Below are 61,288 nucleotides of genomic sequence, written 5' to 3' on the forward strand. Positions count from 1 at the left end.
TGTGAATGGTAGATTATGGGTTTCTTTATTGTTTCTTAGCGTATGTGAAGAGTATAGTTTGGGTTTTGTAAGCGCTCACGTAAGATTGTGTGGATAGTAGATTATGGATTTTGTTAATTGTTTCTTAGCTTATGTGGAGAGTATAGTTAGGGTTTTGTAACCGCTCACGTACGATTGTGTGGATAGTAGATTATGGATTTGTTTATTGTTTCTTAGCGTATGTGTTTGTGTGTTTGTGTTTGTGTGTTTGTGTTTGTACCCGCTCACGTACGATTGTGTGAATAGTAGATTATGGAATTTTTATTGTTTCTTAGCGTATGTGGAGAGTATAGTTTGGGTTTTGTAAGCGCTCACGTAAGATTGTGTGGATAGTAGATTATGGATTTTGTTAATTGTTTCTTAGCGTATGTGGAGAGTATAGTTAGGGTTTTGTAACCGCTCACGTACGATTGTGTGGATAGTAGATTATGGATTTTGTTTATTGTTTCTTAGCATATGTGGAGAGTATAGTTTGGGTTTTGTAAGCGCTCACGTAAGACTGTGTGGATAGTAGATTATGGATTTTGTTTATTGTTTCTTAGCGTATGTGGAGAGTATAGTTTGGGATTTTATTATATGAAATGAGAAAGTATAGTTTGGGTTTTATTATATGAAATGAAAAAGTAGGGGGATGTTTTCCTTCACGTCCGCGCTTTTCGTATAAGAACCCACAGTATTCGTCGTTCAATCCATTCTGCAAAGAATAATAAAAGAAGATGGCTTCTAACCAAATGGACAAAATGGAAAAATTGCAAAACGTCCTCGACAATTTAGGAATGATAGAGCAAATGTTGGTTAACCTAAACGAGGATCACTATTATTATAGTCCCCATCGAGTGAAGATGGAGATAAACAATTTACGAAAAATGAAGGTAATCATCAGTGATCTGTTGAAAGAAATAAAGGAGGAGAAGGAGGATGAAGAGGAAAGGATAAGGATGAGAGCATGGAATGAAAAAATTGAAAAAGAAGAAGAAAATGAAAAGAGGAAGAAAGAAGAGGAGGAAGAGAAGAAGAAAGAAGAGCAGGAGAAAAAAAAGAAAGAAAAGAAGAGAAAGAGTGTTGGAGATAAAATAAGAACTTGGTGGAGAAAAAGAAGAAACTAGAAGCAGAAGAAGAAGAAGAAAACCCAAAGGCCCTTTTCAGGGCCAGCCATATTTCTCGAAAAGAGATAGCTTTTCCATTGCCTACCCCTTTTTTTAAATTTAAATTTAAATTTAAATTTAAATTTAAAAAAATTTTTTAAAAAAATCCCAAAAGCCCAAACTCTATTCCCCATGTTAATTTCCCTTGTCCCTAGACAGACCCAAACTCTATGTTAAATTCCCATTGTCCCTAAAGTGACCCACGATTTCTCTCCATGTTAAATTTCCATTGTCCCTAATCTGACCCAGGGGTCTTTTTAATGCTAAGTCCCATTGTCCCTAATGTGCCCCACTTTACTACTTGTAATCGATGAATTATCACGTTTTGTCCTTTACAAATTTTCAACAGCTTGGAAATAAGTTAAATGGCGAAAGCAAAATAATGATGAATGATACCCTGGACAAAAAGATTATAAACGATATACTTACAAACAGCAAATGATGTCACAGCAACAGATTCGGTAAATACCCGCATATTAATAACTGTGCAAACGTTTTCAAGATCATTGTAAAAATTACCTATTATATTTATGAATGGCTTATATACCTGCAGAAATGTTAATCAAACTGTGAAATTTAAGATGTTTTGCAGTCTTTGGGAAAACGGTATTTTTACGTACTTTAGTATCCTTTAATAAATGCCGTGCATTTGATATACAGTATTTGTACAGCTCCGTCGACAGTGAGATGTTGTCAGTATTTTTATTTATCATCAATAAACAAGAGAATTTCCTTCAAGAGTATAAACAAAACGTCTTTTCGTCTCTCCCGAACTGATTAAAAGCTAAACAAAAGTATTACGTCCTCGGCAGTAACCTGTTTTGTTGAAAGTTAGGATCTAATTCCGACCAAATCATCATATTTCATCGGCATGATTCGTTTTCGCGAAAGGATGCTCAGGGGAAATTTATGATAATAAAAGCTTGCTTCAAATTGGCTTCCGCATTTCGAAAATGACTTGGAAATTATGCTTTTTGGACAAAGAAGACATAGATGTACGTACATTTGTATGGACTTCGCTGTGTATTTGTGTTATATTTGCATATGACAATTTACATGTTTACGTAAAAGTATACACACCACACCTGAACTATTCGTCTCTATCCATCGATTCCTCCTCGAACCATCCATCTACATATGTATATGCTTACATACGTAGAAAGATATGACCTATGTAGGTCAAAGTTTCTCAGCTGCCTGAACATCTCCCCTTTTGCTGTAACTTTATATTTCTTCCAGTATGTGTGTGTGTGTGTGTTATTCTTTCCAGATTTGTATTCTCTTTATTTTCATCGAATTTTGTAGCAATCATTTCTTTTCAAAGTAGTATGTCAGTCAGTCATTTTACACTGTGATCTAGGAATGGCAAAGAACGGAAATGCCTGGCTAAGATAAACAGAGAATCGCTTCAGAAATATTAATAAATCGGACGCTGTGATATTTTTCTGTTTGATTCAAAATGTGTGAAAATCATTTAATAAAATTTGGGTTCAATGGAGCAAGGAGGAAAACTGTTAGTATTTATATGAACGTAGTGAGGGTCATATTGGAATTAACATTAGTCCATAGAATAGTATGCTGGAGCCGTATGGGATCATACGAAAATCCTGCGTTAAAATGGTCCATTAGTTTAACATGGGGATGGTATTATAATTTCAAAAGTAGCTAAAGGGGATAAAGAGTTAATAGGGTCAAAAGTGTTTAAAGGGTCGACATTATTTAGTGCCGAAAGTGTTCATGGGGTTTAAATGGAATGGCAATGCTAAAAATAGTTTATACTATCAATACACACAACATATGCTACCGAACACGCCGTGAGTAGTGACCAATACCCAGACATTTACTATCAAACACACCAAAACTATAACATCAACACTCCGTGTGTCGTGACCAATACCGCCTCATTTACTATGCAACACCCCACTCTTTACTACCAACAAGCCGTTTGTAGTGACCAATGCCCAGTCATATAACTATCTAATACACCCACGATTCCCTCTACATTCATCATGTTAGGGTAAACTGTATTTTGTAGCATTTGGTCAAAAGTCGCATAGGACCGTATGTAACCCGATGTTACCGCATGTGACCTTGATGTGACCGCATGTGACCTGATATGAAATTATTTTAATTTTCCATTTTTGAAAAGATGCCTATTTAAAAAAAATATCAATAGTTTCACACACATACACTTTTGGTGTTCATAAATTTCATATATTGCTGTGTACAAATGTTATTTGAACACTAGGTTTGTGGAAGAAATATTGTTTCATAACATAAATAATTAATATTCAACAAATAATTATCATTGTACTCTAAATTGATACATAATATATATAATTATTTCTCATAGCTTCAGTCCGAGCATTCAATTTCAGTAAAACCCTAAAGCGATCGGACACTGGACTTGAAGGAGATTAAATTTCAATTTCAAAAAAAAACAAAAAAAAACTATCACTCCAAACAATGCAAATCTTTGCCACATCATAACTTGCAAATGTGAACCAGGCCGTGGCTTCACATACGTGAAAGGGCATACGTTTACTCTGTTATCAACCATAGTGTTACAAATCCCATTTCAATAATATCGGAATATTTGGGTACACTAGGCAAATAACCAGAATTTGAATTAAATGATGTTCTGCTTTTGGACAATACAGTCTTTTTTGGATAAAATAAATCTAAATTTAGGTATTCATCACTGAAATGATGCGGATACAAAGATGGTAGTCTCTCGGACCGAGGAAGACATATAATGCGATCTCATCGACGGAGTCCAAATTCCCATGCACACAGGCAGATGCAGGTGGAGCATTGTCACAAAAGAAACAAATGGGTAAAACACATTTCGCAATACGCAAGAAAACCCTTCCTTGATTCCTTGCCGAATAACACAAGCCATAACGCTGAAAATAACAGCACTGATACAAGACTGATTTGTTACTTTATTTATTTGAGACTCCATTGACCAACAAATATTCTGGCTGGCCCCAATGAAATAATGAAGATTTTTCATTCGGTATATAACTGCAGTTTCATTTGGGCCACATATGTACATCCGAAAATCATTTACTCCATGTGTAATTACAATAAACTAAATAAAATCAAAGCAAGGTTACGCTGTTGTTTATCATTTTATATGCACTTGTTCAAGAAAACGTAATCATGAATAAAATGGAACATTAACAAGATCGTGAATTCATAAACTACACCCACCTCAGTAAATAAGTTAAACAGTCAACTTCCATATTCATCAAAAGCCTACAGATATGCGTACAGGATGTTACTATTAATCTATTTTAGAAAGTAAGTAGACATCTAAAGACAGTAAAATTTAGAAGGATTTTTGTCCATATCAGAAGAAGGTTTTTAAGGTACGATTGAAATTAAGCCTGAACATTTATCCCAGAATGGTTTTACATAAATGCGGTACGATGGTATTATTTGTTTTATTAAAAGGTAAAAGTATGAACATGTCAAGATAATTTTACTTCCGATTCGTCATCAGACGTGCTCAGTTTCATCTTTACCATGAGACTTCAAGTGCATGGTCAAAAAGAAGGTACTTTACTTTCAGTTTCATTTTGACTTGACGTGTCAAGCCCCAATGTCACGAAAGTACGGAAGAAAAAATATTAAACTTTGTTATCAATAACCAGTAAAGTACGTAAGAAAAAATATTAAACTTTGGTATCAATAACCAGTAAAGTACTTAAGAAAAAATAGCAAACTTTGGTATCAATAACCAGTTTCACATAATTTGCCGTGGGAATACTTGATCAAAGTAATGTCAAGAACGCAAGATTCAGATTTGTACGCAAAAGGGGAAAATTACTGTAGAATAACACATGTACTATCACGGTTCGAGATAAATGTTTAGCCTACAACGTGTACGAGAGACCGTCCTACTTTTAAATAAAGTTTTATTCTTTGTTTAGAAATATTGAAAATGAATGAATGTGTAGTAAATCGAGAATTTAATTTGTCACTTTCAAATCCTTACAGTAATTTCATTTTCTGTCGAATATCTTTAGTTATGTTCAGAACATGTTCTATGGTCCTTTAACTGGTAATGTTTCTCCATATTTGAAGGAGTTTGAAAGAAGTATATTTATTGATAAATTTGGATTTTTCATAAAGAATGGCTTAAATAGCACCAGGTTTCACTATTGACGACTACATGTCCTCAACACTGTATCTCAGAGGAGGAGATTCTCTGGACCATCCTTATACGCTTAATAGGCAATCGACATGCGAATAACATCTAACCTTATCTGACCTTGCATGTTGTTGATCTGAACTAATAGAAACAATCAGCATAACAGGAACTAATTTGCCTGCTCGTTATGAGGGCAATGTGTCCAAACTGTTCACAATCTGTGATCGTTGTACACTGTGTCTACTAATTGCATTTCTATTACAGGTGTACAAACTTGAATGTTTACATTGACTGTTTTATATACCCATAATTTAGCAATTTATCAGTACCCTATTTTTAAATTCGTTTACACTATATTTTGTTTCTTTGTTAGAAACCAAAGAACTTGAAATATTATGTAGAAATAGCAACGGAAACACATGTAGCAAATATATACAAGCATAAATGTTAAATGACCGATTACAGTTTTTGTTTCTTCAAAGTGGTTATCCGTATGTTGTAACATGAATACATAGTGAATCTTGCATCATTTTTACTGTATAGGATAAGAGACTTGAAACCTTGACATAATGATTGAAATAATCTGTAGATATGAGAGCCAATTTTAGAATTGTATTCGATCCTCAGGGTATGAGTACATTTCCGGTGTTGAGAGATCAGGCCCAAGCGCATGGATTTAACCGTTATTACCTCGAAACCACCACTTTCTCTCAATAACACTGTCTCAAGATATATTTAATTTACGTGTGATATCTCACAATAATGCACAGTCCTATACAAGAGTCTTATAAATAACACTGGTCAACAGTGAAATCATTACTGACTTGAAAAGGCCCTAATCTGTAGTATTTTGGTGTGCCGAACACGAATATAACCGTGAAAAATTTGTATTGGCTCTCGTTTTGAAGATATTCATATACCTCATTTTCTATGTTTCACTGTGTAAATTTCTCCAGTAGGACTGCAGCAACATCCGGAATAATGATGTAACATTGCATAATACCATCATGCTCACATCATCCACAGTTGATTGCATCATTTTCTGATGCAATGCAATACTAATGCCATGCGGCTGCTGAAGTAAGTTGACGTCAGCAGTGTACTATACATGTGTAGGCCTATTATACTAATGCCAGGCGGCTGCTGAAGCTGACGTAAGCAGTGTACTATATAAAGCCCAATCAGATAGGTTCAGCATTTAAAATATTTTAGACGTTGTGCGAGACAGTTCAAGCTACTGTTACATAAAACTTATTATTTTATCCATTTACGTACAATAAAGAACAGTAATGCCTCGAAAGTGTGTTAATACCGCGGACAATTTTTGCTATATTTGTGGGGAAGTGACATTTGCCAACCAGAAGAAAAGTATCAATTCTCAAGTGAAGAAGGCATATCATCTTTACTTCGGATGCAAGGTTGGTGACCAAGACAAGCCTTGGGCTCCGCATATATGCTGTGCTACATGTACAACACAGCTTTCACAGTGCTTGAATTGCAAAAGGTCATCAATGCCGTTTGCAGTCCCAATGGTGTGGAGAGAGCCAAGCAACCACCTAAATGACTGTTACTTCTGCTTGGTTCCTCCTCTTTCCGGCGGAATAACGAAGCGAAAGAAGTCGAGAATAGTCTACCCAAACATTCCGTCTGCATTGAGACCAGTTCCACATGGTGAGGGACTTCCTATTCCAGAACCTCCAGCAGAATATTCTCTTGATTCATCTGACGAAGACAAAGGTGAGTCGACCTGTTCTTCTCCTGGTCCATCAGCATGCAGTGATCCAGATTTTCACTGTGGTGCATCATCAACCCCACACAGAATAACACAGGAAGAACTAAATGACCTGATTCGTGATTTGGACTTATCAAAGAACAAGGCAGAATTGCTAGGATCAAGACTCCAACAATGGAATCTTCTAGAAGAAGATGTCACAATTACTGCATATCGAAAGCGCCACCAGCAATTGGAGCCTTTCTTCAGAAAGGAAAGTAATCTGATATTCTGTTCCGATATTGAGGGCCTCATGAATGCTTTAAAAATCACTCATGACCCACAAGAATGGAGACTATTTGTGGACTCTTCGAAACTGAGTCTCAAGGCTGTGCTTTTGCACAATGGAAACATTCTTCCATCTATTCCAGTAGCGTATGCTGTCCACATGAAAGAGACATACGATAACTTAAGGCAGCTACTGAATTCCATTGAGTATAACAAGTACAGCTGGCACCTCTGTGGTGATTTGAAGGTAGTTGCCCTTTTAATGGGACTGCAGCAAGGATATACAAAATACATGTGTTTCTTATGCGAGTGGGATAGCCGAGCAAGGGAAATGCACTACATGAGGAAGGAATGGACTCACAGGCAGAATGTAGCCATTGGAGAGAAGAATATCCAACACCCAGCTCTGGTTGAGGCTCAGAAAATCTTGCTACCACCCCTTCACATCAAACTAGGTTTGATGAAGAACTTCGTGAAAGCCATTGACCGGACTTTGCCAGCATTTCGATACCTGCATGAAAAATTCCCTCGACTCAGCGAAGCAAAGATTAAAGAGGGAGTTTTTGTGGGTCCTCAGATTCGAGAGCTTTTCAAAGATGACCGGTTCAACAACTTGCTGGAAGGTGACGCGAAACAAGCATGGAATGCTTTTCGCCTAGTTTCTACAAACTTCCTCGGAAATGTTAGGGCAGAAAACTATAAGGAACTAGTAGAAGACATGTTGATGAAGTATAAGAAACTTGGCTGCAATATGTCTCTAAAGATTCACTTCCTTCATTCCAATTTGGATTTCTTTCCTAGCAACTGTGGTATTGTTAGTGATGAACACGGCGAACGTTTTCATCAAGATATCGCAACAATGGAACAAAGATACCAGGGAAAATGGTCCACTACAATGCTGGCTGACTACTGCTGGACACTCCTCAGAGATGCTCCCGAACAGCTGTACAAGAGACAGGCGAAGAAATCTAAGATGTAGTCAATGACTTGATTTTTTATAGGTAGGCTATTACAGTTGACCTTTTACTATTGGAATGCATTTCGTTATGTAAACATTAATTTCTTGCAGATTACAAAAAAACTAGAGCCAATTTTGCAATTTGACTGTCATATTCGTGTTCAGCACATAAAAATTGATAAGAATTGACTAATTTTATTTCAGTAACATGACTTTTGTAAAAATTTGTTGTCCAGTGTAATCAATATGAAATATTGATTTCAGAAAGCGAATGACAAATCGCAAATGCCACATTCACAACAAAATCAATACCACTAACTTTTGTCTCAATGTTGATGTAGCTTACGAATAAATAATTTAATTTTAGCAGTAGACAGTTTTAAGTGGCAACTGATTGTGTTTGTCCCTGTACAGATTTATTTTCAGATAATAGCAATAATTCCCTTTGAGTTCACTCATATATCTACTCTTTAATTTGATAATGGTCGGTATTAAATCTAGATACAATTTTTTTCTCAGCCAGAATGAAAATCAAATAAACTGTAAAAAAGAAAAGGAAAAACGAAATTGAAAAAGAAGTAAAAAATAAAACATTCTTCATATTTGTCTGATTATTTTATAAGTTTACATAAGTTATTCATAAGCATTTATTTGTCACTAAGAGAGAATGTCATAACAGGAATAAATAAATGCAAAAGCCTAAAAAACATGAAAGCATGAGTTTTTAAAGTGAACAGATTCTATTGCATTGATGATTGTTGTTTTCTATGAAATGCCAACAATAAACTAACTCATAGGTAAAAATTTGGCAGTTTGATCCTCGTTTCCAACTATTTAGTATGTCAATGGTTTGAAAGGTAACAATGTAGCCAAATTGTAATACCTATTTCAAACGTATTAAAAGGTTATTGATAATATGATACAAAAAGTTGTCAAAACTAGTAACACACTAGTCAGGCATCATTATAGAATATGACACAATTCTCAGCACCACAAATGCTCCACCATCTTGAAATTTAAATGGTCATACGTTAATGGAATAGTGAAATATTTGATTTATGTAATATATGACATGAATGCATATACGTTGATGACATGAATGCATATACGTTGCATGCAGCTTGATGAAAACTGTGTATCATATGCTCACATATGTAATGCATCACCATCTGACAAGTTTTATTCGGGAGTAGATTGGCACTGTGACAAACCTGATTGATCTCTAACATTTGGTAAAAGCTTCATAAGGAAAAAGAATTGTAACATTAGTATCTGTATTTAGTAGACATATTTTTGAAACAAAATGAAAGCAAATTTACAATGTAAGATAAAGAATACAACATTTGCAAAGCTTTTCATATTTCAACATTTACATTGCAATCTTTGGGACCAAACTAGCAGAAAAGATATCATCTGGAATACATCGGAAGGGAAGCATTTAATAACATTCCAACAATTTTCTTGTAAATGATAATGATGAGTAGGAAAAGTGTTTCAATCGTTATTTCCCAAATTAGAAATAATGTATGTATGTATGTATGTATGCATGTATGTATGTATGTATGTATGTATGTATGTGCGATGTACGGTAGCTCAGAACAATAATGGATATATCGTGCAAATAGAGATGTAAAACCCAGTATAACACAATTATCCAATGATGGTTAAATCTGCTAAAAATAGAAATGCGAAGAGCAAAATAGTGTTTCTAATGTGCTTCCAAAATGAAGAATGAGATGATATATGTGTATTAGTGTTTAATGGCAACTTAACACAATAATACCTACCTCGTGTCATTTGAATGTATATTTCCAGACTTTAATTCTACAAAACACCGAGAGAATTAAATTAAGGTACACATGACTAGGGTAGTACTGCATCAAACGTGCTTACACAATTAAAAATGAGATGATTTGTATTAATTAATGTTTTATGGCACAGCAGTACTAAAAGCTGCTACATCCCTAGAATTATAAAAGTTCCAATATTTGCGCCAAAACCTAGATAAGCAAAGCAAGGATAAACACGAGAAATTTGTTTGTAATGTGCTTCAAATTCTAATAAGTATACATACATGATTTGGCGTTTAAGTACACCTCAGAATAGTGATGGCCTTACCATATCAATTAAACATAAAGTCATGAAACTGTTTGCACCAAGAAATACAGAAAGACCATAAGAAAGGTAAATCATTCCCAACAAATATTACAATGTAGTTGGAAATGCGTTTCTTACGTACTGACAAATTTAACAATGAAATAAGATGCATATATATATTTGCTTTTTACGGAACCTCATCAATACAACAATGAATATGTGGCGCTAATTAAAAGTTACGTTCAGTATATAGTTGCTATTGTGCTGAGATTTAATTTTACCCTAATACACACCTATCATTCCATTCTTCATTTACTTAGCATGTCAACACATTGTTTCGTCATGTTTACATTTGCTTGGAAAGGTTTACCTTTCTGGGGTTCTTGTGCAATTATAGGTATTTTACATTTTAGGAGCCTTACTTTTAAAACGTACCATTGTTCTGCGGTGATCTTATATATTAACTACATGATAGATAATGTTATTCCTGCTTTTGAAGAAATATAAAACATTATCTGTATTCTTTATTTTATACTCTACAGTAAATGCTATATGTGATTAATCATTGGGCAATGGTATATTGGCATTATTGCCGTATCACGTTCAGTTTTTCTGGTTTCATTTAATGCATTTAGTCACAAGTGAAACGCAAAAATGTATTCTTGCCAAATTAAAATCACTTATTTGTTAAATATAATTAGTTCAACGTTTTACTCTTTTTAAGGACATATTAGTATAATATTGTCAGTAACACAAGAGTATTCAAATGGATATTTTGTTCTACTGTGGATTTGGGGTTGTAGAATATACCGATGCAATTTCACTGTAAGCCTTTAACTTGTTTACTGTGGATTGTCTAGTCTCGTTGGAGGACAGTATCGTTGTACATGTGTAAATATGAGGCCACCGGATGTCGTTTCAATACAGCATAGTCATTTGGTCCGACTTAAGCTAGACGGATAGTCTGAAGGACACAGTTTGATTACTGGACCTGAAACTTGACCATGTAAACATATTTTCAAGAAATACATACAGGCTGCTAGAGCAATGTAAATCATCATAATTAATAAACCGCCTCACAAACAAATTGCTCTTAGTACTACTTTCAGACAGTAGCATTTATTGTGTCGTTATTGAAACCTGTTTCACTCCTCAGAGATCCGCCGCCCAAGTATTCCAATCAATCAGTCTGAATTTGGCTATATTAATGAAAAAATCTATTCCGCTTGTCGATTTAAAAGGTCATCTTCCCTTTTGGGATGTCGATAAATTTACAAATATAGAGATGCAGATGGAAGACGTTGGATCAGTACATAATCGTCACATTTCTGATAAGTCGAGTACCTACCTGCAGACCGTAACAAGATTCCACTCGTCTTTGGAACTGACTACATGCAATCTGTCCCCACAGAAGTAGCTAATGACGATTTATATAATAGGAACTACCTCCCAGGATACATTTAGGAAGTAATATTCCCAAACATCATGTGCTTGGGAAGAGTTGGTAATCGAGTAAGGCAAATCGGAAAATTGCCCAGTCCCTTTACGAACTATATTGTCAGCTGAGTGTCCGGACAGCATTATGAATAAAAAAAATTTCATATTTACAAAGATAATCCGGAAAGTTGACAAAATAAGAAAACCTGTAGATATTCATTAACGTGTCAACAAACCATGGTTTCGTGATGCAATACCACTATGAGAGAGAGGAAGCAGGTTCTACAACAACTCAAAGCCAATCCAACAATTGAAAATATGAATAAATGACCTACACCCCTTGTTGAGTCTTCTTGTATCACTAAAGTGAGAAAGACGAAGAACTGAGTTACAAATTTCTTATAGAACATGGAACGAAAATTCAAAAGAGATGATGATAGCATCCGTACAATAAATTAAAGAAAACTGATGAAATGGTCACAACCGTACCAGAAATCTTAAATGCATGGACAGAAACATTCACGAAGAACTCATCAGGAGAGAATTATTCTGAAACCTTGCGCCGTCAAATACGTAAATCAAAAGGGTGCTAAAGAATGAAAGGCTTCCAAAGATTCAAAAAGAATTCGTTTGCTTAAAATTGAACTTTAGAGTTATATTGTAAATGAATGCGCATTTCATCACTTCTTCTATTTGCTTTGTAATGGGTGGATTTGGTGAGAGGTTCTGTTGATTCTACTCATCTCATTTATGTTGGTTATTGAGCGGGTTTATTAGTTGTGTCAATTGTACACGATGTACTTGTAATTTCAGCAGGGAAGGACATGTCTTGACTCAGTTGAATGTTTGTTGTTGTTCTGTCTTTCAATGTTTGGAATCATGTGGGGAAAATATGAACTCTTTCAACTGAAATTATCCAAACGCGGTTTTGATATATCAACTTCATTTCACTTGGAATGCAGTAAGGAGAAATGTATAGCAGTTGGAAATGTAATCGAAATAACAGTACAACTTTATGGTGTGTACTCAAATTTTAGAAACCATGACGTAGCGCATATAATGCAGATATGCAGAACTAAATAAGAAAGAACATTTTGAGGACGTTCAAGATACAAAATGTAAATATATTTTTGGCATTCTTATTACCAGCTAAAGAACACGTGTTTATGCCTTGTCTCTTGCATTTTATTTGTTGGAACCCCAGCTATTTTATGATCTGTATGGCGTCTATAGATAGCCTAAATCCGACACATTGTATCAAAAACGTTAACGCGGAAAAATGCAAAGCAGCTGGTCCGTGACAGTACAATCAGCCAGCGGAAATAAACAGTCTTCATCATCTTGTCTTATTGGCTCTGAGACCCTTACTTTTCCACCGAAATCTTCAGTTGTACTCTTTCTCGAAGTAAGTACTTTGGCTTTAGTAAAGTGATATGTATGTGACAGCCCTTGTCCTCAATATCTTTTGTATGCTACGTTTAGATACCAAAGAGAGTACTGGTCATAGTCTGAACCATTCCATTTACGAAATCGTACGATAATTTCTCTAATTTTTTTACAAATGTTTAACGATCTGAATGGTATTTTCACTGATGCGTCCCTAAACGTTGTCGTTGACATTGCGAATATCACGTTATTTTGTTTGCTTGTGTTAAGGTTTCATTTGTGACTCACTAACTGGCTCACATTGTTCACTTTGTCATCTATACTTCCAAATAGACGAAACATCTTCTTTAGTTCATCCACAAACAAATTTAGTAGACTAAACCCTAAATCGTCTACTACATGAGTGTACATGTTTTGTTTACAAAGTAATTCATAATACAATATGCTATTTTTAGAAGAAGGTGTCGTGCAGTATTTATGTGCTAGTATCGCAAACTTCTGAACGATTTTGACAATGTAGGGTTAATGCAGAAAAACAATAAGTATATAATATAACTATATGTATTTTTTTAAACATGCAAGAGTTTCAGTTTCGGGGGCGGGGAGGAGCGAGGAAAAGTTCAGATCAGTTGAACTGAGCACAATGTTATGCTTCTGGTGTTAAACATCAAATTTTATAAATTTTCTGATTTAATCAACAGTGTATATCCCTTTTAAATAACCGTTCTAGACTCTGTGTATCATTCAGTTGAGTACAGATGAGATCCTATTTGGTATGTAAAATGTTCATTAAGACATACAAGTGAAATAGATCTCCATTTTGAAGTATATTTCGTAGCATGTTAGAACCATCTTCGGTTGACAGACACAAATGCATTTAAGACAATTGTATTGCTTTCAGCGGGCTTTTCACTTTGCATATTTGGAAACTGTTACTGGCGCAAAGATGGGGGCGATTCATCCATATGAATTTTATTTAATTTAGGAAAATCGTTGTAATTGAGAAGGTCGTATGAGCAAAGAGGTTCAAAAACGCGTTGCTTGCATAATTTACTATATTAAAGTTTCGATAAGTCTAATTGTTTTCTTTAAGCTTCTATTACTGATCAAATGGTTTGGAAAATGCAGGTATCATTGTATCAATGTAACATTTGGTTTCTATATTAAAACGATTGTTGTTACTCCCCTCCTCTTTTCAATCCATATCACTCTCGTTATAACCTCTAGTCATTCCATGGTTTACTTCCTAATCTTCTCTTCTTTATTTATAACACAAATTGCATCATTTCTTTCGTCTAATGACTTTTGCCTTTAAAATCTGTTGATTTTCTTCTCAAACTCTATATTTTTTAATTAAAAAAAGTGAATGAGCATCTGCTTCTTTTCATTTCTAAGAAACGTATTCCAAAGACAAATATGCTTACTCACTTGTATCAAGGTGACCCAGGTGGCCGAGTGGTCTAAAGCTCATACCGTTACAGATCACTGTCATCTCATTTCATTTGCATAGGTTCGAGTCTGGGGCTCTGCCAGTGTGAGTACGTGAGAAATCTTGCCAGTAGCCTCCCGTGGGTCAGTGTATCAAACGTAATTTGTCCGGGTTCTACTTACACCAGCTATACTGCTGCCCATGTATAGCCTATCTTATGATGTAAAATGACTTTCATCCCCAAAACAAGAACAGGAACAACACGTGCAAGTACGGCTATATATCTTAGGCACACTAAACGTACAACCTCACAAAACACGTACGCATCTAGAATCATCCATGAGGCAAATCTTGTAGAAGATCATTCTACCATCCACCACCAACTCTTCTTTTGTTCTCCAGCAAACGATCACAACAAAACAAACATACACACCAACTGCCGCTCCCATACAAAGCTGTAGGTTAAAAGATGCAATGTGCAATTAATAAACTGGGCATCAAATCCATTCAGAAAAGTATTAAGTTTTGGAGGTACAATCCATTAAAGAGTTCACCCCCTTATATTATATCGAGTAAATGAAAACAGGTTTATTAGATCGTTAGTTTCTACTATAACAAGACAAACAAAGTGGTTGCATTAAACCCCCAGGCTTCATCAACATCATCTACATCTTTGAGGGAATTCGCAACTTCAATAGTTTCTTTGGTCAAATCGTATGCATGCCTGTTCCAGAGTCTTTCAGTTTTGTCATATTTATTAGAACTTCCAGTTTTTAATCATGAAATTAAAATGCTGGTAACAAGCCTATTATACTTTGTCAGTCTGTAGTTCATATACTTTTTTCCCAATCTACCACCTATTATTGCAAAACAAGATCGACACATTTTCAACAATATGTTCCACTGATTGTGTTTCCTTTTTGTCTTTTAAACAGCAGATTGATAACGAATTTTCCTGTGTATTAGTCTAATTCATGTTTCTCTCTGTCACTTTACTGTTCACTAACTGAAGTTATTAGTTCCAACTGGATGTTTTCTTTTTTCACGAATTTACATATTCTTTCTCATTTGCAATGTTCTCAGTGTGTAGGTCAAACGTCCTTACAATAATTTACATCCGATTTTGTTCAGAACATGATAGCTTTATTTGTCAAAGCATATCAGTGTTTAACACAAATGATGTTTAAGGATTATATTTCATAATCGATAATTGATGAGCATGGGAATTAATGATATAAAGCGGATTTTTTCTCCTACCGAAAACCATGCTCTGAAATAGCAGACACTCATTGTTAACAACTAAGTTATTTTTATTCAGTTGAAAAGGTAACTCCGACCATGAATCAGTCTGGGTCTTGACTGAAACTAAAGAGTTGAGATGTTAATAATAATAATAATAATAATAATACACAAATATTGATAGAGTATTACTGTAGTGTAAGATAGAGCTTGACCGATATAATTAATTTCCTCTACAAACCAATACCAATAACATGTGAAAGCAGTTTTCTATGTAAACATCCTTATTTAAAATAAATCAGCATGCGTTGTCTAATAGTTATGATTGTGCAGTTCAATTAGAACTAATAAATGTTGCTGTTATTATTTACTACGACGTAGACAATGATGATGATTATCTTGGAAATCATTTTTTGAATTAGGCATGGGAACCATATGGATTATGCAGGCTTTAACTCACTAGCATCAATCAGTATCAGATATGTGTATGTTAGGCATATCCCCTGATCCAGTCAGCTAGAGACAACCGCGGTATACCTTGCAAATATTATGTACGGATCCAGTTAGTCAGACACAACCGCGGTATACCGGGCAACTATAATGTACGGATCGAGTTAGCTAGAGACAACCGCGGTATACCTTGCAAATAGTATGTACTGATCCAGTGAGCACAACTGCTGTTTACCGGGCAAATATTACGTACGATTATACCATATATTTTCATGATATAGCTAATAAAAGAGATCTTTATTTGACGAAAAGCATGTTCAAAAACTGTTGTTATGGGAACAGTTAGTATGGGAACAGCTTTAGAAGAAGTACGAAATAATATAGGAATATTTTCATTAAAGTTTATTCAGCAAGTGAATTATTGCACAGTTGATTTGGCACTTAAACGTCCATTCTTCGTGACTTTTAAATGATTGTGCCGGTATTTCGTTGTGTGCCGTTTGCATTTTATAATGTCAGATCTGTTTAAAGAATGGAATATCACGTGCATATCGTACGCCATTTCGTGTGCAATGAAACCCTTCATCGCGCATTATACTCATATAATGAATGCATGCATTGATTGCTCACGTAAAAATAACGAAGAAACACGGTTTGATATATGTAAAGGTTTGTCTAAATCTTACAGATCCCTCAGCCATCCATCTTGTACTCTTTTTTGCTATCCAGTCAACGATCACAACAAACCAAACATACATGTGAACCACGGAACCATAGATTACGAATCCGACGCCGTACTAAACAGAGCTAACGTGCCTCCCCATCAATTGTGAAAGGAAGACCATTTACCACCATTGGTTCAATCAACATAAATCACACTGCGAAAGTAAAATGTCATGATATAAAAATACATTTTCCTGCCTGCCTAATGACTGATTCGTTTCATACACTATTTTGGTAAGGAACAGAAAACCCCTTGATTGTATACTTAGAATATAAATTGATGTGTTCACAATGGATTTGTAACAAAACACCACTTAAGTAGTATCATAATCAATATACACATATAGCAAACGGCACCTTTGTTATAAAAGCTGGCTATAGCATTACCAGAATAGAGGAATCCAGTGTTATATGACTCTAAAGACTGCCCGCTAGTCGGATGTTTATATAAGGTACCCATTCAGGTTATGTATGTAGGTTATACGTGATTCACGGTCACTGGTAAATTACTGAGAACGGATGACTAGTCAGCAAGGAAAGCCTTCTAAATATATTGTCTTAAGGACGGTAGTAAGTTTGGTCTGTAAAACACAATCAGCCTGAATTAAGCGAACATTCGATTAGGAGATGCTCATATAAGCAAACCAATTCCAGGAAAATGCTTTATTTCTAAATAATTACGAAGAAGGTCATGTTGGATAGTTTAGTTGAAATGATCAACTAATCGATACGTACGTGACTGATGGCCTGAATAGCAAGATTAATATAATCAGCAAGTAAGCGTCATTTCGTGAATAAAGGACTTCATTTCAGACATATGTATACATAAATTCCAAACTGTGTGGGATCGAGCATATTTATATACCTATGAAATATATACTGAGAGAAGAAACAATATTGCTAATTCAGATCCATTAACCAAATGAAACTGTTTTTAAAAAAGTCTTTCTTCCAGAAAAAGGTTAAGTGAACACTTGATAGACTTCTACAGCTGACAATGTGTTTTCTATTTGGAGCTTTATCTCGTATTCTTGATTACTATCTACATTTTTATAAATATTTCCACTAACATTTTAGTTTCTCTACTTCGTAGTCAATATTGCAAATATGTATCCATAGCCTGCAATGGATTTAGATTTGAGTTAGTGACCTTTCTTCAACTGCACATACTAGCCGCCATATTGTGTCACATGAGAATGGGTGTAATTCGACAGCATTCATAACGCCGATGTGACTACAAAACAAATCATTTTCTGGAACACCTTGTACGTTGTACACTAGTCGGCCGTTTTTGCGATGCTGGCTGTGGTCGCGTAACGTTGTTGTTCCAGCAGGAGTAAAACATTCAGATTAACATAAAGTGCGGACAAATGTACTTTAACTTAATCCAGATAGCAGGCAGATAAATAACATATCTGTTTCTACTCTACCGCTCCCCTTTTGGACACGTTTTGTTCGGGACTATTTTGGGCCTGTGACAAAACAGGCATGTCTCGCTATTTTCCTCTATTGAGCCGAATGATCCCTGAGTTGCATTTTCTTGGAAAACTGACTTAAACGTCAACAGCTGGTTGATCCAATTCGCACAACCAACAACCAGTGAAACATGTTCCTTGACTTCACGCATCCCATGTCAATATTTTGGAAATAAAATGCAAACAATATAAAACCAATAATAGTGGATTCTTCTCGTTATGGGACGTATGTTCTCGCATCGACTCTCGTGCTTTCTTGGCAATTTAAATTAAGCTTTTGACCCAAAGGTGAACCTCTGTTTGATACTTGAGAAAGAAGACTAAATTTAAATTTTGTAAGGGAATAAGTGAGTTTTCAAGGCAGTTGTACACTGTTGTACTTTCTTCATCAATGAAACCAAGTATCATAGAATATTTCTAATCACAGCATACAAGTTTACATAAACTTAAACATAAAGTAAGATATCAAAATAGATATTTTCAATACACTACCTGTATGTAAATAAGCTCAAGCATTTTAGTTGTTTCCATAGATGTAATTTCTAATAAATTAAACTAAGATTACGTAAACAATGCACATTAGAAACTTGCCATTCCAGATCAGTAAAAATGCGCGAGATCCATAATAAGTTTTAAATGAACTCTGTTCCATTGTTAGTTAATTATCAAAAGAATGACTAGATACAAGCTAAATATAAAATATATTTATTTAATAATCTGTGTAAGCATCTAACAAAGTTTAAACTCTTTCAAATTATACAATGCTGACACGATCTGATGAAATATTAGATCTTGAGATTTTGTTATTTTTAATGTGTGTATGTATGTATGTATGTATGTTTGTATGTGTGCATTGTATGTATGTATGTATGTATGTATGTATGTATGTTTGTATGTATGTATGTATGTACGTATGTATTCATTTATGTGTGAATGTATGTTTGTATGTGTGTATGTATGTAAAGATGTATGTATGTATGTATGTATGTATGTATGTATGTATGTATGTATGTATGTAATATTTATCAGACATGTGGAAGGGGTGCTTTTATTCAAAAAATCTTGCTGATATAAGCTTTAGATGGTCTATCCAACGAACGTAGGATCGGGTCTAGCAGATATCAAGGGATCTTCCATTCTTGTTACATGTGATAGTCTTTCCATATTCATAGCGTGCACACACTCTACTAACAAGATACCAATGGTGTATATTTATATATACATAACACACACGTAGATATATATATATATATATATATATATATATATATATATATATATATATATATATATATATATATAGATAGAGAGAGAGAGACAGACAGACAGACAGACAGACAGACAGAGAGAGAGTGAGATAGATAGATGAATGGATAGATAGATAGACAGACAGACAGACAGAGAGATAGATAGATAGATAGATAGATAGATAGATAGATAGATAGATAGATAGATAGATAGATAGATGGATAGATAGATAGGTAGATAGATGGATGGATGGATGGATGGATGGATAGATAGATAGATAGATAGATAGATAGATAGATAGATAGATGGAAAAAATGAAGCTGTACATGTGCGGGATAATGCATAGACAAATTAGTTTATGTAACAAAAGATGAGAAAAATATCCATGATTTATTCATTCGAGCAGTGTCGCATCATCTCTACGGATGGTTTTTGGGTGAATGCATCGTTTCACCGAAGACATCCATCATATATGTCAAAGCAATGAAAATGGGAAAGAAGCACTAGACAGCTTTCTATTGGCGAATGAGTGTTTTTATTTTGTATTCCTTGTCGTTACTTAAATCAGCCACCAATATTGGCACTGGCAGGCTGGGGTCATGACCTCATATGTACTGCTGCAAAATTTGCCGCCACAATCTGTAATTAAAATGAATATAATATATATATATTAGGATTTGCATGCCTGGACTGCATACATAACACTGCTGAGGTTATAAAGTGGACCCCGTTTGGAAGTAACTTTCACTTAAATTTGTCCATCGAAGGACCACTTGAACTACCAATGATGCGATATCATTGTACTGATAGAAGTGAAACAATAGATTCGATAAAATCACAGACGTCATATTTACTCGTGGTACATGCCGAAACAGGGAATATATAATGATGTCATCATCTTTGTTGCTACTCATTCTTTGTCACTCCTAAATAGGATCGTGTTTCTGACTGACTAACTTGTGGTCGGAAACGAAACTGTCGATTAGGGGATGATTTGGCATTCCGTTACACCTTCTTACTAAGTTAAAGAAATGTAACCCTCAGGTACGCTTTTGGTCGGAACAATTCCGTTAGAGGACCACATCGATGATATGCAAAGGGGCAGGCTAATTACAAAAGTGACGCGCTTTCCTGGTCTCAGAACATAGATATTACATATTTCATAGCCTCCCAAAACATATCATTTTAATAAGTTGACAATTAAAAAAGTAAAGTATCTACCATCTGCATTAGCATAATTAGAACTAAGAAAAGGTACGTACCACAGAAACCATCCGGCGTACAATTGTTTGGACAATCGGCACATTGTTTTCCAGCCTTCCATGGAACTTTCAAATCGCCTACGTATTGCCTGAAACGCATTTATATGGGCTTTTACAAATTCATCAGAGGTCCCTGGAAGGGAATGGTGCTCTACTGAACGTAACGAATTTGAATCGAAAGGACTCAAGCGGAAGTTTATTTCTCTCCTACTTATGGTCTTTGTAGCTGTTGAATATTGAAACAATCCCTTATACTCTCAAGACTCAAGCATTCCATCTTTATTAAAACAATATGCAATTATTTGTTTCAGTTATGATTTTTACAAGATATGTGCAGTACCAAACAAATATGTGTTCAGAACCCTTGAGCAAGGACTTAATGTATTCCGTAAAAGATCGCTTTTTTCTTATCAGCGTTTACTCAAAGGAATTAATGTCAAATCATATTGCAGAATATGTTGGAGGGGTGCGCATAGGTCAATGGATATAGTACTGAAAGAACCCTGGTCGATCCGACCAGTGCTTTACACTTGTTCCGCAAGGCCTCGTTATTGTTAAAACGAAAACGTAAAAAAATGAAAACTATTTTGAAAGTAAAAGTCTAACCTAAAACAAATTGTTACAATATGATCGTTCCCTAGTTACTGTGACACAATCTCCAAATCAGTACAGCAAGGCTCTGTATTGGAACCACTTATATTCAGCATAAAAATAAATTACCTTTTCTATTTCAAAAAATCACTGTATTATTATACTGACAATTGCACCATCTCTCACAAGAAAAATATAAACCAATCTCAGACTTGTTTCATTGTTTTCAAAATGAGAGCGATCTCCCAACCAACTGTTTTAAAGCCAGTGTTATGAAAACCAATGCTATATAGTTAACGAAAATATCCAATTTTCTCTTTTAAAGACCTTGAAATACAATGTGTAATCCGTGGTAACTTCGCAGAGCCATAAATACTTTATTGCATCAAGATTTGATTAATACCCAATTATCTGAAATATCTTTAGCCAAAATAACAATACTGTCAGCCTCAAACATTACAGTATATGACACAAATGCTGCCCTCTGACAATGCAATATGACATATTATTCTTTCTCAAAAAATACCATATGTCCAGCTCCAGATATTGGTCGAATATGATGTAGAATAACCGCTGAAGGCAAGATATTTCTAAAACCAACAAATGGTCTACTTACGAAGAATATAGCTTGCGTGTCGAACCGACATTCAAACCACTGCTGTGAAACGCGTGACCGTGATTAATAGGTCATATATGTGTAAGCGAACAAATCGCAGAATGAACTGAATTAGCATGACAATGGTATATCACACCTATGCAAAGCTATCTAGGAGATTAGGAAATATTGGTAAATTACTAACCTTTAACCAAAGTCATGGGGCACATTATATATGAATGTAACCTTAACCGTATAGTGATAGTGTGCTGCTAATGTGCCAAAGGATTGAACTGGCTTAGTTTCATGATGACTGACCCCAATTATAAAAGAAAACCGGTCAAAAGCTTTGGGAAATAGTCCCAAACGAAAACCCTGTAAACAAAACCTTTCTAAGTGTTGACTACTCTGACGCTGCCAGAAAAGTGATATATTGGTGTATTATCCCGGCATTCGTTTGTGATAACTTGTTGGTATTCTTAATCTTGCATCCGTAAAATAGCTCGTCTGAGCTAATTGTTTTATGTTATCATGCCTATCGATGTTAACTATTTGTTTGGCGTACTTGTAATGAACTCAGCTTTCCCCAGTCAGACTGGTTAAACCAATAATAACTAGATGTTCAAACTAATATATGTACATGTCATTCAAAATCCCAAGTTGTGATTACTATACTCAATGTATTCTTCTGATGCATCATTGAACCAAATTTTCCTAAAATCCATTCATATTGTTTGCATTATCATATTCACAACCCATTATGAGGAACAACTGGATTAACTACCATTGGACGTGAAATAGATGTTGGGAGTGCTTAATGCCAATTTGTTTTATCAACTGTATATTGTTTAAAGAATCTTCAAAATCCATGTTATGTGTGCAAGTCATTTGCACATAATGTTCAATGAAGTATGAAAGCTAAGAACAGACCATGAATATGACTTCAAAGTCATGTACTGCTGATTATGAATCTCACTCACGTTTGCTGGCATTATGTTTACACCATTTTAAATCTAGACATACTGTTATGCAAGAAGTGTTTTATTGAATATTATGGGTGAAACCACCCGATGAGGAGGTATAGAAATAAAAGGCCTTTCCACATAATTGTTATAATGGTCATATTGAATGTTTGCATTGCACCATTTTCATGTATCCTGTAAGATCTCATAATCACAACGTGCGCCTTATTTCATCACTCTCCAACAAGAAGGAACAAGCAATTGCTAACAGACGACGGATCACGGACGCAGGATCATCGCATAAGCTATTCTGGTCTTCGGCTAATCGGCCAGTAAAATAATACCGATCATGTAGTTTCATTTCTTTTCTATATTGTTTCGTTACACACTTGACAATGCAATATACTAGTAATATCTTCATGACTCTTATTAGCGGATGTGAAGAATCTCACTGGCTGTGTCCTTTGATAAGGTAAGGCTAATAACATTGGGCGGTACTCGAAGCACCCTATGTGCAAAACAGTCTTCTTCGACAAACCAAGATGTCATCGAGGATATTTTTCTAACTTTCTTTTTAGCATCCATACATTAGTCGAGCTTATAAATATGCTCTTCCATGTTATATATGACCTCCCAAGATTATGACTGTATTCAGATAGATGGATCGAGATATTTCACAGTGTTGATATTGCCCTAAGGGATTTCTGCCATTAAAATTCTACTGTATATTCCCACTCAGACTGGGAATTTTGAAAGGCCATCTTAGGTTGATAGAGACAAAGATAGTAATACGGACGATTTACGGTATAACAATTATAACGCATATATATATATATATATATATATATATATATATATATATATATATATATATATATATATATATATATATATATATATATATATATATATATCGGTTGTTTACGAGGAAAAATTATCCAGGGAGTATCCCTCAGGACATCAGTTCGCAAAGACGTCCTCAAGTGACCAGGGCACCTGATCCAGAAATAATTCTAGTGGACAAACCGAATATATTATCAAAGATAAATACAGGAAACCAATTTGGAAGTGAATACTCCACATTATAAATTTTGGTTTTTTAAAACAAACTAATGGGACAAAAGATAAGTACAAAAATTGTATATCGTTCCTTGACAAAACTATGTGATGTATAAGCGAATATAAAATGATTCATTTGTAGAACGCGAGACGCTAAGGACAGACAAACACTTGAACGTCCAAAATGATAAAATACATTTACAGTTGTGAACTATCACATTTTCGATCGAGGCAACATTGTAAACAGTTTAACTTCATCTATGAACACTGCGGTACACCAACTTATATACGTATATATCCGATAATGTTATAAATGTTTCTCAGTCGTGTCTGCAGTTTAGAAGAGTGTACAATAGCTATTCAGAATGAATACGACGAAACTTTGATGAAAAGTGCATGAAATAGTCTTCTTTCGCTCCACTAGTACAGTCAGATATAATTCCCGTCCGTGAAACGCCTTATTCTTGACGACTAACTATTCGATAACTTTCCGTTTTACACCTACAATTACAGTGGTAGTCCCAAATAGGTGTGATCACTATCTCAACTGTCCGTTACACGTAGGTTATGATTTATTTCTGTGCCATTTTTAGTCATACCAGTGATTCATCCGGGACACATAAACATACTTCTTGTTTTGTTCGTTTTTCCATATCCTGGATGATTGTCAGGGCTTTCTCAACATGTTATTTATTACTCCTTGCCTTGTAATATTTTTGGCCATCTTCCGCTGATGTCCGCCATTAATTGATACGTAATAAATATCAGGAATTCTCACACACGATATTTGTTTAAAATAGATACCGAAGAGTTGAAACAGTGAATTTTGAATATCAGAAACAACATTAAATTAAAGGAATAATTTTAAAACTATACAAGTATAACACGTATTTTTTTTGCATGCAAGTAATTCAAGTACATGATATGTAATTGTATACATACCCATAGGCATAGTTACAGACATAAAGAGGACTTCCGTTGCAAGAATTGAAGCCACACCCTATAGCCATTGTTTTCCACAACATCAGCTACAGAAAAGTGAGAAAACAATATTACTACGTGTACAAGTTGTAATGAACTGAATATAATAATCGCGGTTACTCTTTTTTTAACTGCATTCGAGCAGTTTAATAGTTCGCTATTATGACAAAGATACGTTTGGTTAACTATAAAATATGAAATCCACAATATTACACTGTTTCCAAAAGAATTCAAATATTGAGCATCCTCGACAATGTCAAGGACTTTAAAACGTTGCAATCACATCAGGGCAATAGTATGTTCAACATGTTATCAAGCAGTTAATATTTATATGAGGATAGTGGGTAATGGGGGTCTTCATTCAACATGAAATAAAATGCTATAAATAATGTGTAGAATAAACCATAGAGTGAACTTTACCTCTGATCTTATGTACGATATGAGGTGCAAATATTCGGCTCAAACAATAATATAACTGATCTGAAATTTAATAGAAACCATTCCTCAGAAAATACTGACTGCTCCCATATCTACTATTCGAACCACTATGTCAGAAAAATCACCTCGCTTTATTTCGAGTGTACTGATTATATACCAAAGTTAGATAACTTTTATCAGTCAAATATTTAGACAGAACAATGTAAAAAGACTAGCTTTACATATAAACATTGACAGTCATTGACAGACACTCCCGATTATAGCTCTCGAAGAAGGAACAATAAACAGCTGTATTAAACGCTTCACCGTAAATAAGAATTGAGAGAACTTGAAAAAACAATGTCTTCAAAGTTTTCTTTATGAAAAAAGATAATTTATAAGCCAAGATAAAAAGCCCCAGATATTATCGTTTAAAAACAGATAATGATGAATTAACATGGGAGCTAGAAAGCAAAAGGAAGTGGTATTTAATGATCACGTCGAACGTGTGAATGAACGCCCATACATTTTAAATAATGTTGCCGAATTATTTTACTTATATTAAACTATCTTGGACTTTCGGTCTTTATTTGAATCATTATGGAGATCTTATTCAACCTGAATATTCAGATAGGAGATATATCAGGAAATAAAAGACTGGCATTTATGGTCGGTGATTATTTCTACGTTTTTTAACAGAATGATATGGCTATCGTCATCGCCTCTCATTGCTCATCGGTCCATCACATTATCTCACAATTAGACAAACATTCACAATACTTTGTACAATACCTCCACCGTCACGTCAAGTGACGGTTATTCTATTTATAGCCCCAACAACTAACTCACTAATCCCACCTGGGTTTTGATGAATAGTAAATAGGCCAACATGGTGCATTTACAGCCGCAGTTGACTCAATAACTAGGGAAAGAAGCTTTAGGTACGTAGCCAACAATGAATCATATGAATCTTCTTACCCACACAACCGGGACTTAGTCTCTGGGCCATAACTTAGAAACATTAAATGTCCTACTCTGTAGGAGTAAGGATACTAATATGTCAAAACGGTCTTTTAATTTTAATCCTTAGCCCCATAGACTTAGTCTTGGTTCATAACTTAGAACGATTGAATGACCCTATTTAAGCTATATATATACGATTTTGGGCAAGAACAAACAAATTCATGTGCAAGTGACATCGGTCACTGGGTCTTTTCTTACTTCATGTGATCTTAGCCCATCGATCATGTCTTGGGAAATATTATTATCGTATTATAATTTCTGGGCACATCTGTATCTGTAGCAGAAACCATTTAAATACGGTAGGTGAAGTTCACATCTTAGTAGCTATGGATGAGTGCTTACTTGAATGTTCCCACTGACTTGGCGCCCACAACACTCTAATCGAGGCGGTTCCAAAGCACAACTGTTTTTTGTTTTTATGAAGAAATTCTAAACTGATAAACTGATCCGTACTCGAACTTTTAAGAACAAAATAAGTAGATGTGTTAGCAACCTGATTGTCTACAAAGCATATGTCTCAGTTGGATTTAGATTGTATGCGTCGTTAAGTTTGACTATGTGTTGTCTATCACCGGTACCATACTCATCACTATTGTGAATAGGTAGGTGTGCCTACTGAACTCAAGTCATAGTTGAAGCCTAGGGAGTTCCAGAACTTGTAACATCCTGGATACACAGCCTAGATCACGAGGTATATGATCCTTTTCAATAAATCGTGCATATTGTCGATGAATCCTTTCGATTAATTGTATATATTTAGCGCCGTAAATGTCCCATACAGATGAACCATACTCATGTGTTGATCGGACCAATGACATATATGATGTCTTCCTGCTCTCGCGAGGGAAGTTCTTTAAATTTTGTTTTAGGAACCCCAATGTAAGGCAGATGTTGTTGATAGGTGTGCTCAATTGCAGCTGTCAATAACCCTTGGTTCTGTCTTTAATGCTCTTAGCTACTTGGTTTTAGCTTGGTTATGACTTGAAATGCATTAATATGTATATATTTTTTTATCTATGTATATATCTACTTCATGGGCATGACAAAATAAACTCAGATATGAAAACGATATTGGATCATTGGATCCTTGGTCTATCCCGATCCACGACTAATTCGCTGAATGAGCCATTACATAAGGTCAAGTTCGTCTACAACTTTCCAGCAACACACTGATCATAACGAGACACCAGTAGTTACATTAGACTCGGAATCCAATCTTGCCGACAGGTACTTGTACTTAGCTATCAGGCTCAAAAATGGATAGGAAATCAAAAGGTGTAAGTTTAGGGCTATGTGTATCTCAGTATTCAAGCATTCAGATTATAGCATTATTTTTCTTTTTCCGACATGACAATAGATTGATTGCCTGATTAACAGCTACGTACTCATTCATCTGCCACTGATTATGTAATGTCTTACTCAAGATTTAACTTAAATGAAGTTTTCGCGAGTTACTTTTAAACTTTTATGATTCTATCTATCTTACCTCCAAGCTTAAAGCAGCTTCAAAAAGCCAATAAGCTCGTTCTACTCGTTCTTAAAATTAAACATGTACTATACAGGTACAAAACTGCTGTATGATCAACTCTGCATAGTGACCTATATTTTTGTCATTTTGATGTGATACGATAAAACAGGGGTCGACAACCTATTTTCCATTACGTGCCACTTTTTTTCTAGAGTAATAAAAAATGAACGAGCACGTGCCACCAGTATGAGATTAACACTCTTAAAATCGAGACTTTTCGCTGCCTGTATCGTGCCCCACAAAACCTCTTGACGTGCCACCTTGTGGCACGCGTGCCTTGCGTTGCTTACCCCTAATACAAAACTTACTATTATTATTGGTAATAATACGAGCTTCATATACAGTGTTAAGGTCTTAGTAAGTACCTGGGTATAATGGCCGATCATGCCACCATTCTTGGAACCGATACCGTACTCGAAATCAGTCTTCTCATTGGCCCAACCAGCCATACAGTCGGACCAGGAAGCGTGGCCCATGCAAAGGTTCTGACCAACGTATACGCCCGGTAATTCTATCAGAAATAAACAAAAGGAAACAAAATAGCCTACATCCGTTCAAATCAGATATTGCTTTTAAAATACAAAAATGATATGTTTTCGCCTTAATATGGCAAAAAAATTTCAAACCCTGTATTGACCAAGAACTGTGAGTCGCTCGAATAAGACTTTCATGCGACTTTTTATTTCCCTTCAGCGAAATAGGTGGCGTCCTCTTTATGAAGGATTGAATATGTAATGATGAAGGCACACAGGTACGGATTTGTCTGCATTATGCCGATTTGTTGTTTAATGTTTTGTACACACGGATTATAGTCTAAACATTTTCATTTCTACATCTACAAACTCACATTTTCAGACTGTATATTTCTTTCAAAAATATTGCGCTAACGGCCTAACTATCTTAATAAAATTTCGTTCGAATCCATGAATGAATTACGGAAATATATATACATTTAAAGACTCTTGATTTTTCTGTGATATTTTCATTATTTCCATTGGCGATTTAATGGAAGTGCTACCGTCCTTAACTGGGACCAAAATGTTGGAATATTCTTGGTCCTTCTGCTGTTAATAAATACAACTCTGAAACAACCAATATGCTACTGAAAAAATCTAAACTTAGAAATCAAAACTCGAACATATAAAGATAACAGACATGTCAGAGCTGAAGTTTTTGTTTTCCATTTCTTTTTCAACTCCTGTACCGGTTAAGCTCTTTTCCTGCTGATATTCCATATCCTGTATGAAATTCATGTAGGTTTTTTTCCAACAAAGAAACGTTCCTCAAATTAACATACCATGTACCTTCACACACAAATGCATAAACATGCACACCTGTGATCGTAGGGAAAAAATTCTTGTACTGCTGTATGTGTTTAAAAATATTCTCAACAATCTAGGACTTGAAATCTTTTTGATCGATTGGTAAGAGAAATTGCATCCCATTTAAACTGATAGTGAAAATAAACTCTATCCGTTTTAGAGAGGAACATATTCAGGATGCGAATATATTTTCAAAGTCAGGAATAATTGTAAGTCACTACAAATTTCCAGACATTAAATACAACATAGGAATGACCTGAATGCATTTCAAATACTCAGCTGTAACTAATGTCTGCCAGTCACGAAGACCACACCAATTTGCATGAAGTATGAATAAATGTAAAGTAAATACAATAGGAGCAATTCAAGTGTGTCTACATGAATGCTTACCAGCGACAGCCCTGTCATCTCTGGTGTCATGTTCAAATACACAGGTGTCCGCTAGGAACTGGGCTTTCTCGGCAATGCCGGCGTGATATCTCTACAATCACGAGACGATAATGTCAGCTGAAAAGGACTTCTTACGCAAGTGTAAAATAGTTAATACCGAACCGTTTGTTCGTATGACAGTTCAGAGGAACATTTCCTGACAGATAACATGTTATTCACTAAATCTTCAAAACTGTGTGGCTCTTATTTCGAAATCAAGAAATTTGCAGAGAGATGTCCATCATACAGTTACGTTTATCAATATTTCGATATTAGTGATCTGCCCGAAAAGTCGCTATATTAAACAATTTGATGACGATATTCACTGGCTTATTTGTGTCGTTGTGGATAGTTAAATAGACTTCCATGCCTGTATTACAATGTACGATCAATGGTTAGCCTTGAAAGTAAGATGTTAATGTTTCTGGCTATTCTTCACGAAGGAGTCGCATATGTAGACAACAAAATATTCCACAATGACCTTCATCCTTAATTATAATCACATTAGTTTATCTTATTTCCAAAACCTAATAACACGGCCAGTAGTCTTGGCACGGAGTGGTCCGTATATAGTGTGATAGAAAACCATTGTTAACTGCTGGAACCATACAAATATACGGTCGCAAAGAAATAGACTACTTTACAGAGATTAGAAGGATATTCTGGCATGCATTAGATTCAGGGAAAGCTGGCCTTAACTTATTAAATGAAATTAGTCAGTGACACACTTACAATTCTGTCAACATACGATTGTCTTACGCATATAATGATGGATGGGTGGAATTTAAAGAAAAATATTGGAACCATCAATTATATGGGAACATCAATATCTCTTAACAGATCAGGAGTTCGAGCCCGAGGATTAAATTTCATTTACAAATACTAAGTAGTACAAACCAAACCGTATATGTTAAGTTATTCCACATGATACGTAAATGGGTGTATTAAGCATACACCAAAGAATTTATACATGGAATGCAAACTTGCTAACAACTCCGTTGGCCTAATGGTTAGAGCGTCCGCCTCGGATACTGGAGGTCATGGGTTCGATCCCCGGCCGAGTCATACCAAAGACTTACAAAAATGGTACTAACAGCTGCTTCGCTTGGCATTCAGCATTAAGAGGTTAGTGTTAGGTCTGGTCGGTCTGGTTTCAGGATAATGTGACTGGGTGGGAAATCATGCTACATGTCTGCGGCATGATGCCCCAGTGCTAGACATCACTATAAGCTGCCACACTGCAGATGTCGTAGCATAATGTAAAAAATTGTTAAAGCGACGTTAAAAATCTAAATCACTTATAATTCTTAGTATTTTTTAATGGAGATTACCAATATCAGCAACGTCAAGGCAATGTTTTATTGCTCTGTGTTAGTAATTATTCATACTGGACAATTTATGTACATTTTTAAAGCAAGACTTTCAGTCATACCATGTAGAAATCTGACATGTTTTCTTTCTAATATTGAATTCTGCAGCTAATGTGGAGTTTTATTCCTCATTATTCTTAATTTACTTTATGTTAAATGTCGTTATTGTTAATGTTTACTAATGCTAATTTAAGATATGTTTGGGATATTCTTATTGCTTCAAAGCCGACGTTTTTGAGTAAATCCCAAAAGCTACAAATTCCTGCACTTTCAAGTATTGAATGTAAATTGACAAGAGAGCTTCATTTCTCGAAAATAACTAAATTTCCCCACATGTATAATTAAAAAATATAGACCAGAAGCTTGCCTACCTGCAGTCATATCGTTTTTCCCAATGGCAAGAAATAGTCGTTAGCATTAAATGCTAGTATACCTTTAAAATATTCAATCTTGTCCAGTATAAGATAAATCGGTTTTATATCTCTTTGCCACTAAACATGAAAGAGATATAAGGAAACTATCGAGTGAAGAACCTTTACCAATGTGCATTAAAACTATTTCGATTCCTGATTGATTAACAAAAGCAATGACACACATTATAACATCATTGATATATAAAAAATCAATTAGTTGTTGTAAACGGCATTTGCATGATATTTTATACAAAGCAGGAAGAACATTAAGTAGCTTAACGAATACATTTTAAATATAATAGTATTATTTTGGAGTTTTCAGCGTGAGTTCAACTTTTGTGCTCCGACATCTTTTTTACGACAGATGCATGTTTCTGTTTAAATTTCCACACATTACCATGACACAGACGCACTTACCAGTTTCATCATATTGGTAGATTGAACCTGAGCTCGGAAGCTTTCGTGCACAAGCAAAATTAGACTTTGTTCTTCCACGCTTACGGAGCCCTGCAGAAAAATGAAAGACATTTCAAAATGATATCCCTAAGGAGGAGATTTATGTCTCTACACGTCCATAATGTGCACCCAACTGCAAACAGCATATAACTGATTCACTCTCTTTTAATGCAATGGCAGGTAGAGCTACACCTTGAAATCATTTGAAAACAAAATAAATAGAGTCTGATCTGCCGGTGTATATTCATCTACCAGCACAATTGGACACTGTCTCATGCACAAAATGTTATACGTTTTCGTCATCTGTTATAAGTATTTAGAATGTATAAAGTATAAAAGTCACGACTACTTGTAGAATGTTTTCATTTGTTACATTATTTACTTATACTTTAGATAAATACAAAGAGAAGGACAAAATTAGCCAGACACCTGGGATGAGCATGCTATATTAGTTAGGATCGCTTTGACTGCCTCACTATATAGTTTGAAATATCTCAATATAAACGTAATACTATGTGATTGTCAGAATCAATTCCTCGTTTAATTCATGTCAGTAACATGTAGGTTACTTGTTTGGAAATGTAACTTTACCTTTTGTCCTTGTCAGACGTTACCTTGATCATATAAAGTTTTCCGTTGTAAAAAACACACTATAATGCAGTCGAAACTTATCTTACGTTTAGTAGATAAACAAATAATGTGTGTCTGCAAAATCCAGACTCTAGTAAGCACTCGTTCTCATATTTCTCTTGCCTTATACAAAAGATCACAACAACTTCAAGAACTCTGCTACTGTTGCTACAGAAGAAGCAATATTTCTACAAAACAAGAACACAGTTATTTAACATTTGTTTCGTTTACATTATATGCAAACCCACATAACATGAACTGGTTTATCTTCTATAAGATCAAAATGAAGAATGACGAAACACAGTTGTAACAAACTAATAACTTGAATGGTGAAGTATAGGAGATAATAAATCAGATACCTAGGTATTAACAGTGTTTCAAAATATTCCCTTACAAATAACTTCCTAAACTTAGCCATCGGGACACTCAAACTGTATTGTTGGAATCATCCTTCTGCATACAATCGTTAAGATTACTGATTACCTTCCCAATGGTTTTCTTTTTCATGTCCACATCTCCGACCTCAACGTCTCCAACACTTGTCCCATTATGTATGTGCCTAGCAAAGATATATTTTAAACTGTATGAGCAGCCAATGTTACCATGCAACTGTTATTAGTGTTCCTCTGTTACAAATCTGTAGGTAATATTTCAGTTTTCGGTCATTTCATGTGTATGCCATTTGGTTATCAGGAGAAGTAGCCCAGAGTAAACATTATACGGGTTCATTTCAAGGCGGAAGTGAAATAAAAGAAAAACTGATGACGAAAACAAAACACGAAAACTGGAAGCAAAGTAAGGAAGAAAGGATTTATCGGATTGCTAGGAGTATGCAATTAATTAACAGGGTCTTTGTTCAAAGAGAGTCGTTTCTCTAAATAATTATTACTGCAACAGTGGTGAATCTGGCTGAAACGTTGCCTTAATCAGAGCATGCGAGTTCATAAAGGGGTTTGGATCTATTCCAACTGCTGCCTTTCGCTATAAAATGCCAACAAGAAACTAATTTGTGGATATTTAGGTGCAGTTCTATCCTCCATTGGCTGAAATAATGTTATATAATGATATATTGACTGCTTATAATGATATAGTAGTCCTTAGAAAGGATTTTATTTGTTTACAATGTATAAATGCTATTGAAATTGAGTTGGTATTATTCCATTATCGATCTTTTAGCATAATAATTTAATTTTTTACATCATGAAAAGAAATTATATTGAACTGCATGACAAAGTAAACAAGAAAAGAAAATACTTAAAAACTTGCCCATGGTGTAGTGGTCGCGTTTACTAAGTAAATCATATACCTAATGCCAGAATCAGTGAGGACAAGGATGTGTGGGATGGGGTGGATTTCGCACGGAAAATACCAATATTCTTATGCAGGACAAAATGTTATCCTTCCTATAATGGTTTGTTTTTGAAATACTTAATTTTAGAAAGGTTTGATTTTTTAACACATCGTAAATACTGCTGAAATTGGGTGTATATCATTCAGAATTTAGCTTGACATTTGACCCTTGTCTGTGACCTAGAACATAGTGAGAAAGCAATCCAACATTGGTTTTAACTCCTTAATGTCTTAGCTTTGAAATGATACGTCTTTACAATTTTCTTCATTAGATTCACGTAAAATGCAAGTATTTTAAACCAAAGCGGGACTAAACTATATTGTATCTCAGAGAAATATAAACAAAAGCAATAACTTTTGTAAATAGAACACGTTTTCCTTGAAGAGGTATCATATGGTAAATTTCAACCATGCGTTACATTTGTAATTAGTAACGAGACATACTGCCCACTGCTGGTAATCCCGATGATTTTATTTACCTATCACACACCAACCCATAAAATGGATTGATTTTCTATTGTTTTTGTATCACGCAATATTAAATCAGTTGCAAATGCACTGAATTGGTAAAGGAAATCTTTGGAAGCAAAACATGATCATGTCAATTGCACGTTTTCGGGTGCATCAATGCAGAATATGTCAATCCTCACGTGGGTTTTTCGAAACATGTTACAAACATACATGAATAAATTACTAAAATGTCTTACCTATATGGGGAGGCAGCACCCAATGCCAGAATTGTCGAGGCTAAGATAAGAGCCTGGAAATATGCAGAGATCTTCATTCTTAAGTCCTCCAGTCTCAAGAATTTTTTTAACGTCTCTTCTGGCCTTTGACATTAAAACAGAGTTAAAGTTAACATAAAATCCGTAACTGTGAAAACGAGCAATCCATTTAAAATAGATACAACTTTGAATTATGTTTATCTTAATGTTGAGCTAAAATTAGCACAAATATTTTAGAAAAAGTGGACACCATTGGTACAGCAAAGTTTAAAGATTTCTGTCAATATTTGACATAAACCTAAATCTTTACATCATATCAAACAGAATATAATAAGTACATGGTACAGTCAAAACTAATGGCGTGTGTATATGAAAGCGAGGATAAGCCTGATATAAAATGCCTAATTGCATTCAAATTTCAGTAAAGTAAACAAAACCGCGCAGAAACGTGCGTCATAACGAGCCTTCAATAGTATGTCAACATACAATAAAGAGTTCAACTTAACATCAAACCAGCCCGCTACCCTAAATCAGTGCTATCCATATATATCATATTCCTTGTACAATATCTGTGTTAGTTCATTTGAGGACGTTATTTACTGTTTTGAATTACTTCAGTGCTTAGTCCATTCTGGACTTTCCTTTTGTCTTGAGAGAAATAAGTGTCACGAAAGGAATGATAAGAGTCGTTTATTCCATTATATCAGCTTTTGTTTTCAAATAAATCAGAAATTAAGAATATTGATCGAGTACATATTATAAAAGTGAAGATCAACCAGAGAAAAAGTAATGTTTCCATCTACTGGTAAAAGGGTCATGAAATAAATGTTTAAGCTAAGGATAAGCACAAACAGTTAGGAAATGACTAATTGTATTCAAAATTAAGTTGGATAAGCAAACCCACACAGAAATGAGGGTTATAACGAGTATTCAAGATAATAACACTCTTTAATAAGGAGTCAAATATAACATCAAATTTTATAAGTTATGGAAAGCCAGGTTACAGTAAGTAAATGTCCATAAACATTTTCACACGTGAACAATTGCGTAATTTAAACAAATTCCTGATTGTCATTGGTCCATATAAACCACCACCCCCACCCACCCCCCAAATCATTATTTTAAACAAGACTTAATTTTAGAAGACGTTCATACAGTACAGAGCTCTCCATTGCTTTCCTACTGCTGCTGCCGCTGCTGGTATTAACACTGATAGTTCTGACACTAACCCCTAAATGCTGAGCGAGTGCATTTTTATTCAAGTCTTTGGTTTCACTCAGCTGGCGTTCGAACCCTCGACATCTCGGATCCAATGAGGACGCTGTAACCACTAGGCCACCGGATCGGTAAATAGTGGTAGTTATCCTTATTTATTTTTGTCTTAAGTGAAATTATTTTCCTGAAAGTTTGGTAATGTTGATTTGTTCGATTACATCGGCTTTTGTTTTTAAATAATTCAGAAATGAATTGCAATTATTAAGAAGCAAATATAAATGCATTAGCTATAGCATATGACGTTCTTATACTGAATGCACGGATTGAAGACTAGCTGACGTAAGTGCATAGTTGTTTAATAATCTGCTTTCTTACTTACTTTAATATCTTCTTGGATAGCTGTTAAAATTAGTTGAACCAGCTTCTTCACGTACAGTTCTCTTACCTATTTCTCGTGACAGCTTGCACCACTCAGCTTCTCGACTATATTGCCAGTCAACGAGAATCTCAATTTATCCGCATGCTAAAACAATTCCCTTTTCATTTCCATTTTTTTTCTTCTGACTATTGCATGAAACCTTCCTTCAATATAGATACGTTTTTGTATTAATTTCACCTCAAAACACGCATTTACCTGCCACATATTATATTTCTTCATTTTGTGAAACTAAATAAGTTCATAGGTGTACGCAAATATGTTTTTGCATGCATCAGTGACGTAAAATGTGCATTTACCGTGACAAATCACCTTCATGACAAGCGACTTGAACATTTTCTTCATAGATTAAGTGGAATGTGTATGCTTATTTAATAGTTTGCATTTTAAAGGTGCAAGTCTTGGCTGTTACATGCACATTTATTTATTTTCCAAATGATAATAAATGCACTGGTCGAAACAGATTTCTGAACATTTATAAATTCATCACACGTGTATCTCGGGCACTTTTTATCTTCGTGTTCTCCTAATTTGCTTCGAAATGAGCCTGTTTTTGTTTCTCAATTTTAATTTCCTGCAAGAAGTAGATTCCAATCATTTGCATATTACTATTGATAGATTTCAATGTTATATTTCATTCTTTTGAAACAGATTTTTCATGCTGATTTCATCAGCAAATTGTTTAATATATATATATATATATATATATATATATATATATATATATATATATATGTGTGTGTGTGTGTGTGTGTGTGTGTGTGTGTGTTTAAAAATTAAATTAAAATAAAAAAAATCACATTAAACTTAGACAGAGTAGTATTTCTAACGCTTGTTCAAAACAATTCAACAATTAAAAGTCCTAAATCTCTTTCTTTGCCCTTTGTTTCAGAATAGTTGCCTCTCTCGAAAACATTGATTTATATATATTTTCAAAACATCAAAGCCAAGACAGATTAAATTAGGTGTAAGTCAATGCACAAGACTCTGTCTGTCTGTCTGTCTCTCTCCACCCTTTGTGTGACTTTATTTCCTTTTAATACAAATTAGACATGACTTCACTAGTTCACAGTTAATTGTTTTCGCACACAACGATGCCTATCGTGTACGTTTGTATCCAGAACTTCTGATATGTCTAAAACAATTCTCAGACTGGTATAATAACAACATCCACCTAATATCCTAATGCGTATGTCTTCAGCAAAATTATATATATATATATATATATATATATATATATATATATATATATATATATATATATATATATATATATATATAGAGAGAGAGAGAGAGAGAGAGAGAGAGAGAGAGAGAGAGAGAGAGAGAGAGATGACAGAGAGACAGAGACAGAGACAGAGAAAGACAGAGAAAGAGAAAGAGAGAGACTGTGTGTGTGGGTGTGTTGGAAATGTGCATTCATAATAATGATAATAATAATGAGGACTTTGTATAGCGCCTAATCTTTAGAAGCTCTAAGCGCTTTACAACATTAGAAAACACCTATAAGTTAAAAAAAAACATATAATAATATTATTACAAAAACAAACACCATGAAATGAGAAAAACATTTTTAAAAAATTAAAAAATACTGAGAATATTTCAGATAGGAAACATTATTAGGTCTTTAAGTTTGTTCTTGCAGTCGAAATAAGTGAGTTTTGAGAGCACTCTTGAATGTGATCACTGTGTCTTTGTGTCTAAGTTCAGTGGGCAATTCATTATACGTTGCTGGGCCCTGGTATGCAAAAGAACGCTGTCCATATGACTTTGTTTTCATAGTGGGAATGATGAGTATACGATTGTCAGAAGAGGAGCGTAAGTATCTTGCTGGTGTGTACACATGTGTGAGGTCGGATAGGTATGTTGGACTAGAGTCCGACAGTGAAAACTAGCACAGAGAACAAATTTTGTCTTTGATTCTGGATCGAATGGATAGCTATTGTAGGGTACAGAGCAGCAGGGAGGTGTGCTCTGATCGTGGTACTCTAAGTATGATCCGAGCAGCTGTGTTTTGAAGTTTCTGGAGTAGATATTGAGATGAACCAGACAGAATTGAGTTACAATATTCCAGACTTGAAAGTACTAATGATCACACAAGTGTTTTAGTGGCATCAACTGAAAGATATTTGCGAATTGAGCTGATGCGTATTAGCTCAAGATATGCAGCCTTGCATATGTTCATGACATGTTGGTGCAATGTGAGAATACTGTCCAGAGTAACACTTAGGTTTCGTACTGATTGTGTGAATTTAATGTTGGCATTGCTGATATTTATTGTTTGAGGTAAAGGATGTGAATGAGAAAGTCGTTTTGCTGTGATCAGAATGGCCTCAGTTTTATCATCATTCATCTGCAGCTTGTTACATGTCATCCATGATTTCACATCAGAAATGCACCTCTCTACACCTTGGATGGGTAGCATCAACTTCAGTTGGTTGGCTAGATTTGTATATTTAGGTGTCATCAGCGTACAATTGGTGAGACACTGGATGATGATCTATGACACTTGAGAACGACTGAGTGTACAGAATGAAGAGAACAGGTCCAATAACAGACCCCTGTGGAACACCACAACATAGATCAACTGTGCTGGAGTGTATTCCATTTGCAGATACAATTTGTGTCCTGTTGATCAAGTAGGACTTGAACCAAAGTAAGGCTGTATCATGAATGCCAAATACATGCTGGAGACGGTGAAGTGATATATCATATGAAGGAAGACATAGTACTGTTCATAAGCAAATTTAATTAAATTACATAAAACTCCAAGATGACTAGCTTTATCCATTTTGCAGAATAAATGTATGCGTCTAAAATAACGGCTTAGTGCGTCTTCTTTCGAAACCTAACCTATAAATTTACATAATACAACAACTCAAAACTGCATGATCATACAGTGCTCGATACTATCGAACATACTCCATATTTTGACAATATTGTTGGGAAACCTGGCTCCTCCATCCACATAAGTGATAAGGCAAATGAGAAGAAGGAAAAGACAACGAAATGATGTAAACCAGACTAGCGAGGGAAACATAAAAATACAATTAGCATCAAGACATTAGATATTCACCATATTTACAACAGCGCCACATTTTCGGAGAAAAAGATGCGATTACTGATTTGGTTAACGATAAATATCTCAAGAAATTGCCTAACACCGACCTCTAGTATAACGCAATACAAGTCAGTTTTTGGAGGCAATTTGCTGATCTGCTTTTAATCAGATAGATATGGCGTCAATTGTATCAGTTTTTATGTCTGTAGGAAATATTTATAACACATGCGCATATGGACACAATTTATATCAAACATAATTAGTGAGAAATTGCAAATGTATACTGTATAAATGTACAAATGTGACCTATCTGTAAAACGAAAATCAAACAGGCCATAACTACCGCGAAGTACTTGTCATGACCACTGACATCAAGTGTCGAAACCGCTACAGAAACTTTGATTCGCTTGGTATGATACCCTTGTTTGATCTGCATACAACAATTGTCCAAAATACAGTAAATAATGACACGCTGCACAATTCTTGTCAGATTTATTTATGATAAGTGGTGCAGGGAGAGCAACGAACATTTCTGAATTCCTGATGAAATACTTTGCAATGTAACCAATTACAAATGTATTACCAAGCCATTGAATATTACATTGGAACTGTATATCTACATACAAGATCTCTGTAAGAATACTATTATTTGAAGACTTGTACAGTTCTGTTTTAAATTGTGCTATAAGCGTATCGCTTCATACACAAAGCAGTGTCTTAGTATGCAGGGCCGGCGCCAGACCCGGCCAGACGATCTGGCGCCCTAGGCAAGGTTAGATTCTGGAGCCCCCCCCCCCCCGGAAAATATCAATTTCAAAATTTATAAACAACAATTTTTTTTTTTTTTAAATCCCCCCCCCCCCCCGAAATCAGCGCCCTAGGCGGCTGCCTAGTTTTCCTATATGGTTGCGCCGGCCCTGTTAGTATGTTTCAAACTGAATCCATCTCGTGTTCTAAAGATTTAGTGACAAAATAGACGGAGCAGCGTTGCCTGATGAATATGAAACAATTTTGACAAACTTTCCTTTGCATGTTGGGTCGCCTCATTGTATATCGTAGCAACTAATTGGATACGTACATCGCTGAATTTAACTCAAGAAATAGAAAAGTCTGGTTTATTTTCAGCCAACGACGGTATCCCTGAGATATATTTAAACACTATAATCACGCAAATCCGTTTATCAGAACCACTGGCAATCCCTGTTCCAAGGAAATATAAGATGCCTGAGATATTGGTGAGACTACGGATGTGTCAGACTCAGCAGACCCGCCCATATGGTTCGTCTCCATCAGAATGTGTTATGCCGGTCCCAAAAACATAATGCGATATGTCTGACCTTTAGATGACAACTGCCCAAACTGAAATCATTGGGAGCATTTGGTTGTAGCGGTTGAATAAACCTGCCAGAGAAACTGGCAACATATGTTCCAGTTTGTACGAGTGGCAAATATCAACTACAAAGATAGATTTGATCGAACTGCAAATACTGACAACCTACAAAATACTTGCCAAAATTATTCCTGCCACACTTCCAAGGCAACGTAAGGAATATTTCCGAATTTCTGACAACAGATTTTGCAAAGTAGCCAATCGTAAACGGCTTAACCATCAATTATGATTCAACGCCATACTATCTAGTTTACAGACCAGAGCCCCATAACAATAATATTATTTAAAGATGTGTGCAGTTCTTTTTTACAAGGTGCTAGATTGTTTAAAACATCAAGCAATGTCTACCTAAGATGCACACTTTGAATCTATCTAGGACTCGAATGCGAAATGAAATCAAGACTGAACAGTGACACCTGATTACATACGTCACTTTCAACTTTGCTTCATAATTATGGATATTATTGAGGTATACGTATACCTTTGTTTCAAGTGATCATATTAATAACGCGGGTTATACATATATATATATATATATATATATATATATATATATATATATATATATATATATATATATATATATATATATATATATATATATATATATATGCGTGTGTGTGTATGTCTTTCTTGTAAAGGGAGGCTGATGTGCTGAAAGAACGGACAGTCAGAGCGACAGTTGATAGATTTCAGCACAGGTTTGTTTGGAATACTTTCTCTTGGCATTTTTCGACACTCGCAATTTTTTTTTACCTTTGGTACGTGTAGGAGAGAAGTGAGGATTAGGCATTGAATAAAAATAATCGTCGATATTGTAGGTAAGAAAATGGTGTATTTGCAATGATTGATTTTCTACTGCAATCAGAACTATTAAAGCTATTGAAATCAATATTTGCATTTTCAAGATGCATTTTACCTAATGTCTCATGATGATTAATTTATCATTCTTTAGGATTTCTCAATAGGATATAATAATAATAATAATAATAATAATAATAATAACGTAATTCGTTGATAAAAGAGGTGATGAATGAACTAGCTGGTGATGGATTTCAAAGTTGAAACACTAATCACATCTATAGCACTTTAATTCCCTCCAGAAAAATTAAGCTTGTACAGAAAAATTGGTTTAAACAACACTAATCCTGTATTTCAATACTTACAATGAAACGATACCATGGTCTGATTAAAATTAGATAACCACTGTCCTACTAAAGATCTAACAGCGATCGCTTAGGGGTCATGCTATGGTGACCTTTTAATTAGCCAAAAGAAATCCTGCTTTCAAATCTCTGTCAGTGTAACAAATCATTCAGCACATATTAATGCTCTTCAGCCACACTGATCAGCCTCCAAATGCCAAGATATAAGACTTCATATAATTGACCGACAAAATAAGTGACTATAGTAATAGCATAGGCATTGATGGCAGGGATCGGTAAAGACGAGTGATTTAGACCACTTTGCACTGGAAACGTAAACCCACGCAAGTATGGTGAGATAGCGGTGATCCGTAACGGACAACGCTTTAGATGACACGGCAATTCGGAGATTCCTGTCTGCTGAAAAAAACTTGTAGACTGAATGGTGAAGGCCAATATTTGCGAAAGATTTTTGTTAGTATTTAGAAAAATGACATGTCTAGCAATAGATTCGTTAAATATACGAACATTTATGCGCAAACATTTCCCATCTCACCGTAAAATTTACTTGACGGAAGATTTTGTGAATGACTGACAAATGTGTGCCGATTTGAAGGCATAAAACTAAAGGCCAGTTTATTTCTAGTTAGTCTAGAGACAGTAAAAGATGTTTTGCAAATTTATTTTTCTGTAGGACATCCCAGTGCAACTGATCCATAGGAATTGGTATATTCAAGCTGAACGGATTTAAAAATAAACCAGTGAAAGAAACGTTATACTTTCGGCAGTAATTTTTTGTGTGCTTATAATACAAAGTGAAAATTGAACAAGAACTTACTGTGTTGCGAATTAAATTCCAAATAGTCCTAAACGTTCTATCATCAGTCTTAATGGAATAAGTTGTGACTCAATTTCAATGGTGTTAGAAATACTATCGAGCGCTGAAGGTGTTGAATTGCATATCTTGGTTGCACTAATGTACCAGTGACCTGAAGTGTGATGATGTGCTAACTGTCATCCAATTCATCACAATCCAATATATAGCTTTTTATTAATTATTTGCTATGGACAACGTTATTTTGAATCTGACCTTGTCTAACATCATTTTCATTTTCTATCTGACCTCAATCATTGATTTTGTTTTGTAAACATGTTAATCTCAGTGGTAGTCTACAACTGTGGAAATTCACAATGATATATGCCGGATCTACCTGTTATTTTCCACATTGATAATTATAATGTTCGAAACAAACCTTCTAAATATGGTTAAGATTTTCTCTTGTAAACATTTAGAATCTACCAGAATGAAATTTCCATGTACAGGATATATCCAGCATAAGAACCCGTACGGAGGGCGAAATAAGTTCCGTAACGAAATTTGGAACAATTTTCAATAAAGCATCTTTCCCTGATGTTAATTGCACCAATATATACGTTTACTTGTAAATGGTTGTCCTTTTGTATGGATTTCTACTCGCAAAACCAGTTACGGTTTTCCAACAATTTTCCATGCTCTTCAATATCCAGCAGTTTTCCAAAGGTCTTCTAACTTACAACGGCTAACTATGCGTATTTTAAGGCCCGGGAAAGTTCGAATCGAAATCCACCAAGCTGGTGCACAAGCTACGGGACCACAGAGCATATTTGACCCAAATTTGATGAGTATATACAACAGCATGTAACATTCCATTTTACAATCAACATAGCAAGCCATAGGTGTCTATATTCATTTTAGATTTCTTCTTCATTTATTTGGTGTTAATTTAGAAATTATTTTTATCGCATTAACAATTTCACGTGTTAATGAATTTTAAGATACATAGACCTGATACTGTATTTTCAGTACATAGATTTAGAACATCAATTCTAACAATATAGTTATTTGATTATATACTTTATGATCTATTTTTGATGAGTTTCAAATATTTATATATTCAACGTTTATTTCCCTTTTCTCCGAGCAGTTATATATATATATATATATATATATATATATATATATATATATATATGACATAGGGATAAATTGCTTTTATAAAACTTCGTTTTGTTCATAATTGGTGGTCTATTCTCGTCACATAAAGCCTCTTTCTTATTAACTCTTGTGTGGTCATTGAAGGGGCCTATATTTACTTCACTTACCAAGCATATGCAAATATTAGCTGTGTTTGATCATTGAATGAGTCTATTTGCGCTTCACATACAACGCGACAAGGAAAACAAACGTGTGATTATTAAATGAGAATAATTCACTTCGCGTTTCAAACTTATTCGATTCTATAGATGTATGTGTGAATGAGTCTATTTGCGCTTCACATACAACGCTACAAGGAAAACAAACGTGTAATTATTAAATGAGAATAATTCACTTCACATTTCAAACGTATTCGATTCTATAGATATAGGTATGGACATTGAATGCTTTATTTATCTTCAATTATCACACTTTATTAGACGTTAGTTAGACTTATCTTCAATTATCACACTCTATGAGTCAGATGAACTTATGTGCGTTCTTCGGGCGAGCTTAGTTATCTTCCAGACAGTACACCAAGCTTCAGTGGTATTCGTCGGACTCCGCTCAAGGGACACATCTCTTTCCAGTTGGAACCAAATAAGGGACAAGTTGTCTCCCCTGATCAGCTGCAGTCCGCTACCTTCAATTAACATTATCTGCAAGAATTTAAGTGATAACGCTTTCTGCCCCAGACTGCTAGATATTGTATGTTAGCCGAATTAAACGAATCCTCTGAACAGTAACCCCACACAACCCATCCACACCTTAATTAAGGAACGATATATTGGGTAGGACTCAAATATCACATGTACAGAAAGATGGTGATATTTTCCCTGCACATTACTGACTGTTAGCAACTATAAAAATGAAATGCACAAGAACATTTCCAACATTTTCAATGTTCACATCTCCACCACCATGAAATATTCCCATGAATCTGCATGATTGCTGATTACACTGATCAACAATTGTTTAGAAATTGTCTGCTTTAGAGATAAAATGTGCTATTTATTATGAATTGTGATGTGCTGAATTTCAAATAAGACGACTAAGACAAATTATTGGCTACTGTTTCCAAGATATTTAAGGTTTAACATTTTACGTCTACGTATATGGTGTAGATAGTAGAGTTTTAATCATGTAAACATAGATCTTTTCAAGTGTTTATGGCTGCTTTACGTGATAATATCTGACCTGTCCTATTTACGTAACACTTAAAAAACAGCAAAAGTGGTATAGATATAAATGTATTACGAAACAAAAGCAAAGAACTGTAATGTGTATATAAGTACAAAGTTTAATCAATATTCAGTGTCTACTCGGCGCTTCTTAACTTGTTTCTTTGTATTCAGTAAATGGAGCATCTCTTGTTACTGTCCAGCAATAGTCCGCAAGCAGTGATGGGTTATATTGGCCCTGATAGTGTTTCTCCATTGTTGCAATGCCCTGGTGAAATCGCTCGCTCTGCTTGTCGCTCACTGCTCCGCAGGCAGTTCGGTGGAACAAAATCTAGATGAAAGTACAAAAAATGTATCTGTAGTGACATGTTGAATCCAATCTTTTGCTTGCCTTGGGGAGGTTTTCCACCTTCCGTTATCTTAGCTTCACTTAACCTTGGAAATGTTTCACGGATGTACTTGAAAGCTGCTTGTGTTTTATCCATGCCTAGACAAAGTTCTTCATCAGACCCAGCGTGATGTGCAAGAGTGGTAAAAAAAATTCTTCCTTGATGCAACAAGTGGCGGATGCTGAACACTTTTCTTCCAAGGCTCCAATGACTGTCGGAGTGACCAATCTCTCTTGATGTACTGGAAATCTCTCCCACGACTATCCCATTCGCAGAGAAAGCAGCAGTACTTTGTGTATCCAGTCTGCAGACCAAACAGGAGAACAAGAACCTTCCAATCGCAACAAAGCTGCCATTGATGTTGGTCATAGTTTATGCACCTCATAAGTTGTTTCATGCTTTCATAGGTTTCCTTCATATGGATTGCATGACCAATTGGAATTGATGGCAAAACATTGCCATGACGCAGCAAAACAGATTTAGGACTCTTTGATAAATCCATTAACAGTCTCCACCCATTTGGATCATAAACGATTAGAGCGCTGCCATCACACCATCGATGGTGTTGCAGGCTACAAGATACGCTTCCATGAAGAAGAATGGGACAGGCTCCTTTTGCCTGTCACGGAACATTGAAATCCTAACATCACCTGCCAGTAGATTCCACTGATGTAGTCTGGAAGCAATAGCTCTGCCTTACTCTTGGATAGTTCTAAATCCCTGACAAGGTCATTCAGTTCACCTTGTGTTATGCGATGTGGTTTAGAGGAGGAGGAGGATGGGATAAAATATTCTCATTTTATCACAGAATAATTTAAATGATTTCATGTTCTCCGCATATACCACTTGATTTGTATTATGACGATACAGTTTCATTATATTGCGTTAACAATCCGTTTCATCAGAGGCAAGGGGTGATCGGTAACACAAATCCATTGTAATATAAACCTTCGTGCTTCATCAGATTTGAAATATCGAGTTACTTTATGGGGAAGGTAGGCACTTGTATATTAAGTGCGATATTCAGCAAAACGGTATATTTTCAAATGGAACTGGGATGTTTCGCACATAAGAAACATTAAGAGGATCCTTTGCTGTCGACAGAGTAAAAGTACTTGAAGAGGTACAATCAGGTAAGAACAATGGACATATGCATGCAGCTAATACAGGGATTACATCGTCTTGTATTAATTAAAAATAAACAGTTTTTAGACATTTGAATCTCTTGCGATTAATTTCGGAGAAGTCTTGTAACTCACACAATTTTCATTTGTGTAAAGTCTGTTGAAGACTAAGCGACTCCAATTTTCAAACATAAATTTTATTTTGAATTTTAGATTGTGTTCAAATGTGTCTTGTTGAAACGTTTATAACGCCTATATGTTGTGTATTCTATTTTTTTTAAAATGTTTTTTTCTCCATAATTTATTTATATTAAGAAGAATAAAATGCTTAGGCATAAAATCGAGTAAATTGAATATCGATACGCGCTGCGAGCATTTGCTATCAAGATTAATGCAGAGTTTGTTCCTATAATAGGTTATGATTTTCGTTCACCTTGAATTTTATTGCATTCAGCTTTGATTGAAATAAGAATGTACGTCAACCGAAGTCTGAAATTTTATTGCGCAAATGGTATCATCTCCTAACAAACTAAGTTATGATCTAACTGATTGTCAACATCTGATAAAAACGGAACTGTATTTTGTAATTATTGTAAGTAGTGATGCCATGTTTATAATTACTCTTTGCGTAAATGTGTTACTCTACATTGTAATTATTGTAAGCAGTGATGCCATGCTCAGAATTATTCATTATTAAGCATTACTCTACATTGTAATGTCAGAGATCAGAAGAGACGGTGCTAAAAGTCCAGTTGACCTGCAGGATTTAACGATGAAGATCTTTCAATTTATTCTGACTATATTCTTAGCATCAGCTATTCAAGTATTTGATGTCATGGCGACTTTCAGGTAAGATGTTTTATACTATTTCCTTTTCTAGTAGTCCATCAGTAATGGTGTTGGTGTATTACGATTGCTGGCATAATATCTACTTTGTACTCCAAACAGTCTGAAATACGATTATAAAATTTCCGTGGGAGAAGAGTATATATACATACGGGGGCCCCAAGTGGCCGAGTGGTCTAAAGCGCTCTCGGTTATGGACCAATGACATCTCATCTCTGTCTGGTCGAGTCTAGGATTCGGCAAATGTGGGCATCTAAGAAAGCTTACCAGTAAGTTCTCGTGGGTCGGTGGTTCTTTCCAAGGTTTTCCTGGGTTCTTCCTCCACCATTAATACTGGCCGCCATGCATAACCTATCGCGTGCTGAAAAATGGCGTTAAACACAACAACAACAATAATACATATAGGGTTTTTATTGTTATCATTTACATCAATATTTGTATGGTCTTTAACTTTGTTGATTGAGAAGGGTTTCAGTTGGTACCATTGACGAATCGATGTTCGTATGATCTTTAAATTCGTACCACACAGCACCATGTAATCCAAGAAACTGTACCAGGTCAAGAACAAAAAACCTTTACGACATGGAAATTACTGATTCTTTCTTAATTTACGTTTATTTTTACTTTAACATTTGAAATATATTCTAATGCAATTTTGTCAACAATATACATAAGAACATTCACACCATTAAAAATGGCATGAAATAATTAAATTACTCACAACGACATTTTATATCGATAAACTGTTAACATTTTGGGAAATAAAACAAGCTTCAAGATAAAATGATATGGTCGTATAATAGTTTTAAATAGTTTCGTCGTAAATTTCAGCTTGGTACAGACACAAGTCGGAAATCTTCTGAAGAAAGCAATTGGACTGGTAACCAATCTTTTTGTGTCTGTTTATATGTCTAAGTTCGATATATTTCAGTCCTTCTCCGTGTTATGTTATCCATATCCAGACAGCGCTTATATTTTTTTCCTGTTAAAGAAGGAAGAAACGAAAAAGATACAAATATTCTGTATCCAGCAACTGCTTTTTGCATAACCGATGAGGTACGAATAATTGCAACATGTAATCTGAACATATGAAGCCTGCTGAAGTAATTGTGTAAACTTCTACTTGACGGTACCATTCTGAAAGCAAATTGCCTATGACCATATTCGCTCGCATATAGTTCATTATTTATATCAGAATATTTACTCTTTGTTCATTTTAGGATTTCGTTAACAAAACTGAACAGGATCAAATTGTGCGTTTGCACGAAAGCTACCGGGCTCAGGTCCAATCCACGAACATGATGAAACTGGTAAGTGTATATGTGCCTGACAAAGATATCAGCATTTGAACAAGCGGTTTCCAAGCTATATTTCCAATATACTAAACTCTCAATCAAAACACCAATTGAAATATCAGAAAATGTTAATGCAACAGATCTGTTGCGTGTATGTGGAGACACAAAGAGTTAGACAATGAGGAAATATTCGGTTTTAACGCTACATGAAGGTATTTAGAGAAGCTCGAATGTTTAAAATTTACACCTGATTTCAATTTATTTTTCAGTCTTGAGGCGATGGAGTTTATCATTCATTTGCAAAATGAAACTCACACCAAAATATTTATAAGAAAGTATAGCTAGAGTGTGTATCGCGTTATTTACGAAATTATGAATGTAAGCTCAGTTGTCAGAAGCCAAATAATTCCAAAATGCCAATAATTCATAGATTATTTGCTGGGTCGCAGAGGTAGCTCAGACAGTAGAGCGATGGACTTGTAATCAAAGGATCTCAGGTTTGGTACCGTAGCAGAGCAATCCGGTTCGACTGCTGCAGGTTTGCCTCGCGCAAGGCATTTAGATCTCATTTCCGTGACATAATAACATGATCAAATTGCCATTTAACAACAACTAAAAATCAACCCTCTCATGCTGAAAAAGAAAACAGTTATCATAAATATTGACAATGATTTTGAGAACTGCAACGTTCAGTTTGATTCATGTCCTCGAATATTTCTTTGAATATAAACCTTATCCACCCTCCTTTGATCAAAACTCCTAATCCTGCTAAATGGGACAAGTGGTTTCGATTTTTTGGAATGTCTTGAAGATTATACTTTAAATGTAATGTAATTATATACCTTTGATCTGTCTCGTACTTCAGTAATATATTTTATGAGGTGTGAGCTGAGGTGATGTACTTTGTGTAGTGCGTTTCATTTTATTTTATTTTTTGCCTTAGTGCGAGAGGAATTAGCTTTGTGACTTAATTAAGTAACTGATCATTATATAATTATCATTTGATTCTTTTTAGTCTAATCCACTTTGAACACAAAATCAGTTGCAATTTCTAACCGCTTATAAACAAATATTTCATCTCTAGCTCACTGTTTTGAAAAGCTTTGAATTCTACAGAAATTAAATGTTATTTCTTAAACTACATATTATTATCAGTCACATGTCCTGTAACTGAAAGCACGAATTGTTATTTGTGCATTCACGATTATATTCAATTACATCATTGCCTAGTTTTCTTTGTACAGACGTTTGCCTGAATCATCAGAAAGATCGTTGAAGTCTTAGGTTCGAACTCGAACTGTGATATGACGAACGTTTGCATACACCACAATGTGGCTGACAATCACATATAACTTATAGTTCCCCCATTCGTTCTAAGCCGAACTCATCCGTATATGCTATGAAAGCTAAGAAGAGTTTTCTAACTGCATACAATCGTACAATTCTGCCGCCTTGCTTATATAAATAAAAATTAATGAATTGAACATTTTAGTCAAACAAATGAGTATTTTACGAATTTCTGAAGGACTCTCTGATTTGATAATATTTACTTGTGATGTCATGTCCTGGCCAGGCAAGTTAACAGTGTATTCGCTCACAACATGCAAAAGCTGAACGATTTTGCTATGGGTCACATAAATGAGATATAGTAAAGCATAGTAAGGTTGAATGACATATTGTCAGTCTGAGGTCCCAAACATTAAACCTAATTATACAAAAATATAATCACTTACACCATGCGAACGGTGGTACAATGTGCTACTGGTTACAGTGAATTAGATAAGGCGGTGCTTAGCAAAGTTGATGGGACGAATTCTTAGCTATCTGCAAATTCAGCTCCTTCATAAAGAGTAGGCAAGGGGCAATAGGGATTCGTACTAACTACATGCACGGGATTTTTGCCGCGATATCATCGAGAAGGTGATAATGATGACAATAACCATCAATTGATTTGCGTTTTATGTCTTCAAGCAGATACATGATGACAATTTTGAAGATTTTGTCAGTAACATACTACCCCATTGGAATTCATCGCCAAAAAAAAAGATAATCGATGTCTTATTGTTTGTTTCCTTCTGTATCCAATGTCCTTTGAAACTGGCATAAATTTATTTTGTAGAGATACCATGCTGGTATTGCTATGAAAGCCCAAGCCCTGGCAAATACATGTGTTTTTGAACACGACACTGAAGATGACAGGGCCGTTACCGGTAAACTTAAACTAAATGCATTAACTCTCTCTCTCTCTCTCTCTCTCTCTCTCTCTCTATATATATATATATATATATATATATATATATATATATATATATATCGCTCGATCGATAAAATAACTGTTAAAGAAAAAGGGTACTGCTTTGTTATATTTAATGCTCTTTATATTTATGTCACGATTTTAGTAGGCATGAACATATATTTTGTTATCTCAAATTTCCCTTAATTTCTAATCTACCTCTTGTAGTAGTGAGCTTCATGCCTGGCGAACGTTAGTTATGTTTTACAGGTTGAAACGCAATACGGTCTTTCCCATGCTTCAGGGAGTCTAAAGAGTGACCATAAAATATTGCATATCATTCTGCTCGAAACGCAATAGTACACTTTTGACATGTTCGTGTAAATAAAAATTTGATCTGATTACAATCGACACAAAACCTCGCAGGGAAAGAAAAGAAATATATGAGGCTGTGTGAAGCTAAAACCATGGTTGCGTGCATAATTCAAGTATGGGTCAACGTTTAATACAGATCCATTCCTTCTTATTATATGTGTAAAGCAGATTTTTCAATACACTCAGCATCATAAGGACTATTAGCATTTCTAACTTACTGGGGTGTGATTGTGTGGGGTGGGGGTATGGGTTGTGAAGAAATCGACCTATCTGTCTGGTTTAAGGTTCCTTTTGTTTTAAAAAAAAAAAAGACAACTATTGGCATACATCATACGTAAACCGATCAAACCCTATGTCTCACGTTAATGTTTGGTGTAAAGTATTACCACAAAGAGAAACAGTACACAAATGGATTATAATTAGATGGAGCATATAGGGAGACCATCATTTGATAAAGAATTTTGACATTTCTTAGGAAATATATATTAAGTTCATTATTTTGTAATATATAAACGGAAATATACCCAGAAAACTGTTTGAGGCGCTAAGGTTTAAAAAGAAAATTAGAGACACAGAATACCAAACAAAATGGTATCCGCTTTGTCGCCAGAGTATTTGTTTTAAAGCGGTAACGAAAAAAGAAATCCGCAGCTCTTTCCGGCATAATTCCCATACAAAATATTACAGATTTAGACGTATTCAGTCGCAACTTGTGTTAGGATTTTTTCAAATTTGATAAATTGTGTTTCCTATGACTATTACTGTCCTATTGAGTTACTAATAAAGTCCTTGTCAGAGCATTTAATGACTATACGACTTGATGCAATTTTGCCATATCATGGCAAAAGTATGAGATTTATAAATATACTGTTTACATTATCATACATCTTTTATGTTTTCTAACTTAAATCTCCTGATAGAATTACCGGGCGTGTACATTGGCCAGAATCTGTGTGAGGGCCACAGCTCCTGGAGAGAATGTATCAATGACTGGGCCAGTGAGAAGATTAATTTCCAGTATGGCGCCGGGTCAAAGAACGGAGATGAGATCGGTCATTATACCCAGGTATTTCAACTTTAATATGGAGTACATTTCTCGCATTGATACTGATATTAACTAGAAATGGAATAGAGGCCATCGACAATATCGAGAAAAAATTATTTATTTGAATCTCTCTCTCTCTCTCTCTCTCTCTCTCTCTCTCTCTCTCGTATAGGAAGAAGAACAGATTATTTAAATCACTGACAATGAGTTCAAAACACATATATAAAAGCCTTTTAGTCACTTTTAATTTCTAAAAGAACAAATTCGTCTTGCAGGTCCAAACAACAAACCATACCTGGCATTCCTGTTTATTTCATATCGTATATTTCAATATTCGATGTTAATACAAGGGCATAATAACTTAATTTTCCAGTGAGTACTGAAATAAGTAAACAAATAAGTAAATAACACATGTGAAAAGATTTCATGCAATAACATTAGCGTAGAAGCAACTATTTTCCCCACTATCTCACATCTTTTAGCCACTTTATTCTTGAAATTTTATGTTGGATTTAAATTATCAGTTCTGCTGATACTTATTGTGCACTTTTTAATTGTTTCTGTTTATAAAGAGCCAAACTTGGAAGTGCCTATCAGGGTGTGGGTGTGGGTGTGTGTGTGTGTGTAAAAGGCGCGAAACGGGGACATCACTGTGAATACACACCAACAGACCCGGGACACACCTCGAAACGGGAACGTCCTCTTCTTGTAATGTTGGCTTAAATGGAATGCCAAGGCCTTATATAATGATACATACCTTAAAATAAGCGTATCTGAGCATGACTCCGTTTTGTTGGTATTCTTTTCACATCATGCTATACACAACAATACACACGTCCCACTCCACTCAAAACCTAGTGTGTATCAGTCTTAAAAATGCGTCCCCGTTTACGTGGTAAAAATTCACACTGTTGTGCCGTCGGATTGCGCACTTTGCTTCCGAATTACTGACAGAAGATGGCATCAAGAGGAGCTAACAGGATTTAAATCATTGATATAAACATAGACAAATATATATGATGTGTTTTCTATTTTGAGACAGAGAGCAATATTGATATACCTGTTTATTAATGGGTAGTCCAACGTTCATAACACATTTCGCCAAATTAGATCGGGAACCAAGAAAACTAAATAAAAGATTTCATGCAGATATTATTCACGGTTATTACAATGGACAAGAGATTCTAGCAAGTTATCTGTGCTTGTATATTTTATCTCCTATTTAACTCTGAGCCATGCACAGTTGGATAAGAAATATACTGGAAAATATCAACATTGATTTTAGTTCATTCAAATGTAATTAGAAGTATAATAACGAACAGTCTATATGGGAACCAAAACATAATACCATTTCTTTCCTCCAATTAACCGCATTAGAGGTAAATCCGACAAGTTAAGATTGAGCCGATAGGGAGAAGAAAAAAATTAAGTGCTTGCATATGGCACCAGTGACGACGCTGAAAATGCATGCTTGTATACTCAAATTTAGTGTTCTCGATGTATCATAAATGTACATGCTGGCTGAAGTATAAATAATGTGGAAAAAAAACAGATAATTTATATTTTACTCAGAGGTAAATTATCAAATATGTCACATTCTGTTCTCGTTTAGTCAATACCTTTTTATATTCTCTCTCTCTCTCTCTCTCTCTCTCTCTCTCTCTCTCTCTCGGCTTCGTTACTTATGTCTGTCGTTCTTCCTTCTTGCTAGCTTCATTTCTTCCTGGTCTTACGTCCCTTGCCTTCCCCTTTTTCTAAGGACCCGATGACAACAGTCGTCAATTTTTCTTTAATCAATCAATGACCACAAATACGCAAAATTAAAGTTACAACTGACTTCACTAAGCGAAAGGCAGAACATTAATAATATTACAAACAAAAAGTCTCTTAAGTGAACAAATGAAACAAACTATAATAATTTTCCTCTAATTAATGCATGACCACCAATATCACAACTACACATTTACATCACAACTTCACAAATTGCCTTCCTACCTCACAAATGCATTGTTTCTCCTTAATACATTTCCGTAACGTAGCGCCGGTACTTAACTACCATAAAATACAAATCACAACTCAAACACCATATACCGGGAACTATTTTTCCTACGCTACCTTAAGTCAGTCAAATCATGATTTTAAGCCTGTAACTCTACACCATATTTACCATTATAGTAAGAATAAAATGCGTCTCCAGATAACGGGACAGTTCCTTCTCGATCATTAAACTATACAATTGACCAGTCTCTTTCATGAATAATGCATATGGCGTCACACAATCAATCCACACAGTTAGATTTTAATGGGAAACTTCAGCGGCTCTGACCTGAGCTCACTAAAACTAAACCATGCCATCATACAAAAATACTTTTGGTGTGTTTCATATTGAAGAGATATTATCATGCATTGGCTTATTAATGAAGGGATTGCACTAAAATGGCAAATTTTTGCACACCAAAGTTAAAAGTGTGTTATTGTGTGGGACAGTTTAAATTATAAATCGTAGTCTTGCCAATAAAATTATTTTAACTGAAGATTGGCATGCAGATCTTTTATTATATAATTTTAGAAAAGGGATACGTTCATAGTATTTTCACACACTTATGACAAGTCAACTTCTTCAAACTCCTGGACACCATTTTTACTTATATATCCAACAAACATTATATAAAGATTCAACATGATAATTTTAATTTAGTTTATTAATATGGATGGGAACTATGTGTATAAAGTGAGATTACTGCAGTATTTAGATGAATTGATTTCTGTTTTGAATCAAAATACATACTTTTTTGATTGTATAATTTTAGCACTGTGTGTATGTGTGTGTCCCCGTTCTAATGGTAAAGATTTTCATACAGTGTTTCTTGGAAATCAACCACAAATCAATTAGAAATAACATGTATGTATCAAATGCATATTAAAATCGATCTTTATCGCTCATAATTTGTTAAAATAAAAATGTCCCCGGTTTTATGGTAAAAATCATATATGCCCCTTTTGTAGGTTTTATAAGAATGTGTGTTTTGGTGTGTGTGATAAAATTATTGTGTTCGCATTGCACTCCATATATTTATTTGAAAGATAAAAGCAAATGAGTTTGAATCAGACGATAGTATGTAACATCGGAATAAAATATAGAGGTAGTTTGAGGGCATTATTTCCATCAAGTTGTGTCCTTCCATCGTGAGTGCTTATTTTTCATGTTCGCCGAAGGAATCCTGATCAAATCTATTTTTCTGCGTGCAAGATTCAAGTATGCAGACCTGATTTGTCTCTGAAATTATATTTATCCACCATATAATCGGCAAATACATTTTGTGGCAGTTTTTGCCCAAAACGAAATGCAGAATGGAATTTTCTCGCAAAACCTTACGTGTTATAGGTTCGAAGATATCCTAGTGGTATGTATTAAAAATGGTGTTGAATATACTAAGTGGCCCTGAGATTTGGATAACTAAATTATATACTCGGATTGTATAAACGTGCGCTCCTTTCCGATCAGTGTATCATTATTGTGTCGAAGATAGATTTTGTCTTATTGGATTTATGTCGCACACAGTGAGAACACGTGCTCTTTATGTCTACACTGCACGGTTATGCCACGCTGACCTTTTCGCTGGTTTCGTGCAAGACGTATTTTACGAACCAAAACTCCCCCAGTGTTTTTTGCGTGTTGTTCCTTCTCCGCAACGGTACGTGACTCTCCTCAGATTAATGCTTACCTTGAGAATGTGCACATTTCTGCAAAATTGTTTTCACGATTCTTCATCCTGAGAGTCTTAATATCATATCAATTTACGGTCTTTTGTTCGAGCGAACGTGGCTTTAGGAACTACAGAACGGTATATTATTCATGGCAGTAAGTACACTAAGTCCATTTCAATTCACTTTTTCATAGATGATGCTGTGGAAAACTTCTGCTATAGGATGCGGGTTCAATCGATGCGGAGGAAGTCCTCTCTACGTCTGCAACTATGCATATGGGTACGTATAAACTCACTTACTATGTGCCTTTAAAATTAATCCAAATATGTTATCATTGCTTTTGTTATGTAATATCAGATGCTTCCCCGCTCCCTTATATAAGAAACGTGTGCGCATATTCAAAGAATTCCTTAATTTACGTCGCTGAAAATAGCTAGCAAATGTAAACGAAATAGAGAAAAACTATTTGGACAAGTTACATATTGAACCTCTTTTCAGAATACTACGAAAGCGTTACCAGTGTTTAACTGTATAGTGCAAAGTTATGGTATGATATGTTGCATAGATAAAACCATCTGTGTGTCCCCGTCGTCTTGATAAGGCTCTGACAAACTAGGATTTAACAAGAAGTATGATTTATCATTAATCCACTCAACGGAACGTCTTTTCCGCTAATCTGTTCGCCAAGCATTTTGCATGCCGCAAATTGCAATAGACCGGTGACCAATGCAGTCACTTATAAGGTAGGAGTCCACAAGCTATTGCAACTACTCTAACAACATCTAGACCTGGTATTCCTAGACGGAGGGTCCAGGTCACATTAATGCATTCTAACAGTCATAGATTCAGTAATTTGTTTCCGTATCTGTACGAAATTGTCAGCATATATTTAACGTTTGTTATATCTTCATGCTCGGCTAATGTCAACAAATATTAACTTTGATAGCATGTAGAATAAAAAAGGGATTTGGCAGATCTTTAATTCCACACAAACTCATGGTAATGATCTGGCCATTGCAATCGAAATTAAGCACTTATTATTGTACCGTTGTCTATCAGAAAGTCAAACACATGTTCTCGTTTTTATAAATCATAATGACTTTACAATTTAAGATACTACTTTGATAATTCAAACTACAATGTTAGCGATATTGATTATTTGAATAAATAACGGGTTTCCAGTAAGTATAAATATTCTGTGTGATTCGCATTTGACGATCCGACTTTTTGATATTTGTAGACGTTTATACACACCCAGATGACTTGTAGAACTTGATTTGTATGCAGTATGATACAAAAATATCCAAATGAATCAAACAAAATTTTTCATTAAAGCTCATTGAATATATGTATAACTTTAACTCTTGTTACTGAATTGTTTTAAGTCATTTTGATACTAGGTTTCATCTGTTTATTTACTCTTTACTTTTTCAAACACATTATGACAAGCTTAAACTTGTTTATATCAATCATCTTTCCGATATTAATGGACGTGAAAAATGAAAGTGTTCTGTAATATACCAAGACAAGAATCCAAATTGGTGAATTGCAAGCATAGATCTCCAGACTACTTAAACACTGTGTCGATATTTTCCCCAGAGTTTGAGGTTGTTTAACAAAAGAAACGTCGCTAAGATTTTAAGGGTTGCGTCTTCAGCTGTTACAATGTAAAAAGTGTGAGTGTTGGCCATTACGAGATATTCCTACGATAGTCATGCCCCTAGTAATTGCACGGAGGAGACGTTTTAAGGTCCCAATACACCCAGAACGTGTGTCTAGGGTGAGTGTGTGCCAGGATTCAGTCTTCAGTTCAACGCATTTCGCCACAACTAATGGTCATTTTTAACTCTCTTATTGCATTACCATTAAGCATAAGTGGCATAGTTTATGACGCCATTAAAGCATTGTGTACGGAACGTAGAAGACTGCTGTCTTATCCTGTACAGTGAAATAAAAATTACCAGCCAAAAGACGTAGGTTTTTTTCTGTCTCTATCGACATATCCACCTGTCTTTCAGACAATTTACTGACGACTTGATAACCCCTTGGAAGTCTGGAAAACAGTGTGCGGATTGCCCAAAAAACTGCAGTAACAAGCTGTTTTGTGGTATGTAAAGGTTCTTATTTATCGTCTTTGTAGTTTGAATATTTCTTAATGCGTTTGCAGTGACAACCAAAAAAGAAATTGAAAAGTCTGAAGATAAAATATATTTATATTGTATAGGAAGTATTTTCCCTTCTTGCCATTACTTTCTCCAGAATAACACGTTTACAGCAATGATCGACAAAGTAATTAATGTTTCACATTTATTAAATAATTTCTTTCAGTTATGACATATTTTGATAAGATGTTTCCGCCGTCTCTATCAAACATAAGGTTTCACTTCGATCGGAGCAATAATGTTACCCGATCACAACCATGGGCGTCAAAACGGCTGACCAGTGGCTAAAGGAAAATGATGTTTTCAGGCAGAGAAGGGCAACAAAACTATCTCGTCTTATTAGTGAGTACTGTGTTGTCCACTCGAGCCTATACTCATATAAAAGAATAATGCCAGGTTTGTGCTACCCACACAGTTTATGCTAATTTTAAATTCAAATCAATTACAGATTGCGGGGGAAAGTTTTGTAGCAGTGAATACCAACTCATGAGTCCCAGCTGTGTGTGCAAATATTGGTGGACCATCTAGGTAACCAGGAATACGAACTGAAAATTCCCAATGACAACGATTTAATTCGCTACATTATAAAACTGTAACATGTTCAGTTTACCTTCTTTTTATACCAAACTTTAAGATATTTTCAAAGGCTCATTGCTTGGTAGACCATGAATATGATAAATAAAGATTTTTTCGTGATGAATTAACTTGCGGCTTTTTTTTTCTCTATCATTCCCAGCATATTCACATCAAATTAATAATCTAACAATAAAATGAGCACAAAGCTAAGTAATAGTCTATCTTTCGCTAATGAAGCTTATTAGCGCACCAGCTATACTAGGAATCGCTTACAGCAAAGATCGGTGCATATATGTCAGATGAATTAATTCAGTGCTTTCAATATATACATATCTCTTTTCCAACTTGACGACACAACAGAAGAGCACATATAAACCAAACAACATAAAGAATATGACCTTGCCTACAGTTTTTCAACGCAGCCGATCATTCTCTCCTGTGAAACTATGGCAGCGGAGTTAAATCCTGGATCAAACTGACCAAGGCGTATACGAGTATACGAAAGTAAAACAAAATGGATTCCGCAGAAGAAAAAAAAACGTACGAGAAACTTGGCCTTAACGACAACATTATACCAGATCTTATTCCTACAAAGAGACACCATACACTCGGTCTATAAAATGTGATCTTTGTTCCTTATCAATAAATTGTGTAACCTGATTTCAACGTTTCATTATCTCTTTCATGACAATTGTTTTTCTAAATTTCATCACTTCTACATTATTTATACTCGAATCACTAGTAGTTCCACACGCTTTTCTTTTTCTCACATTTCTTAAGTGAAAATTTAATTTTAGTATTTCTACAGCAAATCTGCCATAAAAGAGCTAATATCAAATCGAATAGTTGAACCTGAGATTTAAATGTCGGTAGTCATTAAAACGTGATTCTCTAACCGGGTCAATCGAGCTCTGTCCTTTTTTTTACTGAATCGATCATGTGTTTCAAGTGAGTCAAACGTTTTCAGCTATTCTCAACGCACGATTTGATTTGTGTTTACTTTGATAGTGCCATTTAATGTAAAAAAAAAAAAAAACAGCTCTTGTCCCTTGCGAACCGATACTGCACAAAGATATGGTTGCCTTTCGTCGCGAAGTTTGTATTTTTATTTCACTTCTATTTACTAGCGACTTTTCCTCTGAGAAATCTCTAAATCCTTGGATTCCTTAGATTCCATGAATGGACTTTCATGTACTCCTAAAATCCATATCAGTCCATCGCGATAGAGGTTTGGAGCGGGTGATAATCCGCAACCCGAATTTCGCAAAACGTGTGACTGTTCGACCCTCGATGATTTTATAGACAAGCCGAAAATTTTTGCCCATGCCCACCCCCACCCCCAATATGACTTCTAATGAAACAAATTTACAAATTCTCCAGAGAACAGATAGTTCGAATTTGCACTGAGAAAACTATCAAGAAACATAAACGTCCTCCGGTGGAGTTGACTGAGTCTGATAAATCATACAATGTGCTGCAGAGATACGGACGCCTTGAACACTTCAGTTACAGAATGAGACTGAAAGGAAACCTCGTGATCCAACGAGTGAATCGACTACTATAGACCTTAAACTAAAAATTGCGGCTCCGAGAGCCCATCTATTTTTCCGTCTAGTGAACTTCCTGCCTCATAGTTAATCTAACTGATATCGATTCAAACAGTCACAATACAAAGGACAATTTGAAGCGTGCACAATGACAACTGCTGCGTAAAGTGCATGAAATGAACGTTATTGTCGTCAGACCAGCCGAAAAGGGGTCCTGGTTGAAGTCAGAAATGCTAATGAATACATAACTGAGAATAACAGAGAATTATCGGACGGTCGAGTTTACTCCGTTTGAAACGGAGTGAGGGGCGACCAACTCTTCTGGTGCCAGTGGCCAGCTGTCCCTCTAGGATGTCCTTTGGCAGCCTCCCATCCTCCATGCGTCGGACCTGTATCAGCCATCGAAGGCGGTGTTTGCTCAGCAGTGAGTACATGCTGAGGATACTTGCACGCTTCAGTATCTCGCTGTGTGGGACACGGTCTTGCCAGTTGATTTTCAGGATGCGTTTTAAGTACCGTATGTTGAAGGAGTTGATCCGGTGCTCTTGCCTCATGTTGGTGCTCCAGGTCTCACTTCCATATAGAAGGGTACCGAGAACGCAGGCCTGGTAGATTTGGATCTTGGTGTGCTCTGTCAGCACGTTGTTTT

General features: G+C 35.2%; 2 protein-coding genes across 3 annotated transcripts; one reads left to right on the top strand and one right to left on the bottom strand.

Moving 5' to 3' along the window:
* Positions 1-20,155: 20,155 nt before the first annotated feature.
* Positions 20,156-36,746, bottom strand: LOC149793456 (allurin-like). Of its 2 annotated transcripts, none has more exons than XM_089966382.1 (9): positions 36,558-36,746; positions 34,880-35,002; positions 33,306-33,381; positions 32,154-32,243; positions 29,915-30,005; positions 28,568-28,713; positions 25,196-25,281; positions 21,047-21,135; positions 20,156-20,423 (listed from the first exon to the last, which is right to left on the bottom strand). In XM_089966382.1, the coding sequence occupies exons 2-9, from the start codon at positions 34,954-34,956 to the stop codon at positions 20,344-20,346; spliced, it is 735 nt and encodes a 244-aa protein (XP_089822508.1). In that variant the 5' UTR covers positions 34,957-35,002; positions 36,558-36,746; the 3' UTR covers positions 20,156-20,343. The 2 variants fall into 2 exon arrangements, with proteins under 2 accessions (XP_089822508.1, XP_089822507.1); XM_089966381.1 differs by having other exon boundaries at positions 36,492-36,746.
* A 9,953-nt stretch (positions 36,747-46,699) lies between these two features.
* LOC149793457 (allurin-like) lies at positions 46,700-59,752 on the top strand. Its single transcript, XM_089967448.1, has 10 exons — positions 46,700-46,861; positions 47,575-47,701; positions 48,530-48,578; positions 48,919-49,008; positions 51,113-51,203; positions 52,522-52,667; positions 56,548-56,633; positions 58,373-58,461; positions 58,965-59,044; positions 59,453-59,752. Exons 2-9 carry the CDS (start codon positions 47,625-47,627, stop codon positions 59,042-59,044), a joined length of 708 nt encoding a protein of 235 aa, XP_089823574.1. The 5' UTR covers positions 46,700-46,861; positions 47,575-47,624; the 3' UTR covers positions 59,453-59,752.
* Positions 59,753-61,288: the final 1,536 nt, after the last annotated feature.

The sequence above is a fragment of the Sinohyriopsis cumingii genome, chromosome 8 (assembly GCF_028554795.1).
Source record: "Sinohyriopsis cumingii isolate HCF-2022 chromosome 8, ASM2855479v2, whole genome shotgun sequence".
Lineage (NCBI taxonomy): Eukaryota > Metazoa > Mollusca > Bivalvia > Unionida > Unionidae > Sinohyriopsis > Sinohyriopsis cumingii.

Excerpts from the sequence above, each read along its gene's own strand:
- LOC149793456 (XM_089966382.1), bottom strand. The coding sequence starts at position 34,956 with ATGAAGATCTCTGCATATTTCCAGGCTCTTATCTTAGCCTCGACAATT. Across the intron at positions 32,244-33,305 it reads AAAAGAAAACCATTGGGAAG|GGCTCCGTAAGCGTGGAAGA; the intron begins GTAATCAGTAAT and ends ATTTTTCTGCAG. Across the intron at positions 28,714-29,914 it reads AGATGACAGGGCTGTCGCTG|AATTACCGGGCGTATACGTT; the intron begins GTAAGCATTCAT and ends TATTTCTGATAG.
- LOC149793457 (XM_089967448.1), top strand. The coding sequence starts at position 47,625 with ATGAAGATCTTTCAATTTATTCTGACTATATTCTTAGCATCAGCTATT. Across the intron at positions 47,702-48,529 it reads GATGTCATGGCGACTTTCAG|CTTGGTACAGACACAAGTCG; the intron begins GTAAGATGTTTT and ends CGTAAATTTCAG. Across the intron at positions 48,579-48,918 it reads TGAAGAAAGCAATTGGACTG|GATTTCGTTAACAAAACTGA; the intron begins GTAACCAATCTT and ends TGTTCATTTTAG.